Genomic DNA, 72,089 nt, shown 5'->3' on the forward strand with positions numbered 1-72,089 from the left:
CTTGGTTCTAACATAGATTTCTGATCAATAGTATCTTGAATTTTTTGTACATTTATAACGAGATTATCCATTGGAGAGCACAGACCCTGAATATCCATGTCCACACCTGTGTCCAGAATCACCCAAATGTCTAGGGGAAAAAAAAAAAGTGAACACAGAGCAGAAAAAAAAAAAAAAAAAAAAAAATGATGTCAGAACTTTTTCTTTCCCTCTATTGAGAATCATTAGTTAGGCTCCTTGTACTGTTATGTTTGCTAATGACAGGTGTTATGAAGGCAATCCAGAAACACAGTGTGCTTAGCGATCAGAGCGCACACAGTGATCTGACAAATACCCAAAAATACAAGAACGAGCTCTGAGACGTGGAAACTCTGTAGACTGCACACCTGATCCTATCCTAAACACAACTAAAAGCGGCTGTGGATTGCGCCTAACAACTACCTAGGCAACTCGGCACAGCCTAAGAAACTAGCTAGCCTGAAGATAGAAAAATAGGCCTGACTTGCCCCAGAGAAATTCCCCAAAGGAAAAGGCAGCCCCCCACATATAATGACTGTGAGTAAGATGAAAAGACAAAACGTAGGGATGAAATAGATTCAGCAAAGTGGGGCCCGATAATCTAGGACAGAGCGAGGACAGTAAAGCGAACTTTGCAGTCTACAAAAAACCCTAAAGCAAAACCACGCAAAGGGGGCAAAAAAAAACCACCGTGCCGAACTAACGGCACGGCGGTACACCCTTTGCGTCTCAGAGCTTCCAGCAAAACAAAAGACAAGCTGGACAGAAAAAAAGCAACAAAAAAGCAAAAAGCACTTAGCTATACAGAGCAGCAGGTCACAGGAACAATCAGGAGAAGCTCAGATCCAACACTGAAACATTGACAAGGAGCAAGGACAGCAGCATCAGGCGGAGCCAAGTAATGAAGCAGTCAACGAGCCCACCAGAACACCCGAGGGAGGAAGCCCAGAAGCCGCAGCACCACTCGTGACCACAGGAGTGAATTCAGCCACAGAATTCACAACACCACCCCTTCTGAAGTCCCGGAGTTTTTGTCGGATAACCGGGAAGTATTTGATGAGCCCAAATCCAGTGCCCTACCTCCTCATAGGGATTGCGATTGTGCTATCAATTTGATTCCTGGTAGTAAGTTTCCTAAGGGCCGACTGTTCAACTTATCTGTGCCAGAGCACGCCGCTATGTGGAGTTATGTAAAGGAATCCTTGGAGAAGGGTCATATTCGCCCGTCGTCGTCACCATTGGGAGCAGGGTTCTTTTTTGTGGCCAAGAAGGATGGTTCTTTGAGACCTTGTATTGATTACCGCCTTCTTAATAAGATCACAGTCAAATTTCAGTACCCTTTGCCGCTGCTGTCTGATCTATTTGCTCGGATTAAGGGGGCTAGTTGGTTCACCAAGATAGATCTTCGTGGTGCGTATAATCTGGTGCGTATTAAACAGGGCGATGAATGGAAAACAGCATTTAATACGCCCGAGGGCCATTTTGAGTACCTGGTTATGCCATTCGTGCTTTCCAATGCTCCATCAGTATTTCAGTCCTTTATGCATGACATCTTCCGAGAGTACCTGGATAAATTACTGATTGTATATTTGGATGATATTTTGGTCTTCTCGGATGATTGGGAGTCTCACGTGAAGCAGGTCAGAATGGTGTTCCAGGTCCTTCGTGCGAATTCTTTGTTTGTGAAGGGGTCAAAGTGTCTCTTTGGAGTTCAGAAGGTTTCATTTTTGGGTTTCATTTTTTCCCCTTCTACTATCGAGATGGACCCTGTTAATGTCCAGGCCATTTATGATTGGACTCAGCCGACATCTGTGAAGAGTCTGCAAAAGTTCCTGGGCTTTGCTAATTTTTATCGTCGCTTCATCAGTAATTTTTCTAGTGTTGCTAAACCGTTGACTGATTTGACCAAGAAGGGTGCTGATGTGGTCAATTGGTCTTCTGCGGCTGTGGAAGCTTTTCAGGAATTGAAGCGTCGTTTTTCTTCTGCCCCTGTGTTGTGCCAGCCAGATGTTTCGCTCCCGTTTCAGGTAGAGGTTGATGCTTCTAAGATTTGAGCAGGGGCTGTTTTGTCGCAAAGAAGTTCTGATGGCTCGGTGATGAAACCATGTGCCTTCTTTTCTAAAAAGTTTTCGCCTGCTGAGCGCAATTATGATGTTGGCAATTGAGAGTTGTTGGCCATGAAGTGGGCATTCGAGGAGTGGCGTCATTGGCTTGAAGGAGCCAAGCATCGCGTGGTGGTCTTGACGGATCACAAGAATTTGACTTATCTCGAGTCTGCCAAACGGTTGAATCCGAGACAGGCTCGTTGGTCGTTATTTTTCTCCCGTTTTGATTTTGTGGTTTCGTACCTTCCAGGCTCTAAGAATGTGAAGGCTGATGCCCTGTCAAGGAGTTTTGTGCCCGACTCTCCGGGTGTTTCTGAGTCGGCGGGTATTCTCAAAGAGGGGGTAATTTTGTCTGCCATCTCCCCTGATTTGCGGCGGGTGCTGCAAAAATTTCAGGCTGATAGACCTGACTGTAGCCCAGCGGAAAAACTGTTTGTCCCTGATAAATGGACTAGTAGAGTTATCTCTGAGGTTCATTGTTCGGTGTTGGCTGGTCATCCTGGAATCTTTGGTACCAGAGATTTGGTGGCTAGATCCTTTTGGTGGCCTTCTTTGTCACGGGATGTGCGTTCTTTTGTGCAGTCCTGTGGGACTTGTGCTCGGGCTAAGCCCTGCTGTTCTCGTGCCAGTGGGTTGCTTTTGCCCTTGCCGGTCCCGAAGAGGCCCTGGACGCATAACTCTATGGATTTTATTTCGGATCTCCCTATCTCTCAAAAGATGTCGGTCATTTGGGTGGTTTGTGATCGCTTCTCTAAGATGGTCCATTTGGTACCCTTGTCTAAATTGCCTTCCTCCTCTGATTTGGTGCCATTATTTTTCCAGCATGTGGTTCGTTTACATGGCATTCCGGAGAACATCGTTTCGGACAGAGGTTCCCAGTTTGTTTTGAGGTTTTGGCGAGCCTTTTGTGCTAGGATGGGCATTGATTTGTCTTTTTCCTCGGCTTTCCATCCTCAGACAAATGGCCAAACCGAACGAACTAATCAGACTTTGGAAACATATCTGAGATGCTTTGTTTCTGCTGATCAGGATGATTGGGTGTCCTTTTTGCCTTTGGCTGAGTTCGCCCTTAATAATCGGGCCAGCTCGGCTACTTTGGTTTCGCCGTTTTTCTGCAATTCTGGTTTCCATCCTCGTTTCTCTTCAGGGCAGGTTGAGTCTTCGGACTGTCCTGGTGTAGATACTGTGGTGGATAGGTTGCAGCAGATTTGGACTCATGTGGTGGACAATTTGACATTGTCCCAGGAGAAGGCTCAACGTTTTGCTAACCGCCGGCGCTGTGTGGGTCCCCGACTTCGTGTTGGGGATTTGGTTTGGTTGTCGTCTCGTTATGTTCCTATGAAGGTTTCCTCTCCTAAGTTTAAGCCTCATTTCATTGGTCCGTATAAGATTTCTGAGGTTCTCAATCCTGTGTCGTTTCCTTTGACCCTTCCAGCCTCTTTTGCCATCCATAATGTGTTCCATAGGTGGTTGTTGCGGAGATACGTGGCGCCTGTGGTTCCATCCGTTGATCCTCCTGCCCCTGTGTTTGTTGAGGGGGAGTTGGAGTATGTGGTGGAGAAGATTTTGGATTCTCGTATTTCGAGACGGAAACTCCAGTACCTGGTCAAGTGGAAGGGTTATGGTCAGGAAGATAATTCCTGGGTCTTTGCCTCTGATGTTCATGCTGCCGATCTGGTTTGTGCCTTTCATTTGGCTCGTCCTGGTCGGCCTGAGGGCTCTGGTGAGGGTTCGGTGACCCCTCCTCAAGGGGGGGGTACTGTTGTGAATTCTGTTGTCAAGCTCCCTCCTGTGGTCGTGAATGGTACTTCGGCTGGTTCTGTCCATGGGCTTCCTCTGGTGGTTGTGAGTGGGGCTGCGGCTTCTGAGTTTCCTTCCACAGGTGACGAGGTTAATTCGTTAGCTGGCTGCTCTATTTAGCTCCACTTGGATCTTTGCTCCATGCCACCTGTCAATGTTCCAGTATTGGTCTAGTTCACTCCTGGAATGTTCTTGTGACCTGTCTTCCCAGCAGAAGTTAAGTTCCTGCTTGTTTTTCTTTGGTTTGCTATTTTTCTATCCAGCTTGCTATTTTTATTGTTGTCTTGCTTGCTGGAAGCTCTGGGACGCAGAGGGAGCGCCTCCGCACCGTGAGTCGGTGCTGAGGGTCTTTTTGCGCCCTCTGCGTGGTCTTTTTGTAGGTTTTTGTGTTGACCGCAAAGCAACCTTTCCTATCCTCAGTCTGTTCAGTTAGTCGGGCTTCACTTTGCTAAATCTATTTCATCTCTGTGTTTGTTTTTTCATCTTTACTCACAGTCATTATATGTGGGGGGCTGCCTTTTCCTTTGGGGAATTTCTCTGAGGCAAGGTAGGCTTTATTTTTCTGTCTTCAGTGCTAGCTAGTTCCTTAGGCTGTGACGAGTTGCATAGGGAGCGTTAGGAGCAATCCACGGCTATTTCTAGTGTGCGTGATAGGATTAGGGATTGCGGTCAGCAGAGTTCCCACGTCCCAGAGCTCGTCCTTATTATCAGTAACTATCAGGTCATTCCGTGTGCTCTTAACCACCAGGTCCATTATTGTCCTGACCACCAAGTCATAACAGTACAGGTGGCCCAAAGTACTAATGCATCTCAATAGAGGGATAAGAGAAGTTCTGAGACCATTTTTTTTTCTTTGCAGTGTGTTTTGTCTCTCTTTTCCCCTTTACCTCTGGGTGGTTCAGGACACAGGTGTAAACATGGACATCCAAGGTCTGTCCTCTTGGATGGATAATCTCACTACAAGGGTACAAAACATTCAAGATTTTGTGGTTCAGAATCCGATGTCAGAGCCTAGGATTCCAATTCCTGATTTGGTTTTTGGTGATAGATCTAGGTTCTTGAATTTCAAAAATAATTGTAAATTGTTTCTTGCCTTGAAACCTCGCTCTTCAGGTGACCCTGTTCAACAAGTAAAGATCATTATTTCTCTGTTACGTGGTGACCCTCAAGAATGGGCATTTTCCCTTGCGCCAGGAGATCCGGCATTGCGTGATGTTGATGCGTTTTTCCTGGCGCTTGGATTGCTTTATGATGAACCTAATTCAGTGGATCAGGCAGAGAAAATCTTGCTGGCTCTGTGTCAGGGTCAGGATGAAGCGGAGATATATTGTCAGAAGTTTAGAAAGTGGTCTGTGCTCACTCAGTGGAATGAATGTGCCCTGTGTTATGATTAGGCAACTCAGTACCACAGTGAACATAGAGGTCAGAGCACATACAGTGACCTGACAATAACTGTTATGGCTGGCAATCAGGCAACACAGCGTGCAGTAATCAGCGCACATACAGAGATCTGGCAATAACCCAAAACAATAGGACGAGCTCTGAGACGTGGAATCTCTGTAGACTGCAGTACCTGATCTATCCTCACACAACTGGAAGCAGCAGTGGATTGCGCCTATCAACTACCTATGCAACTCGGCACTGCCTGAGGAGCTGACTAGCCTGAAGATAGAAATACAAGCCTGACTTACCTCAGAGAAATACCCCAAAGGAATAGGCAGCCCCCACATATAATGACTGTTAGCAAGATGAAAAGACAAACGTAGGAATGAAATAGATTCAGCAAAGTGAGGCCCGATATTCTAGACAGAGCGAGGATAGCAAAGAGAACTATGCAGTCTACAAAAAACCCTAAAACGAAAACCACGCAAAAGGGGCAAAAAGACCCACCGTGCCGAACTAACAGCACGGCGGTGCACCCCTTTGCTTCTCAGAGCTTCCAGCAAAAGATAATAACAAGCTGGACAGAAAAAACAGAAAACAAACTAGAAGCACTTATCTAGCAGAGCAGCAGGCCCAAGGAAAGATGCAGTAGCTCAGATCCAACACTGGAACATTGACAAGGAGCAAGGAAGACAGACTCAGGTGGAGCTAAATAGCAAGGCAGCCAACGAGCTCACCAAAACACCTGAGGGAGGAAGCCCAGAGACTGCAATACCACTTGTGACCACAGAAGTGAACTCAGCCACAGAATTCACAACAGTACCCCCCCCTTGAGGAGGGGTCACCGAACCCTCACCAGAACCCCCAGGCCGACCAGGATGAGCCACATGAAAGGCACGAACAAGATCTGGGGCATGGACATCAGAGGCAAAAACCCAGGAATTATCTTCCTGAGCATAACCCTTCCATTTGACCAGATACTGGAGTTTCCGTCTAGAGACACGAGAATCCAAAATCTTCTCCACAATATACTCCAATTCCCCCTCCACCAAAACAGGGGCAGGAGGCTCCACAGATGGAACCATAGGTGCCACGTATCTCCTCAACAACGACCTATGGAATATATTATGTATGGAAAAGGAGTCTGGGAGGGTCAGACGAAAAGACACCGGATTGAGAATCTCAGAAATCCTATACGGACCAATAAAACGAGGTTTAAATTTAGGAGAGGAAACCTTCATAGGTATATGACGAGAAGATAACCAAACCAGATCCCCAACACGAAGTCGGGGTCCCACACGGCGTCTGCGATTAGCGAAAAGCTGAGCCTTCTCCTGGGACAAGGTCAAATTGTCCACTACCTGAGTCCAGATCTGCTGCAACCTGTCCACCACATAATCCACACCAGGACAGTCCGAAGACTCAACCTGTCCTGAAGAGAAACGAGGATGGAACCCAGAATTGCAGAAAAATGGAGAGACCAAGGTAGCCGAGCTGGCCCGATTATTAAGGGCGAACTCAGCCAACGGCAAAAATGACACCCAATCATCCTGGTCAGCGGAAACAAAACATCTCAGATATGTTTCCAAGGTCTGATTGGTTCGTTCGGTCTGGCCATTAGTCTGAGGATGGAAGGCCGAGGAAAAAGATAGGTCAATGCCCATCCTACCACAAAAGGCTCGCCAGAACCTCGAGACAAACTGGGAACCTCTGTCAGAAACAATATTCTCAGGAATGCCATGTAAACGAACCACATGCTGGAAGAACAAAGGCACCAAATCAGAGGAGGAAGGCAATTTAACCAAGGGCACCAGATGGACCATTTTAGAAAAGCGATCACAGACCACCCAAATGACAGACATCTTTTGAGAAACGGGAAGGTCAGAAATGAAATCCATCGAAATATGTGTCCAAGGCCTCTTCGGGACCGGCAAGGGCAAAAGCAACCCACTGGCACGTGAACAGCAGGGCTTAGCCCTAGCACAAATTCCACAGGACTGCACAAAAGCACGCACATCCCGTGACAGAGATGGCCACCAGAAGGATCTAGCAACCAACTCCCTGGTACCAAAGATTCCTGGATGACCGGCCAGCACCGAACAATGAAGTTCAGAGATAACTTTACTAGTCCACCTATCAGGGACGAACAGTTTCTCGGCCGGACAACGATCAGGTTTATTAGCCTGAAATTTCTGCAACACTCTCCGCAAATCAGGGGAGATGGCAGACACAATGACTCCTTCCTTGAGGATACTCGCCGGCTCAGATAACCCCGGAGAGTCGGGCACAAAACTCCTAGACAGAGCATCCGCCTTCACATTTTTAGAGCCCGGAAGGTATGAAATCACAAAATCAAAACGAGCAAAAAATAACGACCAACGGGCCTGTCTAGGATTCAAGCGCTTGGCAGACTCAAGATAAGTAAGGTTCTTATGATCAGTCAAAACCACCACGCGATGCTTAGCACCCTCAAGCCAATGACGCCACTCCTCGAATGCCCACTTCATGGCCAGCAACTCTCGGTTGCCCACATCATAATTACGCTCAGCAGCAGAAAATTTCCTGGAAAAGAAAGCACATGGTTTGAACACTGAGCAACCAGAACCTCTCTGTGACAAAACCGCCCCTGCACCAATCTCAGAAGCATCAACCTCGACCTGGAACGGAAGAGAAACATCAGGTTGACACAACACAGGGGCACAGCAAAAACGACGCTTCAACTCCTGAAAAGCTTCCACGGCAGCAGAAGACCAATTAACCAAATCAGCACCCTTCTTGGTCAAATCGGTCAATGGTCTGGCAATGCTAGAAAAATTACAGATGAAGCGACGATAAAAATTAGCAAAGCCCAGGAATTTCTGCAAACTTTTTAGAGATGTCGGCTGAGTCCAATCCTGGATGGCCTGAACCTTAACCGGATCCATCTCGATAGTAGAAGGGGAAAAGATGAACCCCAAAAATGAAACTTTCTGCACACCGAAGAGACACTTTGATCCCTTCACGAACAAGGAATTAGCACGCAGTACCTGGAAAACCATTCTGACTTGCTTCACATGAGACTCCCAATCATCTGAGAAGATCAAAATGTCATCCAAGTAAACAATCAAGAATTTATCCAGATACTCACGGAAAATGTCATGCATAAAAGACTGAAAAACAGATGGAGCATTGGCAAGTCCGAACGGCATCACCAGATACTCAAAATGACCCTCGGGCGTATTAAATGCCGTTTTCCATTCATCTCCCTGCCTGATTCTCACCAGATTATACGCACCACGAAGATCAATCTTAGTAAACCAACTAGCCCCCTTAATCCGAGCAAACAAGTCAGAAATCAATGGCAAGGGATACTGAAACTTAACAGTGATCTTATTAAGAAGGCGGTAATCAATACACGGTCTTAGCGAACCATCCTTCTTGGCTACAAAAAAGAACCCTGCTCCCAATGGTGACGACGATGGGCGAATATGTCCCTTCTCCAGGGACTCCTTCACATAACTGCGCATAGCGGTGTGTTCAGGTACGGACAAATTAAATAAACGACCCTTAGGGAATTTACTACCAGGAATCAAATCGATAGCACAATCACAATTCCTATGCGGAGGAAGGGCATCAGACTTGGACTCTTCAAATACATCCTGAAAGTCCGACAAGAACTCTGGGATGTCAGAAGGAATGGATGACGAAATAGACAAAAATGGAACATCACCATGTACTCCCTGACAACCCCAGCTGGTTACCGACATAGAGTTCCAATCCAATACTGGATTATGGGTTTGTAGCCATGGCAACCCCAACACGACCACATCATGCAAATTATGCAGTACCAAAAAGCGAATAACTTCCTGATGTGCAGGAGCCATGCACATGGTCAGCTGGGCCCAGTACTGAGGCTTATTCTTGGCCAGAGGTGTAGCATCAATTCCTCTCAACGGAATAGGACACCGCAAAGGCTCCAAGAAAAATCCACAACGTTTAGCATAATCCAAATCCATCAGATTCAGGGCAGCGCCTGAATCCACAAACGCCATGACAGAATATGATGACAAAGAGCACATTAAGGTAATGGACAAAAGGAATTTGGACTGTACAGTACCAATAACGGCAGAGCTATCGAACCGCCTAGTACGTTTAGGACAATTAGAAATAGCATGAGTAGAATCACCACAATAGAAACACAGTCTGTTCAGACGTCTGTGTTCGTGCCGTTCTACTTTAGTCATAGTCCTGTCGCACTGCATAGGCTCAGGCTTACTCTCAGACAATACCGCCAGATGGTGCACAGATTTACGCTCGCGCAAGCGACGACCGATCTGAATGGCCAAGGACATAGACTCATTCAAACCAGCAGGCATAGGAAATCCCACCATTACATCCTTAAGAGCTTCAGAGAGACCCTTTCTGAACAAAGCCGCTAGTGCAGATTCATTCCACAGAGTGAGTACTGACCATTTTCTAAATTTCTGACAATATACTTCTACATCATCCTGACCCTGGCATAAAGCCAGCAGATTTTTCTCAGCTTGATCCACTGAATTAGGCTCATCGTAAAGCAATCCCAGCGCCTGGAAAAATGCATCAACATTACTCAATGCAGAATCTCCTGGTGCAAGAGAAAACGCCCAGTCCTGTGGGTCGCCGCGCAAAAAAGAAATAATAATCAAAACCTGTTGAATAGAATTACCAGAAGAATGAGGTTTCAAGGCCAAAAATAGCTTACAATTATTTCTGAAGCTCAGGAACTTAGTTCTGTCACCAAAAAACAAATCAGGAATCGGAATTCTTGGTTCTAGCATCGATTTCTGATCAATAGTATCTTGAATCTTTTGTACATTTACAACGAGATTATCCATTGAGGAGCACAGAGCCTGAATATCCATGTCCACAGCTGTGTCCTGAAGCACTCTAATGTCTAGGGGAAAAAAAAGACTGAAGACAAAGCTAAGAAAAAAAAATGATGTCAGGATTTCTTTTTTCCCTCTATTGGAAATCATTGAATGGCTCCTTGTACTGTTATGGCTGGCAATCAGGCAACACAGCGTGCAGTAATCAGCGCACATACAGAGATCTGGCAATAACCCAAAACAATAGGACGAGCTCTGAGACGTGGAATCTCTGTAGACTGCAGTACCTGATCTATCCTCACACAACTGGAAGCAGCAGTGGATTGCGCCTATCAACTACCTATGCAACTCGGCACTGCCTGAGGAGCTGACTAGCCTGAAGATAGAAATACAAGCCTGACTTACCTCAGAGAAATACCCCAAAGGAATAGGCAGCCCCCACATATAATGACTGTTAGCAAGATGAAAAGACAAACGTAGGAATGAAATAGATTCAGCAAAGTGAGGCCCGATATTCTAGACAGAGCGAGGATAGCAAAGAGAACTATGCAGTCTACAAAAAACCCTAAAACGAAAACCACGTAAAAGGGGCAAAAAGACCCACCGTGCCGAACTAACAGCACGGCGGTGCACCCCTTTGCTTCTCAGAGCTTCCAGCAAAAGATAATAACAAGCTGGACAGAAAAAACAGAAAACAAACTAGAAGCACTTATCTAGCAGAGCAGCAGGCCCAAGGAAAGATGCAGTAGCTCAGATCCAACACTGGAACATTGACAAGGAGCAAGGAAGACAGACTCAGGTGGAGCTAAATAGCAAGGCAGCCAACGAGCTCACCAAAACACCTGAGGGAGGAAGCCCAGAGACTGCAATACCACTTGTGACCACAGAAGTGAACTCAGCCACAGAATTCACAACAAATAACCCAAAAACATAGAACGAGCTCTGAGACGTGGGAACTCTGTTGACCGCAATCCCTAATCCTATCCAACAACACTAGAGGCAGCCGTGGATTGCGCCTAACACTACCTATGCAACTCGGCACAGCCTGAGAAACTAGCTAGCCTGAAGAAAGAAAATAAGCCTACCTTGCCTCAGAGAAATACCCCAAAGGAAAAGGCAGCCCCCCACATATAATGACTGTGAGTAAGATGAAAAGACAAACGTAGAGATGAAATAGATTTAGCAAAGTGAGGCCCGACTTTCTGAACAGAGCGAGGATAGGAAAGGTAACTTTGCGGTGAACACAAAACCCTAAAAACCACGCAAAGGGGGCAAAAAGACCCTCCGTACCGAACTAACGGCACGGAGGTACACCCTCTGCGTCCCAGAGCTTCCAGCAAACAAATAGATAAGCTGGACAGAAGAAAAGCAAACAAAATAGCAAAGGAAAACTTAGCTATGCAGAGCAGCAGGCCACAGGAACGATCCAGGAGGAAAACAAGTCCAATACTGGAACATTGACAGGAAGCCAGGATCAAAGCACTAGGTGGAGTTAAGTAGAGCAGCACCTAACGACCTCACCACATCACCTGAGGGAGGAAACTCAGAAGCCGCAGTACCACTTCCCTCCACCAACGGAAGCTTACAGAGAGAATCAGCCGAAGTACCACTTGTGACCACAGGAGGGAGCTCTGCCACAGAATTCACAACAGTACCCCCCCCTTGAGGAGGGGTCACCGAACCCTCACCAGAGCCCCCAGGCCGACCAGGATGAGCCACATGAAAGGCACGAACAAGATCGGGAGCATGGACATCAGAGGCAAAGACCCAGGAATTATCTTCCTGAGCATAACCCTTCCACTTAACCAGATACTGGAGTTTCCGTCTTGAAACACGAGAATCCAAAATCTTCTCCACAATATACTCCAACTCCCCCTCCACCAAAACCGGGGCAGGAGGGTCAACAGAAGGAACCATAGGTGCCACGTATCTCCGCAACAATGACCTATGGAATACATTATGTATGGAAAAAGAATCTGGAAGGGTCAGACGAAAAGACACAGGATTAAGAACCTCAGAAATCCTATACGGACCAATGAAACAAGGTTTAAACTTAGGAGAGGAAACCTTCATAGGAATATGACGAGAAGATAACCAAACCAGATCCCCAACACGAAGTCGGGGACCCACACAGCGTCTGCGATTAGCAAAACGTTGAGCCTTCTCCTGGGACAAGGTCAAATTGTCCACTACCTGAATCCAAATCTGCTGCAACCTGTCCACCACAGTATCCACGGAAGCTTACAGAGAGAATCAGCCGAAGTACCACTTGTGACCACCGGAGGGAGCTCTGCCACAGAATTCACAACAGTACCCCCCCCTTGAGGAGGGGTCACCGAACCCTCACCAGAGCCCCCAGGCCGACAAGGATGAGCCACATGAAAGGCACGAACAAGATCGGGAGCATGGACATCAGAGGCAAAGACCCAGGAATTATCTTCCTGAGCATAACCCTTCCACTTAACCAGATACTGGAGTTTCCGTCTTGAAACACGAGAATCCAAAATCTTCTCCACAATATACTCCAACTCCCCCTCCACCAAAACCGGGGCAGGAGGGTCAACAGAAGGAACCATAGGTGCCACGTATCTCCGCAACAATGACCTATGGAATACATTATGTATGGAAAAAGAATCTGGAAGGGTCAGACGAAAAGACACAGGATTAAGAACCTCAGAAATCCTATACGGACCAATGAAACAAGGTTTAAACTTAGGAGAGGAAACCTTCATAGGAATATGACGAGAAGATAACCAAACCAGATCCCCAACACGAAGTCGGGGACCCACACAGCGTCTGCGATTAGCAAAACGTTGAGCCTTCTCCTGGGACAAGGTCAAATTGTCCACTACCTGAGTCCAAATCTGCTGCAACCTGTCCACCACAGTATCCACGGAAGCTTACTGAGAGAATCAGCCGAAGTACCACTTGTGACCACAGGAGGGAGCTCTGCCACAGAATTCACAACAGCCCTGACAGCAATCTTCAGAAAGGGTCTCTCTGAAGCCCTTAAGGATGTCATGGTGGGATTTCCCATGCCTGCTGGTCTGAATGAGTCTATGTCTTTGGCCATTCAGATCGATCGACGCTTGCGTGAGCATGGGCCTGAGCCTATGCAATGTGATAGGACTTTGACCAGGGCTGAACGGCAAGAACACAGACGTTGGAATGGGCTATGTTTTTACTGTGGTGATTCCACTCATGCTATCTCCGATTGTCCTAAGCGCACTAAGCGGTTCGCTAGGTCTGCCACCATTGGTACGGTACAGTCTAAATTTCTATTGTCCGTTACTCTGATTTGCTCTTTGTCATCCTATTCTGTTATGGCATTTGTGGATTCAGGCGCTCCCTGACTTTGATGGACTTGGAGTTTGCTAGGCGCTGTGGTTTTTTCTTGGAGCCCTAGCAGTATCCTATTCCATTGAGAGGAATTGATGCTACGCCTTTGGCCAAGAATAAGCCACAGTACTGGACCCAATTGACCATGTGCATGGCTCCTGCACATCAGGAGGATATCCGCTTTCTGGTGTTGCATAATCTGCATGATGTGGTCGTTTTGGGGTTGCCATGGCTACAGGTTCATAATCCAGTATTGGACTGAAAATCTATGTCTGTGTCCAGCTGGGGTTGCCAGGGGGTACATGGTGATGTTCCATTTTTGTCTATTTCGTCTTCCACTCCTTCTGAAGTTCCAGAGTTTTTGTCGGATTACCGGGATGTATTTGATGAGCCCGAAGCCAGTGCCCTACCTCCTCATAGGGATTACGATTGTGCAATTAATTTGATTCCTGGTAGTAAATTTCCTAAGGGCCGATTGTTCAATTTATCTGTGCCAGAACACGCCGCTATGCGGAGTTATATAAAGAAATCCTTGGAGAAAGGCCATATTCGCCCGTCGTCATCACCATTGGGAGCAGGGTTCTTTTTTGTGGCCAAGAAGGATGGTTCTTTGAGACCTTGTATTGATTACCGCCTTCTTAATAAAATTACAGTCAAATTTCAGTATCCTTTGCCGTTGTTGTCTGATTTGTTTGCTCGTATTAAAGGGGCTAGTTGGTTCACCAAGATAGATCTTCGAGGGGCGTATAATCTTGTGCGTATTAACCCTGCTGTTCTGTTTAGATTTCACATACACTTGTACTGTTCCCGGTCATTTTTGACCATCCTTATAAAATAATCATTTTTAGCTAATCTAAGTGGTTTTTTTAAACAGTTTTTGCACTATTATATTGCTTGTGAAGATGGTTGTTCAAATACCAGAAAAAAAAAATAAATACAAAGCTTGTTTTATATTTTTTTTATATCCAAACGGGAACATGGTATTTTTTCGATTTTTGTAAAAATTGATTATTTTTGCAGATAAAAAAAAAATCTTGATCTAAATGTTAACTATAAGTAATAATATCAAACATTATGTAGATATACTTTTTTCAAAGGCAAAAAAAAAGCTTTTTTCTCTATAAAATGGCAAAAAACGTTGTTTTTTATACACTTATACTGTTCCCGGTCATTTTTGACCGGACCTAACAAAGTTGTGATTTGTACCTAATTCAAGTGTTATTTGATTACCTGTTGCATTGTTTTACTGTATGTGAACATGGTTTTCAATAATCAGATGAAAAATTAAATCAAAAACTTTTATTTTTTGAATCAAATAAATTAACATTTTTTGCAATATTTGCTTCATATTGCACATAAAAACTTTTCTTTATTCTAAACTATATACAAACTTTTAAAAAAAAAAAAGTTTTTTTGTCAAAAACAAATGATAAATGCGATCAATGTATTACTTGCATTGATCACATGTATAATTTACATGACGCTTGCACAAGTATTTTGCACATTTGCAACACATAATATTAGATTTATGGTTACTGGACGTTGGACAGAATGAGCATCTTTTTCGCTTGCAGCTGGTTGCGATGGTGGAAGCCGTTTCAGTATCAGTGGTGGTCGAAGCTGTTGGCTCGCCGTCTCCACCATGCTCTCGAATTTGTCGGGCCACTTTTTCTGCACTCTCATTTCTTGGATTTCGTGGCCGTGTTTTTACATATGGATTAGTGAGAGACTTCCCCAATTCCTCAATAAAAAGCCGTCGTTTGTGTAATTTTTTTTCTTGCCATTTGGGGTTTATTTCCCGCCACAATACAAAGGCATTATAGGCAGATACATCGATCAGGTTGTAAAAGAGAATCATAGGCCACCTATTTGTTTTTCTTTTACATGTATACGTGCCTACAAGCTGGTCTAATGTGTCAACAGCACCTTTAGTGGCTTTATAGTGAAGAATCATGTCTGGCTTTCTGTCATCTCTCTCACTTATTTTTGCATCATGGTGCATGGTGCTCATGAGGATAACTTGTTTATTTTTTTTGGGAACGTACGACACTACCGTAGTGTCCTTTGTAAAATAAAACATTGAACTGTGTACGTCTCTCTTATTGAGGATACCCTGTGGAAGTTCAGGTTTATTTTTTCGTACAGTACCCAGCATAGTTATATTGTTTTTTTGTAACATCTGCCCCAATTGGTAGGATGTGAAGAAATTGTCACAGGTAACGTTTCTCCCTTTGAGTCCATGGGTCAAGTCCAAAACTACCCTCATGCCTTGGTTTTTTTCAGGTCTTTCTAGAGGTTTTTTTCCAATATATACTTGAACATTTGCAGCATATGATGTTTTACTGTCACACAGAGTCCAGATTTTTATACCGTATTTTGCTGGTTTACTTGGAATGTATTGCCTGAATGGGCACCTGCCTCTAAATGACACCAGCTGCTCATCAACAGTGACATTTTCTACGGTATTATAACATTTTGGGAGTATCTCGACCCATTTACTCCACAAATCCCTAATTGGGGCAAGTTTATCTGTGCTTCTTCTTTCAGATCTATCCGTTTTGTCATCAAACCGTAGAACTCTGGAAATTTCGTGGAATCTTTCTAAAGACATGGTGGCCCTAAATATATGGCGCCCCGTTTCCGAATTCCACAAACTTTTAGTGGACTCTCCATATGATTTGTATACTCCAGCTAATAGAAGTAACCCGATGTAAGCATTCATAGCCGTCACATCGAAGTTCTTCCATTTATCGCCATAAACCTTTTTTCCCTCAATGTTTGTCATTTGGATAAGTATATTTTGCATGGCTATATTTATGAATAATAGGAATGCCGATTGAATGTCATCAATTCTAGCAATTGCATATCTAGTGGGACCTGGAGTATCTGTGATGACATTTGATGAAGACCTTCTACCAGTCGGAGCAGGAGGCTGCAATTTCCAAACGACATCTTTGTTTTTTGAATTGATTTCTTGCGTCAGACCGGTTGTCGGGGTTTCCACATCAGATTCACCCTCAGAATCCGAGTTCTCGGCAATATCTTCATCCTCACTAATGTTGTCCTCCTCTTCGGAGACATTTTCAGGTGGGACATCCTCGTCTGTATCGGAGTCGTTTATAAACTCCTCCAATTCAGCTTGGGTGAAGTGTCTTCTTCTCATGCTGTAAGGCATCACTGTTGAATGAAAAAATAAAATATATCCATAAACAATGAATGAAAAAAAAAAATCAAAACAATTTCGCAACAATACACACAATAACGTCCCGTCACACATTGAGATATGCCCTGTGATTATGGTGCTGGAGCGTCGCAAACAAAAATGAGGCATGCACTCATTCTATCACAGCAGTGAGAATATGTACTCATAAGCAGACATTGAGTCTACACAACCCTAATGCTAACCCCCTATCATCCATTCTATCACAGCAGTGAGAATATGTACTCATAAGCAGACATTGAGTCTACACAACCCTAATGCTAACCCCCTATCATCCATTTTATCACAGCAGTGAGAATATTGAATAATTTTAGAATAAAAGAATAATTTATCTGTAACATACCTGTAAAAATGGGACTTCAGAGCTCTGACGTCTGAACCTCTGCTCACTCTGTGTTGTCTCCAGCTGAACTGAAACTCTACACTGCTATGTTAAGATAAGATCAGAGCAGACACCACCCTGCAGCAGGAAAAAGCTCACAGTACAACACTTTAGGTGAATTCTGCTTAGGACAGCATTGCACAGTGTAATACTGTACAACCAGCAAACACATGGAAAATCAGAAAATCATGATTTACAATATGAAATGTTGACAACTGAATGGAACTAGATCTATATGAACAGCAGGGTAAATAAAAACCAGTGAAATAAATTGCGCATAGCTATACTGGAAGCGAATCCGTCGGCTGTATCGCAACTTGAAAATGTTGGTATGTGTAAATCTTTTCTGACCAAAAGTAGTCAGATACATTGATAAATAGTAGTAGATGCAATATATAGTTCAAAATGAGGTGATAGCACCTTTATTTTTGTCAAAAATTGTCTGGAGAGCTGAATAAAGGCCTATCGGTCATTTTTGACCGAACAGTACAAGTGTAAAAAAAATTGTACCAAATAAAGTAAACAAAAATTTAAAAAAAAAAAAATTCCCACAGAGAGTACCCCCCTAATGACGAAAAGTCAGGGAGCCTCAAGTCTCAGAATCACACGCTGAATTTTTATAACATTATAGAATTTCAAAAACGGTCATTTTTGACCTAACAGAACAGCAGGGTTAAACAAGGCGATGAATGGAAAACAGCATTTAATACGCCCGAGGGCCATTTTGAGTACCTGGTTATGCCATTCGGGCTTTCCAATGCTCCATCAGTATTTCAGTCCTTTATGCATGACATCTTCCGAGAGTACCTGGATAAATTCTCGATTGTGTATTTGGATGATATTTTGGTCTTTTCGGATGATTGGGAGTCTCATGTGAAGCAGGTCAGAATGGTGTTCCAGGTCCTTCGTGCGAATTCCTTGTTTGTGAAGGGGTCAAAGTGTCTCTTTGGAGTTCAGAAGGTTTCATTTTTGGGGTTCATTCTTTCCCCTTCTACTATCGAGATGGACCCTGTTAAAGTCCAGACCATTTACAATTGGACTCAGCCGACATCTGTGAAGAGCCTGCAAAAGTTCCTGGGCTTTGCTAATTTTTATCGGTGCATCATCGCTAATTTTTCTAGTGTTGCTAAACCGTTGACTGATTTGACCAAGAAGGGTGCTGATGTGGTCAATTGGTCTTCTGCGGCTGTGGAAGCTTTTCAGGAATTGAAGCGTCGTTTTTCTTCTGCCCCTGTGTTGTGCCAGCCAGATGTTTCGCTCCCGTTTCAGGTAGAGGTTGATGCTTCTAAGATTTGAGCAGGGGCTGTTTTGTCGCAAAGAAGTTCTGATGGCTCGGTGATGAAGCCATGTGCTTTCTTTTCTAGAAAGTTTTCGCCTGCTGAGCGTAATTATGATGTTGGTAATCGAGAGTTGTTGGCCATGAAGTGGGCATTCGAGGAGTGGCGTCATTGGCTTGAAGGAGCCAAGCATCGCGTGGTGGTCTTGACAGATCACAAGAATTTGACTTATCTTGAGTCTGCCAAACGGTTGAATCCGAGACAGGCTCGATGGTCGTTATTTTTCTCCGGTTTTGATTTTGTGGTTTCGTACCTTCCGGGCTCTAAGAATGTGAAGGCTGATGTCCTGTCAAGGAGTTTTGTGCCTGACTCTCCGGGTGTTCCTGAGCCGGCGGGTATTCTCAAAGAGGGGGTAATTTTGTCTGCCATCTCCCCTAATTTGCGGCGGGTGCTGCAAAAATTTCAGGCTGATAGACCTGACCGTTGCCCAGCGGAGAAACTGTTTGTCCCTGATAGATGGACTAGTAGAGTTATCTCTGAGATTCATTGTTCAGTGTTGGCTGGGCATCCTGGAATCTTTGGTACCAGAGATTTGGTGGCTAGATCCTTTTGGTGGCCGTCTTTGTCATGGGATGTGCGTTCTTTTGTGCAGTCCTGTGGGACTTGTGCTCGGGCTAAGCCCTGCTGTTCTCGTGCCAGTGGGTTGCTTTGGCCCTTGCCGGTCCCGAAGAGCCCCTGGACGCATATTTCTATGGATTTTATTTCAGATCTCCCCATCTCTCAAAAGATGTCGGTCATTTGGGTGGTTTGTGATCGCTTTTCTAAGATGGTCCATTTGGTACCTTTGTCTAAATTGCCTTCCTTCTCTGATTTGGTGCCATTATTTTTCCAGCATGTGGTTCGTTTACATGGTATCCCGGAGAACATCGTTTCTGACAGAGGTTCCCAGTTTGTTTCGAGGTTTTGGCGATCCTTTTGTGCTAGGATGGGCATTGATTTGTCTTTTTCCTCGGCTTTCCATCCTCAGACAAATGGCCAAACCGAACGAACTAATCAAACTTTGGAAACATATCTGAGATGCTTTGTTTCTGCTGATCAGGATGATTGGGTGTCCCTTTTGCCGTTGGCTGAGTTCGCCCTTAATAATCGGGCCAGCTCGGCTGCTTTGGTTTCGCCGTTTTTCTGCAATTCTGGTTTCCATCCTCGTTTCTCTTCAGGGCAGGTTGAGTCTTCGGACTGTCCTGGTGTAGATACTGTGGTGGATAGGTTGCAGCAGATTTAGACTCATGTGGTGGACAATTTGACATTGTCCCAGGAGAAGGCTCAACGTTTCGCTAACCGCCGGCGCTGTGTGGGTCCCCGACTTCGTGTTGGGGATTTGGTTTGGTTGTCGTCTCGTTATGTTCCTATGAAGGTTTCCTCTCCTAAGTTTAAGCCTCGTTTCATTGGTCCGTATAAGATTTCTGAGGTTATCAATCCTGTGTCATTTCGTTTGGCCCTTCCTGCTTCTTTTGCCATCCATAATGTGCTCCATAGGTCGTTGTTGCGGAGATACGTGGCGCCTGTGGTTCCATCCGTTGATCCTCCTGCCCCGGTGTTGGTTGAGGGGGAGTTGGAGTATGTGGTGGAGAAGATTTTGGATTCTCGTATTTCGAGACGGAAACTCCAGTACCTGGTCAAGTGGAAGGGTTATGGTCAGGAAGATAATTCCTGGGTCTTTGCCTCTGATGTTCATGCTGCCGATCTGGTTCGTGCCTTTCATTTGGCTCATCCTGGTCGGCCTGGGGGCTCTGGTGAGGGTTCGGTGACCCCTCCTCAAGGGGGGGTACTGTTGTGAATTCTGTTGTCGGGCTCCCTCCTGTGGTCATGAATGGTACTTTTGCTGGTTCTGTCCATGGATTTCCTCTGGTGGGTGTTTCTGAGTTTCCTTCCACAGGTGACGAGGTTAATTCATTAGCTGGCTGCTCTATTTAGCTCCACTTGGATCTTTGCTCCATGCCACTTGTCAATGTTCCAGTATTGGTCTAGTTCACTCCTGGATCGTTCTTGTGACCTGTCTTCCCAGCAGAAGTTAAGTTCCTGCTTGTTTTTCTTTGGTTTGCTATTTTTCTATCCAGCTTGCTATTTTTATTGTTGTCTTGCTTGCTGGAAGCTCTGGGATGCAGAGGGAGCGCCTCCGCACCGTGAGTCGGTGCGGAGGGTCTTTTTGCACCCTCTGCGTGGTCTTTTTGTAGGTTTTTGTGTTGACCGCAAAGCAACCTTTCCTATCCTCAGTCTGTTCAGTTAGTCGTGCCTCACTTTGCTAAATCTATTTCATCTCTGTATTTGTATTTTCATCTTTACTCACAGTCATTATATGTGGGGGGCTGCCTTTCCTTTGGGGAATTTCTCTGAGGCAAGGTAGGCTTTATTTTTCTGTCTTCAGGGCTAGCTAGTTCCTTAGGCTGTGCCGATTTGCATAGGGAGCGTTAGGAGCAATCCACGGCTATTTCTAGTGTGCGTGATAGGATTAGGGATTGCGGTCAGCAGAGTTTCCACGTCTCAGAGCTCATCCTGTATGATTAATAACTATCAGGTAATTTCGTGTGCTCTTAACCACCAGGTCCATTATTGTCCTAACCACCAGGTCATAACAGGTTACATTGTCTTTCTCCTCTGCTTATCACCCGGAATCTAACGGACAGACTGATTGCACGAATCAGTCGTTTGAACAAATTCTGAGATGCCTGGCCTCTTCCAGACAGGGGAACCGGTGTGAGGTATTGCCCATGGCAGAATTTGCGCTCAACTGTCGTATTAATCAGTCTACTGGTAAATCTCCCTTTCAGATCAATTATAGGTTTGTGCCTTGATTTGGAGACTTTTCCGGCATAGATTCTGGTTGCCCTGGTGCTGAGGGTATGGTGCAACAGTTAAGAACCCTTTGGAGGGAGGTTCAAGGGAACATCTCCAAAGCCCAGAAGAAGTACAAACAATTTGCGGACAGGAGGAGGGGCTAAGCTCCTGCGTTGGCTGTGGGGGAGAAGGTGTGCTTGTCTACCTGTAACATCAAACTTGAGATACCCTCTATGAAGTTGGGCTCCCGGTTTATAGGTCCATACAAGATTGTAAAGGTGATCAAGCTGGTGGCCTATAGATTAGAGTTGCCCACCTCCTTCAAAATATCTAATGTCTTCCACAGGTCCCTATTAAAACCTGTGGGGATGGTTAGAGAAGATTCCTCATCCAATGTTCCACCAGTGTTGGTAGAGGGTCAGCTGGAGTACGAGGTAGGGCAAAGCATTGATTCACAGTGGGTGCGCCGGGGGCTTCAGTACCTAATCCACTGGAAGGGATATTCCATTGAGGATCGGTCATAGGTTCCAGCCAGTTCTGTGCACTCTGGTCAACTGGTGCGGGCTTTTCATGCCAGATACCCTGAGAAGACTGGGGGTCCAGTGGCCCCCCATTAAGAGGGGGTACTGTCATGGTTAGGACATAGTTAAAGTCCTGTTCTCTCAGGGTTAATTTTGCTGGCCTCCCTTTGGATCTGGAGGGGTTAAATACTCACTCCAGACTAGAATTCCCTGTCAGCTATACTTTCGTCTTGTCTGTGTGTTTGACCCCTGGAGTGTGTGCTCGGTTTGCAATTGTATTCCTTGCTCTCCGTGCTTTACTCTGCTTGTTTGTTCTTTTGGATTTCTGACCTCTGGCTTCTCTTCTGACAAACCCCTGTCTGTCCCCTTTGGTAACTCGTGATCTCCTGGTTCTGATCTTAGCTTGTTTGACTACTCTCCGGTATGTATCGTCTCCTTTGCACCCTAGCGTCTGGCTCTGCCCCGACCACCTCCCACTCTGTCACATGGTTCAGGTCCTGTTTGTTACCTGGTTAGTAGCCCGGCACTTTGTTTAGTTCCCTTGCTGCTGTGTGCAGCTCTCCCCACACCAGTAATACCCGGGAGTCATGACAGCTGGGCTGTGGTGAAGTAGGACAAAACAGTGTGACTCAGTAACCATGGAGTAAACTATGAAAGAAGGATATTAACCCCTTACTGACATCGGACGGTATAGTACATCCGATGTGAGCTCCCCGGCTTTGATGCAGGGCTCCGCGGTGAGCCCGCATCAAAGCCGGGACATGTCAGCTGTTTTGAACAGCTGACATGTGCCCGCAATAGCGGCGGGTGAAATCGCGATTCACCCGCCGCTATTAACTAGTTAAATGCCGCTGTCAAACGCAGACAGCGGCATTTAACTACTGCATCCGGCTGGGCGGCCGGAAATGACGTCATCACCGACCCCCGTCACATGATCGGGGTCGGCGATGCGTCAGGATGGTAACCATAGAGGTCCTAGGGACCTCTATGGTTACTGATCACCGGTGGCTGTGAGCGCCACCCTGTGGTCGGCGCTCACAGCACACCTCCATTTCTGCTACATAGCAACGATCAGCAGATCGCTGCTATGTAGCAGAGGCGATCGTGCTGTGCCTGCTTCTAGCCTCCCATGGAGGCTATTGAAGCATGCAAAAGTTAAAAAAAAAGTTAAAAAAAATGTGAAAAAAAAAAAAAATAAAAGTTTAAATCACCCCCCTTTCGCCCCAATCAAAATAAATCAATTAAAAAAAAATCAAATCTACACATATTTGGTATCGCCACGTTCAGAATTGCCCGATCTATCAATAAAAAAAAGCATTAACCTGATTGCTAAACGGCGTAATGAGAAAAAAAATCGAAACGCCAGAATTATGTTTTTTTGGTCGCCGCGACATTGCATTAAAATGCAATAACGGGTGATCAAAAGCACGTATCTGCACCGAATTGGAATCATTAAAAACGCCAGCTCAGCACGCAAAAAATAAGCCCTCAACCGACCCCATATCATGAAAAATGGAGACGCTACGAGTATCGGAAAATGGCGCAATTTTTTTTTTTTTAGCAAAGTTTGGAATTTTGTTTTCACCACTTAGGTAAAAAATAACCTAGTCATGTTAGGTGTCTATGAACTCATAATGACCTGGAGAATCATAATTGCAGGTCAGTTTTAGCATTTAGTGAACCTAGCAAAAAAGCCAAGCAAAAAACTAGTGTGGGATTGCACTTTTTTTGCAATTTCACCGCACTTGGAATATTTTTCCCGTTTTCTAGTACACGACATGGTAAAACCAATGATGTCGTTCAAAAGTACAACTCGTCCCGCAAAAAATAAGCCCTCACATGGCCAAATTGACAGAAAAATAAAAAAGTTATGGCTCTGGGAAGGAGGGGAGTGAAAAACGAACACGGAAAAACGAAAAATCCCACGGTCATGAAGGGGTTAAAAGTGAAAAATGCTTATTACTGTAAAGGAAACGTTCATAAGACTTTGTACCCGCTGTCCCTTGTATATAACCTTTACCAAGTAACCATTTAGTAACGAGTTTGTGCTGGAATGGAAGTCTCCCTCATTAAACTATAATACACGATCCTGGCCAGTCCACACCACCGGTTACATGTGGCCTGCACGGGTGTAGTGCCCCCACAGCAAAAGTCTACACGCCTAGCCAGGACCCACACTTTCATGCAGCATGCCAATGCGTAAATTAGACAAGTGCCTTGCCTGTGGCTACTGCCCCGTGCTGCACTATGCATATGCAGTTTATTAACTATTGCTTGCTGATATACAGTATTTTGTGCATGCGGTATATTCATTGCTGAATGGTGATGTATACTTATGTACTGTACATTACTATTATTATTATTATTATTTATTTATATAGCACCATTGATTCCATGGTGCTTTACATGAGAAGAGGTTACGTACAAGTTACAGATATCACTTACAGTAAACAAACTAACAATGACAGACTGACACAGAAGGGCGAGGACCCTGCCCTTGCGGGCTTACATTCTACAGGATTATGGGGAAGGAGACAGTAGATTGAGGGTTGCAGGAGCTCCGGTGTTGGTGAGGCGGTAGCTTCAGTAGTGATGAGGAGGCAGCAGGGTCAGTGCAGGCTGTAGGCTTTCCTGAAGAGATGGGTTTTCAGGTTCCGTCTGAAGGATCCGAATGTGGTTGATAGTCGGACGTGTTGGGGCAAAGAATTACAGAGTATGTGTGATATCCGGGAGAAGTCTTGGAGGCAATTGGATGAGGAGCGAATAAGTGTGGAGGAGAGAAGGAGGTCTTGGGAGGACCGGAGATCACGTGAGGGAAGATATCGGAAGATTAGTTCAGAGATATATGGAGGAGGCAGGTTATGGATGGCTTTGTAGGTCAGGTATTAGTAATTTGAACTGGATACGCTGATGGAATGGGAGCCAGTGAAGAGATTTGCAGAGGTGGGGAAGCAGGGGAGCAGCGAGGAAAGAGATGAATTAGTCGGGCAGCAGAGTTAAGGATGGATTGGAGAGGTGCAAGGGTGTTAGCAGGGAGGCCGCAGAAAAGGATGTTGCAGTAGTCAAGGCGGGAGATGATGAGGGCATGCGTACATGATTTCTTCATGTTGATACATATTTGTGCATATTGCTTAGTGATTGGAGGATGGTGGTATATACTTACAGTAGCATGTAAAAGTTTGGACACCCCTGGTCAAATTACTGTTATTGTGAACAGTTAAGCAAGTTGAAGACGAAATTATCTCTAAAAGGCCTAAAGTTAAAGATGACACATTTACTTGGCATTTTAGGCAAAAAATATTTATATTTTCATATTTTACTTTTTAAAAATTACAAAACGGAAAATGGACCTATGCAACAGATTGGACACCTTTAGAGATTTGTGTGCTCAGATAACTTTGACCAAGGTTTCAGACCTTAATTAGCCTGTTAGGGTTATGGCTTGTTTACTATCATCATGAGGAAAAAACACTTGATGCTAAAAAATATTGAACAAGAGGAACTGTTCGTTAAAAGAAAAGTGAATGACAAGTTAAAGAACATGAGGATAGGGTCTATTACTGGGCATATTAGACAAGTGTTAAACTTGTTGTTGGTGACAAAGTTGGCAACACAACGTTTTTCTATTCCCATCTCCAAGATCCTATCCCAATATGTAGTACGTGTAATAATAATAATAATAGGAAATACCTCCGATTAGAAATGTAGTATAATTCTTCTGATGTCTGATGTCCTCATGCAGTGACAGTTAGTTGTAAGTGGTCGGTCGTAAATGTAATCATGGATACCTAAACTACTGCAATGCCCTGCACAACGGGTAAGCGACATAGCAAATCAGAAGAATTATACTACATTTCTAATTGGATGTATTTTCTAATATTATTATTATTATACCTACTACATATTGGGATAGGACCTTGGAAATGGGAATACCATTTTAAAGATGTGATCTAGGTACACAGGTTATAAAAAGGCAGGTAAAATTGTGAATGACTACAGTTTAGCTACATGTCAATGAAAATAAAGTGCTTATTTATCTATGATCATAATTTACAAGGCCAGTACTCTAAAGAAATAGTTTAAATATTGTTTGATGTAAATACTGTCCTTGGTCACTGTTAATCTAAAAGGAAAAATAACAACCTCCATGTAAGATACAGTGCAACACAACGGCAACATGACGTAAGAAGTGTTACAATAACACAAGAGTCAAGGGTGGTGCCGTCCCTCCCTGGAGGTGGTGCAATGGACTGCTGAGGTGGAGCCAGTTTTAAAGCTCAATATTCACACAGTTTGCTCTCTTCTCAATGTGAAAGGAAAGGCTTAGGGACGTGTCTCCAGTGACAGGTGCTGTCAGATCGCGGAGTGTGTGTAGGGAGACTGCTTGCTGTCATTTAGCCCTGTCTGAGCCTTGACATTTTCTCTGCTTACAGCAACATCACAGCTTAAGACCACATCTGATCTAAAAGGGTAAGTTGTGCTGAAACTTTTATTCTGCCTTTTGTGTCTACTCTAAATTCTGTTTTATCAAAACCAAACAAATAGGGACTAGGATGTCACTGAATATATACAATCCTTGTATATTATTATAATCAATGACAAATATGAATGTATTAACACAATTTTATTATTTATACTATGTGGCCAGCATCTATCTATCTATCTATCTATCTATCTATCTATCTATCTATCTATCTATCTATCTATCTATCTATCCCATATCTGTCTTTCTATTAATTTATCTATCTCTCTTTCTATCTAATGACTTTTAGACATATATTCTTTTCTGTCTTTACAACAATGAGACTTTTGCCTTGCACATGAACTGGTAGGAAGCCATTGGAATGTGTTGGTGTTGAGTTGATTTGAGCAGTGACCTATCTTTGGACGTTCTCTATCTGGCCACTCCATACTGCTATTTCTAGAACTGAGGTTGATCTCTTGTAACAGATGCAGCTAGTGGAATGTGAGGTAGGGGGGCTGAAGCTCGGTGTCGGGAGGTTGAGAAGATCTCAGTCAGCAGCTGATGTACAGACAACAGTCTGTATACAGCTAGGCCTTTCACACTGTCACTTCTTAAAGACAGTATAGCTGAACCAAATCCAAAGTAAAATGATCCCAGAACCAAATGAAAAATAAAGTGATCCCTTCTTTTCCTTCTATTTTCATTGGCTATGACTGCTTATTCCATATTATTCCATATGTCCAAGCTGTGGAACAGTCTACTACAAGACCTGGACACCATGGACATAGTAGGAACCATCTATGGTTTCAAGAAATTTTTGGGGGATTATAAGAAAATAATATAAATACTTATGTAAATGCGTAAAGTTCTTGATCTGAATGTTCATCAGGATCAGGAGGAAAATCTTTGCTCTTTTGGGGCAGACTAGATTGTGTATCATAGTTGTACCTATACCCCTTCTCTTTATCAATTCCCAAACCTCAGGTGACATTTACAAACATGTCTTTTTATTTGCATACTGACTATGTAACTATTTAGCTATGAATGCTTACAGTGGTTACTAAATTAGAAAAGTACATAGTTCTATTTCACCTTTCAGATAGTTGTGTTCAATATATATATATATATATATATATACACAATTATATTTAACCTATCTCCACAGCACCAAGAAAACTGACACATGTTCAGGGACAAAAATTTCCAGGAAGACTTGTTTGACACTGGATACTTTCTCTTGAAATGTGGGACAGCTGATGACCATGCCGGGATGTATGACAGCACAGGCCCAAACATATGCATGGTTATACAATTTAAAGACCATTTTGGCAGTCATCCTCCAGATAGAAATACAACATTACAAATGATATTTCATATTTAATTTTAGCAAATGTAATTGAAAAAGTGTCTAGCCTGAGGAGATTATGTATAAACCATGATCTCAGTTGCATATTTTATTACATTAAATCACAACTGCATTACAAATTAGTCCTTTATTAGTTTAAGAAGAACATTATTTAGATCCTACATGATGAATCATCAAGTGTTATAATTTTGGTTTAGGGCTCTTTCAAACAAACGTATTATACTAACTTTTGCTGTCCGTTTGAGTTATGGACCACAGCACCCATTATAACCAATGTGCCAATGACTGATTTTCCATTCGCCCCAACGGTCTGCATTGAAAAGAATCACAGAACCACTCCTGTGTAAATAGCAGGCAGCTCCAGCTTTGTGGAAATGTACATAGATCTGCACAGAGTCGATCATGGTCCCAATTTGCGGACATGACATGCCAGAATAGTAGTTTGGCCATCTGAACCCGGCTTGGCAGTGGAAATTTTATTGTTGGTTTCTAATTAATCCGAACTGACTGTTGTACCCATTCACTTATTTGATAAGGTTTTTGCATTCTTGATGGTAAGAACATTGAATGCATACTGCCATATTCCTGTTATCAAAAATGGCAGGAGCACTCCAGAACTCACAACATAGGTTCTCCACTCAAGTGTAGATACAGCCCAATTATTAAATCGTAATTGTCATATTCATTTCTATTTAATAAATCAATAGTCCACATGAAAATAAGAAACTTGGTAATATATCTAATCTAAGAAGTCTGCTTCTTTCTTCTTCTGGACTGATCTTTTACTCTCAATTTATAGGTAAAATCTGAATTCAGAGACAGGTTTTCATATTACTTTTAAAAATGTATCCAAGAGGGGAGGAAGAGAATTGAAGAGCTAGAGGCAGACACAGACATTTTGCTGCAAGGTCTAATGTTCTCCTGTCTCAGTAATGGGAAAATCTGTATCAACTGAAGGTTCATCCAATTAAAATGATAGTAGTCATGATCTGTTTATCTATTTTGTGCACTAAATAGTTGCCACAAATCCATTAAGACCTGCTTCACACGTCTAATATTCATGGTCCAGGTAAGGACCATGATGTCTTGATTAGCCATGGGTTTCCTGACCCTAAATCAGCGGACTTATAATCCTATATGAGGCTGCTAAGTTCAGTTCAAGAGACCTGCAAACAGTCCGAACATTTTGGTCCGTTAATGGATAGTGAATGTTAGACGAGTGCACCAGCCTAAAACTGAGGTCAAAGGTAAAATATAATTGTTAAGGCTATGATAGGCAACATGAAATAATAGTGAAAAATTGTTCTTAGCTCTCAGTTGTTAAATTTGTTAAGTCTGATTTTGTACATTTATAAAAGATGGACTATGCTTGCATCACAACACACAATCAAATCATAGGGTTCCCTGACCAAAGCTCTGCTGACATTAGCCTAATGTAAATTAGGTGATTACTGCATAATAAATTAGACACATCTCTAGGTTTCTGTGTACCATAGATTTGCACTAGAATTTATACCAATTTATGGCATAAATGACAGTTAATATGTTGGGCTGTGCAAGGTTGTATAACACGGTCCATGTAGTATATAGAACAGCCTTGTAGTATATAGAGACACTTGCCCCATATAGTGCTGCACAAATGTTATGGCCCCATAGATGCTCCATACAGACACTTGCCCCATATAGTGCTGCACAAACGTTATTGCCCCATAAGATGCTCCATACAGACACTTGCCCCATTTGCTGTTGCTGCGATAAAAAAAAAATCACATACTCACCTCTCCGTCGCTCAGGCCCCCGGCACTTTCAATATTCTCCTGTCATCATTCCAGCCGCCGCTCCATCTTCAGCGTCTTCTGCACTGACACTCAGGCAGAGGGCGCGCACTAGCCACGTCATCACGCCCTCTGACCTGAGCGTCACTGCTGAAGACGTGGAAGACGGAGCGGCGGCTGGAATGAGGAGCAGGTGAATATCGCGCAGCGCTGTGCTCCCCTCCCCATTATACTCACCTGCTCCTGGCGCTGTGCAGTCCCTGCTTCCCGGCGCCGGCAGCTTCTTCCTGTAAAGAGCGGTCACCGTTACCGCTCATTACAGTAATGAATATGCGGATCCACCCTTATTGGAGGTGGAGCCACATATTCATTACTGTAATGAGCGGTACCATGTGACCGCTCAGTACAGGAGGAAGCTGGGGAGCCGGGGACCTGCAGGGACCGCGCCAGCCGCCAGGAATAGGTGAGTATAATTAGACAGCCCCGGCTGCTCCCCCTCCCCTGCTGAGTCAGCTCCGTGATGTGCCGCTAGCTGGGGCCCCTGGGGGAGCGGTGGTCCTAGGCACTGGCAGCTGCCTGCTCTTAACGCCGGCCTTGAATGGGCCCCCCTGTCTTGCCAGGGCCCCGGCACTTGCCCAGGTATACCGGGTGCTGACGCCGGCCCTGGAAGGGGCCATCATACTTGTGAGGGGCTATGAGACCATCATATTGTGTGCAGAGCTGTGGCACCATCATAATATGTAGAGAGCTAATGGAAACATCATAATGTGTAGAATGGCTGTGGGCCACCATACTGTGCAAATGTCTGTGGGACCACCATACTGTGTGCAGGGCTGTTGAGCCATCACACTGTGTGGGGGATGTGGAGCCATCACACTGTGTGAGGGGCTGTGGGGAAACATCATACAATGTGAGGGTCTGTCGAGGCCATCATACATTGTGTGATTGTATTCTGTGTGAAAAACTGTGGGAAGATTGTGCATGTACATGGTGTGGGGGGCTAAGAGGATCCATCTCACTGTGTTAGGGACTGTGGTGGGTAATCATACATGGTGGGGGTGCTGCGGAAACCCATCGTACTGTGTGAGGGACTGTAAGGGGCAATTATACATGGTATGGAGGTTGGTAGGGGTCGATAATATTATGTAAGGGACTGTGGGGCCATCATGCATGTTGTGGGGTGCTGAAGGGTCCACCATACTAAATGGAGAGCTCTGGGGCCATCAAACTGTGTAAGAGCAGTGGAGCTATCATACTTTATGGAGTGCTTTTTGGCTATTATACTTTGTGGGGGACTGTGGCTGCATCCTACTGTGTGAGAGGGGCTGTGTAGTCCATCAATCGGTGTGGGGGAGCTGTGGGGTCCATCATACTCTGTGGGGGCATGTGCGGCATAATACTGTGTGAGGGGCTGTGGGGATCATCTGTTTGGAGTCCTGTGGGGCATCAGGCTGTGTGTGTGGGTCTGTCTGGCATCATACTGAGTGTGGAGGCTGTGCAATATAATAAAATGTGATGAACTTTGAGACCAATATATTGTGTGAGGTTACTGTGGGAACAAATGATGTGGGTGAATTTACTGAAGTATTATACTGTCTGTGGGGGAATTTTTGTCGGCATCATACTGTTTGAAAGGAGTACATGGTGAGAATACCAAGAGGCTTTAGCAGGGGCACTATTTTTGTGTACATGCCACACAAAAAATCTGTCTCTCTCTGTTAAAAAATGTTGGGAGGTAAGCCCTTCTGTGACTGCACCTATGTGTTTCATCCCAATCTACTCCGTTTAAGTTTTTTGGGGGGCTGGGGAACCTTACGCACTCTTACTATTGGGCTCCGCTCCATGATTTCTATGTAAAGGTACCGTCACATTAAGCGACGCTGCAGCGATATAGACAATGATGTTGATCGCTGCAGCGTCGCTGTTTCGTCGTTGTGTGGTCGCTGGAGAGCTGTCACACAGACAGCTCTCCAATGACCAACGATGCCGAAGTCCCCGGGTAACCAGGGTAAACCGGGTTACTAAGCGCAGGGCCTCGCTTAGTAACCCAATGTTTACCCTGGTTACCATTGTAAAAAAAAAAAAACACTACATACTTACATTCCGGTGTCTGTCGCGTCCCCCGGCGTCAGCTTCCCTGCACTGTGTAAGCGCCGGCCGTAAAGCAGAGCGGTGATGTCACCGCTGTGCTCTGCTTTACGGCCGGCCGGGGGACGCAACAGACACCGGAATGTAAGTATGTAGTGTTTTTTTTTTTTTTACATTTACAATGGTAACCAGGGTAAACATCGGGTTACTAAGCGCGGCCCTGCGCTTAGTAACCCGATGTTTACCCTGGTTACAAGTGAAGACATCGCTGGATCGGCGTCACACACACCGATTCAGCAATGTCAGCGGGTGATCCAGCGATGAAATAAAGTTCTGGCCTTCTATCTCCGACCAGCGATGTCACAGCAGGATCCTGATCGCTGCTGCATGTCAAACACAACGAGATCGCTATCCAGGACGCTGCAATGTCACGGATCGCTATCGTTATCGTTCTAAAGTTGCTCAGTGTGAAGGTACCTTAAGTCTCTGACTTTTTGCCTATCAAACTGTGAGATAAGGGGAAGTCAAGTGGTTTTAAAGATAATGTGTCATCAAGAAACAGTCTATTTAAATCAGGTATTTATCTGATCATGCTTCAATTTGATAAAAGGTCAATGCCAAGGAAGGGGTAGGAGGTGAGCTCTAATATCACTAGTGTATTATTGTAGAAGAAAAAAAAGGGTAGTGGTAACATCACCTACTATGATTGGCGTATCCTGTGTTATCTACTGTATGTAGATATTTAATTGGTCAAAACATAGCAATTATGTATTAGACATAATGAATTTCCATTTCATCTCAACTACCATTTGGATGCCGTCTACCTATTTGTGGTTGTCTACATAGTATTCGCTGTACTGGATATTCTTCCATTTAATTCACTTGAAAAGACTTCAAGGCTCTGACAAACACCATGGTTAATTCAAGCAACCGGTTGGGGGAGTGGTTATAATCAAATTTCTAATGAGCATGTATTGCTTGCAGTGCAATTTTCCTTCCTGAACATTAGATTGAATCCTCCAGCTCCTTTTCACCTGTGAAAGCTGCAAACCAAAAACTGCTGCAGGACTCCATACATTTTTGGGGATGTGGGCTTTGATATGTTTTAAACCTACCTCAGTACCATAGAGTAAACGCATAAATAGCAGGTCACCAGATGCATCAATAATTGTGGCAAATCCCCAAACCTTTTTTGGATGCAGTTCTAGGTGCTATTTATCTGCAGTACAACTATACTATCCTAATACACCTTAAGGGTGCTTTCATTTTGCATTTTTCCAACCGTCCGTTGGTCCTGTCAGAGCTTACATCTATACCCCCCTCATAGACTATAATGGTGCTGACAGAGTGAACTTGCTCTCTGTTGTGCATCATTTTGGGGTGTACACCCAAATGTAGTAGACTGCATTTGAGTGTCTGCCTCCAGTAGGCATATACGCCCAAAAATTAAGCACGTCACAGCGCACGTTCACTCTTATGGCATCATTATAGTCTATATCGTACATAGAAATCATGGGGACGCATAGCGAAAGTCTGAATGGGGTCCCCCCAAAAAATAAAAAATAAAAATTCACCACCGGGCCCAGCTCACCGTCTTGCGTCTCCACACAGCCTCAGCTCCTCACGCTCCGCCTTCAACAGCCGATAGCCGCCTTCACATGTGCAACTTACTTCTGGCCGGGCCCAGCATGCACCTTCTCATTTAAAGATTTTTCTGTATTTTCATGACTATGAAAATTGTAAATTCACACTGAAGGCATCAAAACTATGAAATAACACATGTGGAATTATATATTATATTTATATATAAAAGTGTGAAACAACTGAAATTATGTCTTATATTCTAGGTTCTTCAAAGTAGTCACCTTTTGCTTTAATGACTAATTTGCACACTCTTGGCATTCTCTTGATGAGCTACAAGAGGTAGTCACTGGGAATGGTTTTCAATTCACATGAGTTCCCTGTCAGGTTTAATAAGTGGGATTTCTTGCCTTATATATGGGGTTGGGACCATCAGTTGTGTTGTGCAGACGTCTGGTGGATACACAGCTGATAATACAAATTGCCATTGCCATAATACAAATTCTAACAGTCTATTCAGTAGGACTATCAGCTGTGTATCCACCAGACTTCTGCACAACACAACTGATGGTCCCAACCCCATTTATAAGGCAAGAAATCCCACTTATTAAACCTGACAGGGCACACCTGTGAAGTGAAAACCATTCCCGGTAACTACCCCTTGAAGCTCATCAGGTCCTTGAGCCCTCTATGGTTACTGATGCCGGTTTGCTGTGAGCGCCACCCTGTGGTCGGCGCTCATAGCAAGACGGCATTTCAGCTACATAGCAGCGATCTGATGATCGCTGCTATATAGCAGAGCAGATCGAGTTGTGCCAGCTTCTAGCCTCCCATGGAGGCTATTGAAGCATGGCAAAAGTTTAAAAAAAAGTTAAAAAAATGTGAAAAAAATTAAAAAAATATAAAAGTTTAAATCACCCCCCTTTCGCCCCATTCAAAATAAAACAATAAAAAAAATCAAACCTACACATATTTGGTATCACCTGATCTATCAATAAAAAAAAGCATTAACCTGATCGCTAAGCGGCGTAGCAAGAAAAAAAATTTGAAACGCCAGAATTACGTTTTTTTGCTTGCCGCGACATTGCATTAAAATGCAATAACGGGCAATCAAAAGAACGTATCTGCACAAAATTGGTATCAATAAAAACGTCAGCTCGGCACGCAAAAAATAAGCTCTCAACCGACCCCAGATCACGAAAAATGGAGACGGTACGGGTATTGGAAAATGGCACAATTTTGTTTTTCTTTTAGCAAAGTTTGGAATTTTTTTTCACCACGTAGATAAAAGAGAACCTAGACATGCTTGGTGTCTATGAACTCGTAATGACCTGGAGAATCATAATATTAGGTCAGTTTTAGCATGTAGAGAAAATAATAGTCATCAAATTAAACGTTTCGGCCACAATAGACGGCCTTCTTCAATAACAATGTGCAGGATTAGAGATATGCGTGAATGACCGCATGTAAAAGTGTCCCACATCAGCACTGTAGCAGAGTGAATCTGCAGGGAAGCGAAATGTCCAAAGACCGGGTAACCGGTAATGCATGGAAGCCCAGGTGGGCGGCGTGCCGGCGTGGCAGTCAGAGACGCAGTATCGGTTACCCGGTCTTTGGACATTTCGCTTCCCTGCAGATTCACTCTGCTACAGTGCTGATGTGGGACACCTTTACATGTGGTCATTCACGCATATCTCTAATCCTGCACATTGTTACTGAAGAAGGCCGTCTATTGTGGCCGAAACGTTTAATTTGATGACTACATTAAATCATAAAATTCCGCAAAGTTGAGTGCCTAAGTTTATTTTCTCTTGATATATGGTGTTGGACCCTACTTGGGGACCTCTTCGGGTAGTGCATACGGTGTTGTTCCTATAAGTTTTAGCATTTAGTGTACCTAGCAAAAAGCCAAACAAAAAACAAGTGTCGGATTGCACTTTATTTGCAATTTCACCGCACTTGGAATTTTTTTCCCGTTTTATAGTACACGACATGGTAAAACCAATGATGTCATTCAAAAGTACAACTCGTCCCGCAAAAAATAAGCCCTACATGGCTATATTGATGGAAAAATAAAAAAGTTATGGCTCTGGGAAGGAGGGGAGTGAAAAACGAACACGGAAAAACGGAAAATCCCAAGGTCATGAAGGGGTTAAAGAGGACATGTCACCAGGCCAAAAGTGGCTAGATTTGCTCTTATTTTATTCTTGCTGCTCCTATGTGTATTCTTTTTTATTTTTACGTTGTTAAAATTCACCATATGGCTCCAGAGATATGGGTCTTTTTATTTAGTACTAATTTTATGGTCTTTACCAAAGAGACGTGGCTCACAGGATTCTTCAGTCAGCTCCACACAAGAAAACATAATGCAAGCATGAAAGAACTACCACAGTACCCTCAAGCATGAAATATAGTAAGATTTTTCTAGTAACATTTTCCCTTTAGCTTTTTTGAATGCTTTTATTGAGGTGTGCTCTGAACACATTTTATAAGGCTTTCTTAATCGCAGCTTCAGCAAGTGGTGTAATAGAATACGCCCAGCTGTCCTGCCATGTAGCATTACAATTTATAGATCACAGGAGGGAATGGACAAGGGACGTGATTTACACATATAACCATAGCTGTGCTGCAGGTACGGACTGGGGATGAAATTCAGTCCTGTCATGTGAAATCACACAGGCCCGTGCTGTCTCCGTTCCCAAGCACCAGATGGGACATTAATAATATTACCCTGTGTGGAGGAAAGCAAGATTTACTACAAAACTAATGATCTAATGATACCCATGACCTGCTGGGGTAAGTGAAGGGGTCAGTCACTTGTGCTCCATCACAACTCCTTAGGCCATGTTCACACTATGCGGTTTTTACTGCGGAACCGCAGCGATCTTGCCGCTGCGGGTCCGCAGCTGTTTTCCATGCAGGGTACAGTACAATGTTACCCTATGGAAAACAGAAACCGCAGTGCACATGATGCGGAAAAACCCGAAAAAACCGCGCTGAATTGCTGCGGAAAAAAAGAAGGACCCTGTCACTTCTTTGTGCAGAATCGCAGCGATTCTGCACCCATAGAAATGCATTGATCCGCTTACTTCCCGCATGGGGCTGTGCCCACCATGCGGGAAGTAATGCGGATAATGTGCGGGTTATACCCGGGGTGGAGGAGAGGAGACTCTCCTCCAGGCCCCGGGAACCATATTTGTATTAAAAAAAAAAGAATTAAAATAAAAAATCATGATATACTCACCTCTGAAGTCTCAGCGCTGCACGTGGCCGTCCGGTCTCAGGTTTGCTATGCGACCAGGACCTTCGGTGACGTCGCGGTCACATGACCGTGACGTCACCGAAGGTCCTGGTCGCACAGCATCTTTGGAACCGGACCGCCGCCTGCAGCGCTGAGGAGATCGGGACGTCAGAGGGTGAGTATACCATGATTTTATTATTTTTAACACTACTATTGATGCTGCATATTGCTACATGTGCAGCATCAATAGTAGTAGGGGTAAAATCCCGCAGCGGAACCCGCAGCGGAACCCGCAGGACAAACCGCGATAAATCTGCAGGGATAACCGCAGCGGGTTTGCCCTGCAGATCTATCAAATCCGCTGCGGGAGAACCCGCAGGATAAAAAGGAACGTGTGAATGTGGCCTAACAGTATGGGTGTCTTGAGAACACCGATTCTGTTAACAACGTAGCAGACAAGACAGCCCACGACCAGATAGGCCCTTCTGGCATTTGCCAGAATTGCCAGATGGCCAATCCTGCCCTGCTGTGCTGTGAGGTCTGCAAGGGATTAAAGGGATTCGCTCAATTTACATCAGTAAAATTGCAAAGTGCTCTTTAAAAAAAAAACTTTGCTAATTAACTCTTAATAAAAATCTCTGTTCTCAAGAACAGATGGATTTTTAATCTTATAGTTTACTGCTCATTGCGTAGGTTACTAGCAACCTTTGCGATCCATCAGAAATGTCTGTTTTCTTAGGCAAGGGGTACAAACTTTCAGGCACAGTCTTGAATCTTTTGAGATTGCTAGATCTGACTTCAGTGCTCTTGCGCTCCTTCAATGTTTTAAAAGCTAAGCTGAAAAGCAGCATGGACCACTGGTTTGAACATTTAGTCTTCAAAAGCATAGTGCCCCCCAGCAAGCAGGAAGTCAGGGGACGAGAGTGGTGCACTCCTACAGAAAGAAGATAGGGCAGGCCCTTTAAATGTAATTCTATAGTCCTCAATTTTGCATCTCTGCCACTTGCACAATCTTTATAAAGTAGAACATTTTTTCTCAAGGCTGTTGACAAGACTACAAAGCTATCTATAGCAAGTTGTCTCTTTTTTTTTAACTTAGTGAATGTGACCACTGTCGTAAAGATTTTGTATCTGGTGCCCTTTAAACTGATGGCTCTAGCATTTCTCCCATCAGTTATAGAAATATTTTCTGCAGAGTATAAGCTTGTTGTGTACTTTTTAATTAAAGTTCTAATTCTTGAAGCAGTGATCCATATATCTCATGGGTAATCAGCAAATCTGACAAGTCATTTGCCAGCAACAACATGTATAAGAAGGAAATTAATCATAGGATAAAAGAATTAAGTTACACTTATGATAAATAAACTTTATGATATATATAAATCTCATCTACCTATAGCCTTTGATTACCTTTAATTAACTAACAAAGCCCTAAATGAATTGTGGATGGTGCCAAGTGTTTAAGGTCTCTTCTCGGGATTACAATATTGGTTGTCTACCTTTAGGATAGAACCAGATTGGCAAAGGTCCGTTTCTCAGTTCCCAGCTGTTTTCAGGGGTAACAGTTGTTATGCAAATGCTGCTAACCCTTTAACCCCTTCATGACCCAGCCTATTTTGACCTTAATGACCTTAATGACGTTTTTTGCAATTCTGACCAGTGTCCCTTTATGAGGTAATAACTCAGGAACGCTTCAATGGATCCTAGCGGTTCTGAGATTGCTTTTTTGAGAAATATTGGGCTTCATGTTAGTGGTAAATTTAGGTCAATAAATTCTGCGTTTATTTGTGATAAAAACGGAAATTTGGCGAAAATTTTTATTCTGTTAAACCAGAGAGTTATGTGACACAAAATAGTTAATAAATAACATTTCCCACACGTCTACTTTACATCAGCACAATTTTGGAAACAAAATTTTTTTTTGCTAGGAAGTTATAAGGGTTAAAATTTGACCAGCGATTTCTCATTTTTACAATGAAATTTACAAAACCATTTTTTTAGGGACCACCTCACATTTGAAGTCAGTTTGAGGGGTCTATATGGCTGAAAATACCCAAAAGTGACACCATTCTAAAAATTGCACCCCTCAAGGTGCACAAAACCACATTCAAGAAGTTTATTAACCTTTCAGGTGCTTCACAGCAGCAGAAGCAACATGGAAGGAAAAAATGAACATTTAACTTTTTAGTCACAAAAATGATCTTTTAGCAACAATTTTTTTATTTTCCTAATGGTAAAAGGAGAAACTGAACCACGAAAGATGTTGTCCAATTTGTCCTGAGTACGCTGATACCTCATATGTGGGGGTAAACCACTGTTTGGGCACATGGTAAGGCTTGGAAGGGAAGGAGCGCCATTTCACTTTTTGAATGAAAAATTGGCTCCACTCTTTAGCGGACACCATGTCGCATTTGGAGAGACCCTGTGTGCCTAAACATTGAAGCTCCCCCACAAGTGACCCCATTTTGGAAACTGGACCCCCCAAGGAACTTACCTAGATGCCTAGTGAGCACTTTAAACCCTCAGCTGCTTCACAAATTGATCCGTAAAAATGAAAAAGTACTTTTTTTCACAAAAAAAAAATTTTCGCCTCAATTTTTTCATTTTCACAAGGGCAATAGGATAAAATGGATCTTAAAATTTGTTGGGCCATTTCTCCCGAGTATGCTGATACCTCATATGTGGGGATAAACCACTGTTTGGGCACACGGCAGGGCTCGGAAGGGAAGGCGCACCATTTGACTTTTTGAATGGAAAATTAGCTCCAATTGTTAGCGGACACCATGTCGCGTTTGGAGAGCCCCTGTGTGCCTAAACATTGGAGATCCCCCACAAATGACCCCATTTTGGAAACTAGACCCCCAAAGGAACTAATCTAGATGTGTGGTGAGCACTTTGAACCCCCATGTGTTTCACAGAAGTTTATAATGCAGAGCCATGAAAATTTAAAAAAAAAATTCTTTTCTCAAAAATGATTTTTTTAGCATGCAATTTTTTATTTTCCCAAGGGTAACAGGAGAAATTTGACCCCAAAAGTTGTTGTACTGTTTCTGCTGAGTACGGTGATATCCCATATGTGGGGGTAAACTACTGTTTGGGCACATGCCGGGGCTCAGAAGTGAAGTAGTGACGTTTTGAAATGCAGACTTAGATGGATTGGTCTGCGGGCGTCACATTGCGTTTGCAGAGCCCCTGGTGTGCCTAAACAGTAGAAACCCCCCACAAGTGACCCCATTTTGGAAACTAGACCCCCCAAGGAACTTATCTAGATATGTGGTGAGCACTTTGAACCCCCAAGTGCTTCACAGACGTTTACAACGCAGAGCCGTGAAAATAAAAAATCATTTTTCTTTCCTCAAAAATTATGTTTTAGCAAGCAATTTTTTATTTTCACAAGGGTAACAGGAGAACTTGGACCCCAGTTATTGTTGCGCAGTTTGTCCTGAGTATGCTGGTACCCCATATGTGGGGGTAAACCACTGTTTGGGAACACGTCGGGGCTTGGAATTGAGGGAGCACCATTTGACTTTTTGAATACAAGATTGGCTAGAATCAATGGTGGCGCCATGTTGCGTTTGGAGACCCCCTGATGTGCCTAAACAGTGGAAACACCTCAATTCTACCTCCAATACTAACCCCAACCCATACTAACACTAATCCCAACTGTAGCCATAACCCTAATCACACCCCTAACCACAACCCTAATTCCAACCCTAACCCTAAGGCTATGTGCCCACATTGCAGATTCGTGTGAGATTTTTCAGCACCATTTTTTAAAAATCCGTGGGTAAAAGGCACTGCGTTTTACCTGCAGATTTACCGCGGATTTCCAGTGTTTTTTGTGTGGATTTCACCTGCGGATTCCTATTGAGGAACAGGTGTAAAACGCTGCGGAATCCGCACAAAGAATTGACATGCTGCGGAAAATACAACGCAGCGTTTCCGCGCAGTATTTTCCGCACCATGGGCACAGCGGATTTGGTTTTCCATAGGTTTACATGGTACTGTAAACCTGATGGAACACTGCTGCGAATCCGCAGCGGCCAATCCACTGCGGATCCGCAGCCAAATCCGCACCGTGTGCACATAGCCTAATTCTAAAGGTATGTGCACACGCTGCAGAAAACGATGCGGATCCGCAGCAGTTTCCCATGAGTTTACAGTTCAATGTAAACCTATGGGAAACAAAAATCGCTGTACACATGCTGCATAAAAACTGCACGGAAACTTAGCGGTTTACATTCCGCAGCATGTCACTTCTTTCTGCGGATTCCGCAGCGGTTTTACAACTGCTCCAATAGAAAATCGCAGTTGTAAAACCGCAGTGAAATGCGCAGAAAAACCGCGGTAAATCCGCGATAAATCCGCAGCGGTTTAGCACTGCGGATTTATCAAATCCGCTGCGGAAAAATCCACAGAGGACCAGAATACGTGTGCACATACACTAAGCCTAACCCTAGTTCTTACCCCAACCTTAGTGGGAAAAAAAAAATTCTTTATTTTATTATTGTCCCTACCTATGGGGGTGACAAATGGGGGGGGGTCATTTACTATTTTTTTTATTTTGATCACTGTGATAGGTTTTATCACAGTGATCAAAATGCACATTGGAACGACTCTGCCGGCCGGCAGATTAGGCGGGCGCACTGCGCATGCGCCCGCCATTTTGGAAGATGGCGGCGCCCATGGAGAAGACGGACGGACCACGGGAGGCTCGGTAAGTATGATGGGGTGGGGGGGAGCACGGGGGGGTGGATCGGAGCATGGGGGAGTGGATCAGAGCGTGGGGGTGTGGATTGGAGCACGGGGGGTTGGATCGGAGCACAGGGGTGGATCGGAGCATGGAAGGGGTGGATTGGAGCACGGGGGTGGGATTGGAGCACGGGGGAGCGGACAAGAGCACGGGGGGAGCGGACAGGAGGACGGAGGGGAGCGGAGCAGTGTGCAGGACTGATCAGAGGACTGGGGGGGATCGGTGGCGGTGGGGGGGGCAGACCAGTGTTTCCAGCCATGGCCGATGATATTGAAACATCGGCCATGGCTGGATTGTTATATTTCACCAGTTTTAATAGGTGAAATATTACAAAACGCTCTGATTGGCGGTTTCACTTTCAACAGCCAATCAGAGCGATCGTAGCCACGGGGGGGGTGAAGCCACCCCCCCCCCCCCCCGGGCTGTACTACCACTCCCCCTGTCCCTGCCGATCGGGTGTAATTGGAGTCAACCCTTTCACCCGATCTGCAGGGACGCAATCATTCTGTGACACAGCATATGCGTCACAGGTCGGATTGGCACCGACTTTCATGACGCATACGCTGTGTCATAGGTCGGGAAGGGGTTTAGTTGACATTGCTACGTGTAAAGGCATGCCATCTACATAGTGCATATGAAGCGATCTGGAACACTCTCCTATCAGATGGATGCAGAGAACGTAGACCATGGTTAACCAGATCCAGTTCATGAGAGCTACCAACATATCATGTTTCAGTGTTTCCTTAGTGTTGTGCAGGTGATAAACTTATCACCTGGGCAATACTAAGGAAATCCTGAAAACGTGATCTGTTGTTGGCTCTTGAGAACTATAGTTGAGGGACACTGTCATAGACCAAGAAAGCCCACTTGGTAAAAATCCACAGACACTGATAAATCGGCAACTTCCAAATGTGTAGTAGCGCAGGGGTGTCAAACTGCATTCCTCGAGGGCCGCAAACCATGCGTGTTTTCAAGATTTCCTTAGCATTGCACAAGGTGCTGCAATCATTATGTGCGTAGGTGATTAAATTATCACCTGTGCAGTACAAGGAAATCCTGAAAACATGACCTGTTTGCAGCCCTCGAGGAATGCAGTTTGACACCAATGTAGTAGAGATTTTGAGTCTTTATCAAACATTTACCTTTTGACAATCCTGTAATTTATGTCAATAAGACTATGTGCGCACATTGACTATTTGCTTGCAGAAATTTCTGCAAGGTTTCTGCATCTCTTGGCAAGAAAAACGCTGAGGCAAAAACGCACATTTTTCCACATCTTTGAATGTGTTTTTGCATGCATCTTTGTTCAGCAATGAAGGCTTTTTTGAGTTAAATAAACTTTTTTCTGAAAGTTTTGTGATGTAATATCATGGTTCAACACCACCTTTGTCATGCTGATGCAGTGGTATCAGGGTAATGGGATTAGGGCTTGGTGTCAGCAGCTGTCATTGACACCTTGTCAAAGGTTTAGTAATGAAAAGGTATCAGCCCAACACCCTAATTACTAAGCTGATAAGTAAACAAAAACACACACAAACCCACACACACATTGTCACCAGCCTATGTAGGAGAGTTAACAGAACGAACCCACATAGGCTGTAACCAAACAGCAACTGTTAATTTTAAAGAAAAAAAAAGTGAAAAAGCTAACAGTTGAGGGCTAATGTTAATATTCTGGGAAGGAGCCAATAGCCATAAAGGTTCCCATGCTATTAATATCAGCTCACAGCTGTTTGCTTAGCCTTCACTGGCTAGTCTACAGGGAGACTCCAGAAAAAAATTGACATAGGGTCCCCCTATAAAATCTAACCAGCAAAGGCTAGGTAGACAGTTTCAGGCTGATATTAATAACCTAGGAAGGGGCCATGGATATTGTCCCCATCCCAGACTGAAAAAAAGCCCTCAGCCGCCCCAGAAAAGGCACATCTATAAGATGCACCAAATCTGGTGCTTAGCCTCGCTCTTCCCACGTTCCCTGTAGCGGTGGCATGTGGAGTTCATATTTGTGGGGTTGATGTCACCTTTGTATTGTCAGGTGACATCAAGCCCACAGGTTAGTAATGGAGAGGCGTCTATAAGACACCTCTCCATTACTAACCCCATAGTGATATTGTATAAAAACACAGACATTCAAAATAAACTTATTTATTTAAAATAATGACACAGACTCCTTTAATGAATCTTAATTAAACCATACTCACCAAACACCTAATCCACCGACGCCAAAGTCTCCTGCAACAAAAATAAAATAATAAACCACAATATTCCTCACCAGAAAAGATAATCTATAATGTCTCATGACGACCCTGATGACTTTAAGACTAGCCACTGATGTGACTGCTCTCAAAGACAGCCGTCGATACACTGACAGGAGGTAATCGCTCCTACAGTGTAGCAGTGAGCTGCCATGAGAGAGTTCACTGAAGTTCATCAGCTGATCAGCTCCGGTGTTCTCACTTACTGCACCACTGCTGCATGGGAAAGTTCTCACACAGCGGTGCCGTAAGTGAAAGCACCGGAGCTAATCAGCTGATGATTTCTGGTGAACTCTCTCACGGCAGCTCAGTAATACACTGCGAGAGCGATTACCTCTTGTCAGTGTATCGCCAGCTGCAGGGTAGAGCAGTCACATCTCCCGATGTGACTGTTCTATAGGTGAGATCGTCAGGGGACACTGATTACGTGGACTATGGTGGACAGGTGAGTATGTGTTGGTTTATTATTTTACATTATTTCTAGGAGACAAGGGCATCGGGGATTTGGTGTTAGGTGAGTGTAATGTCGGTGAGTGTAAAAAAATTTTATTTTTATTTGAACATGTATGCAATTATTTTACTTTTTTTAACTGTGAGTACAGACGCTTGCAGATCAGCGGTACCTGCTGTCACTGTTATCAGTGACAGCAGACGTAGTCCAATGGGAGCAGTAGTCTCATCAGCCCATGCCAGCTGACCTGCGGTAAGCTTTTTACCTCAGGTTACTGCTGCAGGGTCACGCTAACATCTGACAGCATGACCTCGCAGCACTCTGACCGATGGTCTTACCGGCGGTAGGGTTACCATCGATATGAAACCTCCGTGATGGTGTTTCCCATGCTGTCATACAGATGACAGCATGGGAAACACCATAGGAAGACGGTAATAATGCAAACAAAAACTCAGCAAATCCACAGCAAATCTGCAAAATTGTTATACCTGCGTTTTTGCTGCTGATTTGAGTGACTCAATTGAAGTCAATGGATTAAAAACGCTGCAAACGCACAAAGAATTGACTCTTCCCTCTCCTAGTGTATCCTCACCCACCCCCTGCAGACTGTGAGCCCTCGCGGGCAGGGTCCTCCCTCCTTATGTACTCGTGTGCCTTGTTATCTGCTCATGTTTAATGTATTTGTCTATATTTGCCCCGTATTCACATGTAAAGCGCCATGGAATAAATGGCGCTATAAAAATGTATAATAATAATAATAATAACATACTGCAGAAAAAATTTATCAAGAACCCTGATGCAGAAGTCCGTGCACAAGATACAGAAGGACACGGGGGTGAGAGGGGGGGCGCTGCAGTGAGCTTACCTGCTGGAGCGCAGGACCTGAAACACGTGACCACCGGGGGAGGGGCCGGAGGCGGAGCCGGATGCCGAGTAGCGGTGGTGACTGACGAAACCGGAGAGTAGTCTACATGTGCCAAAGTCAAGCCAGGAGGTTGATGAAGTGCTAAAGAGTGAGATGCTGAGAGTGGTCAGGATGTAGCAAAAGGTCAGGTAGCTGGAGATAGCAGTGCAGTACAAATGGGGCAGAGAGAAGATTAGTAAGAGTACCAAGTCGAAAGTCAAAGCCAGAAACAGACAGTTATCATGGAATCACAAAGCAATGCACAGAACGAAAACCCGGACCGGATCATACACGAGGAGGCAAATGGACTACACAGTATGCAAGCACACTAGGAGAAGAGAAACTAACACCATGGAGAACCATAAAAGTCCCAGGCAAGAGTAATGATTAAAATGCCTTTATTAATACCAGTAGCAATAGTAGCAAAAATAATACATTAAAAGTGTGCACACAATATAGCGACAATAGTAATAATAATAGCAGACTTAAAATAAAATAATATATTAGGACCAAAAGGTGACTCAACAGGCCCCAATGTAATGCTTGTAATGTAATTGGCCCTAATATATTATTTTATTTTAAGTAATGATTTACTCACTGATTTTTTAGTACACCGGGTACTTTTAATGTAATATTATATAATTTTGTGGTGAAAAAATTCTGTGTTAACCCGAAAGGTGTTACTATTGTGGTTCCAAGCACACTAGGGGGTCAGACACACAGACAGAACAGATGTATCACTGACAAGGATTCGCAGACGAAGGGGGATAAATATAGCCCTCCCCAAATCAAAAGGAGACCATATAAAATTAACCGGGAAGGACCCTGTCTACAACCATGACAAAAATGCACTGCAAATTCTTAAAGGAAATTTACTGATCATGTGCACAACACTTCAGGATTGCCATTGAATTAGCTTGCATAAGGATTCCATAGCCATCCTTTTTGGCCCACTTCTGAGTGAAAAAACCACCACAAAAATGCATAAAAATGCTCTGTGTGCACACAGCCTAAGACTGCTGAAATGTGATTAGTACAGAACAGGAAGTATGAGTCTAATACTTGGCCTAGTGGCGAGTGAAAAAATTCCAAGATTTCTGATGTTTTTTAACAAAACTAGTTAATTGTAAAATTGGAAAAACAAACGTTATAAAAACATTACATTATAAAAATAGGGACCCATTAACATCTGTTTTGTAGCTGTGTTCAAACGAAAGGTATGCATGTCTGCAATAGAAATTCAAGGCAGAGCCTTAGCTGAAGGACTTGCCCCATTTAAAGAGGAAATCTTGTACTTTAAAAAAAAAAGGCATGTAGTTGCTATCAGAGGCATCAACCTGTCTGTTGTATCTGGAGTCGGTCATTTACCGCTCCTGCAAGAAATTCAGTTTTTCTTCCTGTTGACAGGGCAGGACTACTGGTGTAATGCTGATTGAAAGCTTGCCTAATTGGAGGATGTGGGCTGTCAATGAGCATGACACTAGTAGTCCCGCCCTGTTGAGCCCTGAAGAGAAACTGCTGCTCTGTTGACAGAAAGTAGCTGAATTTCTGGCAAGAGTGTCCAATGACAGGCATCGGGTACAACAGGCAGATAGTTGTCTGTGTTAGCAATTTTATGCCTTTTTTAAATCTCGGATATCCCCTTTAAATGTGGCTAACTAGTGTGTTGTTAGCTGTCTGATTTTCGTCCAGAAGCCACATGGAAACCACTTTCAAAAGTGTTATGAAGTGATGTACTTATTGAAGCAGAGGTCACATATACAAAAAAACCTCTGCACATAAATGTTGAGGGGGCACGACGGTCCACACAGTGGGATCACCCTGACCTACAATGTATGCATAACCAAAAAACAGCACAGAAGAAAAGTGAAGGCCATGCAAAAGGGGATCACCACACCATGGATTCAGCACATATAAACACAATTTTATTATATTACAAATATGCTACATTACAAATGAAACAGGCAATAAAGAAAACACACAATTAAAAACAATTAAAAAAGGCTGTTCCTAGATCGTGGGAACTTTCCTAGAAAGCTCCCTGGCTCGAGTTCATATGAGGACAACCAGCAGAGGGCGCCCTCTTATGATCTCGAGCCAGGGAGCTTTCTAGGAAAGTTCGCACGATCTAGGAACAGCCAGCAGAGGGCGCCTCACCGCAAATGAAGCTAAATATAGGTCATAGGTCACGACGGTCCACACAGTGGGATCACCCTGACCTACAATGTATGCATAACCAAAAAACAGCACAGAAGAAAAGTGAAGGCCATGCAAAAGGGGATCACCACACCATGGATTCAGCACATATAAACACAATTTTATTATATTACAAATATGCTACATTACAAATGAAACAGGCAATAAAGAAAACACACAATTAAAAACAATTAAAAAAGGCTGTTCCTAGATCGTGGGAACTTTCCTAGAAAGCTCCCTGGCTCGAGTTCATATGAGGACAACCAGCAGAGGGCGCCCTCTTATGATCTCGAGCCAGGGAGCTTTCTAGGAAAGTTCACACGATCTAGGAACAGCCAGCAGAGGGCGCCTCACCGCAAATGAAGCTAAATATAGGTCATTGACCTACTTTACCTTCATTCGCTGGGGTTTTGCAGGCAGGAGTAGCGCTGCATTAACAGAACTCCTGCCTGCAAAATATTTTAACCCCTTCAGATGGATTTACATCGTTAGACCTTACAAATCCTCGGAAGGTATGTATATTCTTGGTTTATTTTTATTTTTTTATTTACAGATCGAGGGTCTTCAGTGAGTGGATTGAGAGTAGAATAAATTAATACAACAACATTTGTGTTTTTTTCATTAAATTAATTTTTAATAATGTGTGTGTGGTTTTTATTTAACCCTTTACTAGTATTGGATTAATAATGGATAGGTGTCATAATTGACGCCTCTCCATTATTAATTTGGCTTAATGTCACCTTACAATAGCAAGGTGACATTAACCCTTCATTACCCCATATCCCACCGCTACACGGGAATGGGAAGAGAGTGGCCAAGTGCCAGAATAGGCGCATCTTCCAGATGTGCCTTTTCAAGGGTGGCTGGGGGCAGATGATTTTAGCCAGGGGGGGGCCAATAACCATGGACCCTCTCCAGGCTATTAATATCTGCCCTCAGTCACTGGCTTTACCACTCTGGCGGAGAAAATTGTGTGGGTGCCCACGCCAATTTTTTCCGCCATTTAACCGCTTAATTTACTAGCTAGGACGGCCAAATTTTGCATATACACACTACTAACAGTAGTGTGGAATATGCAAAAAAAATGGTGATATGAGATGGTTTACTGTATGTAAACCAGGTCTCATATCATGTTGGGTTTTAGGAAGGAGAAAAAAAAAGCCGGTAATTGAATTACCGGCTTTCTGCTATATCGCACTGGATGAAATATTAATATATATACATATATGTGTCTACTGACATATATATATATATATATATATAGACAGTATATATGTTTTTTTTTTTTTAAACACATAGATCCCTTGTATAGCCGTATGTCGGTTTTGCAAGCCTGCGATAAAAACACGCATTACGGCTGCCATACGGATTACATACGGAGGATGCCATGCGCAAAAAACGGTGACACACCCTGCCTACGGAGGAGCTACGGACCACTATTTTCGGGACTTTTCAGCGTATTACGGCCGTAATATACAGACCGCATTTTCATACGCTGTGTGTGACGCCGGCCGAAAAGCGAACGCCACTAACAGTGTGACGTACGCTCCCCTAATGAACGCGCTAAAAATTAGACGACGAAACTATTCTTTTTACAAAAGAAAAGCGAACGCCACTAACAGTGTGACGTATGCTCCCCTAATGCACTCGCTAAAAATTAGATGATGCAACTATTCTTTTTACAAAAGAAAAGCGAACGCCACTAACAGTGTGAAGTACGCTCCCCTAATGAACGCGCTAAAAATTAGACAACGCAACTATTCTTTTTACAAAAGAAAAGCGAACGCCACTAACAGCGTGACGTACGCTCCCCTAATGCACTCGCTAAAAATTAGACGACGCAACTAAATAATCTTTTTACAAAAGAAAAGCGAACGCCACTAACAGTGTGACATACGCTCCCCTAATGAACGCGCTAAAAATTAGACAACGCAACTATTCTTTTTACAAAAGAAAAGCGAACGCCACTAACAGCGTGACGTACGCTCCCCTAATGCACTCGCTAAAAATTAGACGACGCAACTAAATATTCTTTTTACAAAAGAAAAGTGATCGCCACTAACAGTGTGACGTACGCTCCCCTAATGAACGCACTAAAAATTAGACGATGCAACTATTCTTTTAACAAAAGAAAAACGAACGCCACTAACAGTGTGACGTACGCTCCCCTAATAAAACACTAAAAATTAGACGACGCAACTATTCTTTTTGCAAAAGAAAAGCGAACGCCACTAACAGTGTGACGCACGCTCCCCTAATGCACTAGAGATTATCTGGCGATAGCAGATTTTTTTATGCAAAAAATACGCTACCTCCCTACCTATAAAACTACTCAGTACGATTTTTTTTTCTAAAAGATGATCGGTCGTCACTAACACTGTGACACCAGCTAATCTACATCTAAAACTACACTGTACAAACTACTATTATTATTTTTTTGTAAAAAATAAAATCGGACGTCGCTTAGACTGCGAAGTCCGCTACACTAACTAGCTAAAAAAAGAAAAAGAAAAAGTCCTGTGGCGCAGTCTCTGATCAGCAGCGATACTGATCAAAGAGCTGCGGACACAGGAAGAGCACAAATGCTCTGCACGGGACGCCGCGCACAGGAAAAAAGTGCAAAAAAGTGCGCTAAAAATTGAATTGGAGGGGGGAGGGGGTACTGGAACAGGGATGGAGGGACGCCACCAAACACTGACGCCGGCTACACTACCTTGCTACGTCTAAAACTACACTGTACTAACTACTATTTTTTTATTTTTTTTTAAAAACGGACGTCGCTTAGACTGCAATGTCCGCTACGATAACTAGCTAAAAATATAAGCCCTGTGGTGCAGTCTCTGATCAGCAGCGATACAGATCAGAGCGCTGTGGACACAGGAAGAGCACGAATGCTCTGCGCGGGAAGCCGCACACAGGAAAAACAGCGCAAAAAATTCAATTGGAGGGTGGGGGAGGGGGAGGGAGGTGGTACTGGAACAGGGATTGGGGACGGGAAAGGGGTGGGGGAGGTGCTGCTGCTGCTGCTGTGATCACAGGCCTCACACAGCAGGCAGATGGCAGCAGAGAGCACAAGCACAGTTACATATTACATAGTTATATAGTTATTAAGGTTGAAGGAAGACTAAGTCCATCTAGTTCAACCCATAGCCTAACCTAACATGCCCTAACATGTTGATCCAGAGGAAGGCAAAAAAAACCTATGTGGCAAAGAGTAAGCTCCACACTGGGGAAAAAATTCCTTCCCGACTCCACATACGGCAATCAGACTAGTTCCCTGGATCAACGCCCTATCAAGGAATCTAGTGTATATACCCTGTAACATTATACTTTTCCAGAAATGTATCCAGTCCCCTCTTAAATTTAAGTAATGAATCACTCATTACAACATCATACGGCAGAGAGTTCCATAGTCTCACTGCTCTTACAGTAAAGAATCCGCGTCTGTTATTATGCTTAAACCTTTTTTCCTCCAAACGTAGAGGATGCCCCCTTCTCCCTGTTTCAGGTCTATGATTAAAAAGATCATCAGAAAGGTCTTTGTACTGTCCCCTCATATATTTATACATTAACATAAGATCACCCCTTAGTCTTCGTTTTTCCAAACTAAATAGCCCCAAGTGTAATAACCTATGTTGGTATTGTAGACCCCCCAGTCTTCTAATAACCCAGTCCTCCAGAGCACGGAGCTGGAGATCAGCACAGCACAGGAGGGCAGGAGATCGCCGGGTTGATCACACTAGCCACCAATGGATTCCTTCACTCAGGTCAGACAGAGGGGCTTGGACAACAGCTCTGCATGCCAAATTTGAGAGAAAGATGGCGTGCAGGGTGGTGATCGGTACTTTAAATTAACCCCTTTGGCGCTGATTGGCTAGAAGCTATTGTTCAGCCGATCAGCGCCATAGGGGTTAATCAGGTGAGGTGACGTGGCGATCACCCCACCTACAGTGACAGCTGTGATTGGTGCGACGTCACACAGCACCAGTCAGAGCCTGTCACATGCTCTTTTTTTTTTACTTTATTGTCATGTCGCTGTGATTGGCTGGTCAGAATTGACCAGCCAATCACAGCAATCGCCGATGCGGGGGGTGGTGCAGCCCCCCAGGGCTACGTGCTGAGATGGTCTGCTGTCAGGCACAGCAGCCATCGGAACCCGATCACCGTGTGATGCCTCGCAGTGACCGGAAAATGGCAGCACCGTACTAGTACTGCGGCTGGCACAAATGCAGGGCCCGCAGCACCGTACTAGTACGGCGCATGGCACGAAGGGGTTAAAGGGAATTTGTCTGCAGGTTTTTGCTATGTGATCTAAGGACAGCATGTGGTAGACCACCCAGTAGGAGGTAAAACACTGAACTCAATGATGTATCACATGTTCAGTGCTGTTGTTCATATTAACAGAAGGTTTAATCTTTTTATGATTAACATTGCTGTGACAAGGTGGATGTGTGAGTTCTGGTCTGACTCCACCCCCTCTCTGGTAAGCACCTCACTGGCTGTAGCTATGTACATATAGAGCCTGGTGGGGGTGGGGTTAGCTTTCTTAGCTTTGCTGCATTGTTAAATCTAAAAGCTCTGATTGTGCCAGAACGCAGATCACTAAGTAATGCATTGCTAGATTCAGGGTGACTTTGCCTACATTACGCTGCTCTCAGATGAGACAGCAAAAACCAGCAGATAGATTCAATTTAAGGCAATATTATTATTTTTTAACATTCCTAGCATATTAGATTATCTAATATATATTTTAAAAATATAACATTATTAAGGCTTACTTCATTTTTCTCATTTACATTATAGCATCAATTTCTAATTGTTATTATTTTTTATCTTACAGGAAGGTCTTTGGCTGTGATTCCTGTATTGCAGTCATGGCACCAAAAAAGAAGAATGTCAAGAAAAGCAAATCAGACATCAACGAGATGACTATCATCGTAGAAGATAGTCCCCTAAGTAAACTCAATGGGCTTAGTGGCTTAATTGATGGGGGAAATGGCTTTAGTTACATCTCCACAGAGGTTTCTGACTCATCATATGGAACCAATCTCATGGAAGGGTTAAGCAGCATGAGACAAGACAGTTTCCTGTGTGACCTTACCATTGGTACCAAAACAAAATCATTCATGGTCCACAAGGTTGTGATGGCGTCCTGCAGTGAATACTTCCACAATATTCTGAAGAAGGATCCTTCCACTCAGAGAGTTGATCTTAATGATTTATCTCCTCTTGGTCTAGCTACAGTAATTACCTATGCCTACACTGGTAAATTTACTTTGTCTTTGTACACAATTGGTAGTACCATATCTTCAGCTATCTCCCTGCAGATAAATAGCCTTGTAAACATGTGCTGTGACTTTTTAATGCAAGAAATCAATGTTGAAAATTGCATGTATGTCGCTAATATTGCAGAAACCTATGGACTTAAAAGCACAAAAGAAGCAGCACAAAAATTCATCAGGGACAACTTTATTGAGTTCTCCGAAACTGATCAGTTCCTAAAGCTAACATATGATCAAATAAATGAACTTCTTATAGATGATGAGCTGCAATTACCATCGGAGATTGTTGCCTTCCAGATTGCAATGAAGTGGCTAGATCACGATGAAAAAAGAATAAAGTATGCCTCCGGACTTTTAGGCAATATTAGATTTGGCACTATTTCAGCTCAAGACTTGGTTAACTATGTCCAATCAGTGCCAAGAATGATGCAAGACACAGATTGTCATAGGCTTCTGGTTGAAGCCATGAATTATCATCTTCTTCCATATCATCAAAACACCTTACAATCACGAAGAACCAAAATACGTGGGGGGACAAGGGTCCTTGTAACTGTAGGAGGCCGTCCAGCACTGACAGAAAAGTCTCTTAGCAGGGAGATCCTGTATAGGGATCCTGAGAATGGATGGAAAAGACTTGCAGAGCTGCCAGCCAAAAGTTTTAACCAGTGTGTCACAGTGATGGATGGCTTTCTCTACATTGCTGGTGGTGAAGACCAGAATGATGCTAGGAACCAAGCGAAGCATGCAGTCAGCAATTTCTGCAGGTAATTGCAGATTTTAAAAAGCAAGCTAGCATTTGAGAATATGTTCAATGTGTGTGTATATAAAAGTTCGGACACACCTTCTCATTTAAAGATTTTTCTGTATTTTCATGACTATGAAAATTGTACATTCACACTGAAGGCATCAAAACTATGAATTAACACATGTGGAATTATATACTTAACAAAAAAGTGTAAAACAACTGAAAATATGTCTTATATTCTAGGTTCTCCAAAGTAGCCACCTTTTGCTTTGATGCCTGCTTCGCATACTCTTGGCATTCTCTTGATGAGCTTCAAGAGGTAGTCACCGGGAATGGTTTTCCAAAAATCTTGAAGGAGTTCCCAGCGATGCTTAGCACTTGCTGGCCCTTTTGCCTTCACTCTGCGTTCCAGCTCACCCCAAACCATCTCGATTGGGTTCAGATCTGGTGACTGTGGAGGCCAGGTCATCTGTCGTAGCACCCCATCACTCTCGTTCTTGGTCAAAGAGCCCTTACACAGCCACACGATGGGAACCAGGCATGTAGAGTCCATCTGTTCACCTTTTCTGCGTCACACAAAGACACGGTGGTTGGAACCAAAGATCTCAAATTTGGACTCATCAGACCAAAGCACAGATTTCCACTGGTTTAATGTCCATTCCTTGTGTTCTTTAGCCCAAACAAGTCTCTTCAGCTTGTTGCCTGTCCTTAGCAGTGGTTTTCTAGCAGCTATTTTACCTTAAAGGCCTGCTGCACAACGTCTCCTCTTAACAGTTGTTGTAGAGATGTGTGTGCTGCTAGACCTCTGTGTGGCATTGACCTGGTCTCTAATCTGAGCTGCTGTTAACCTGCGATTTCTGAGGCTGGTGACTCGGATAAACTTATCCTCAGAAGCAGAGGTGACTCTTGGTCTTGCTTTCCTGGGGCGGTCCTCGTGTGAGCCAGTTTCTTTGTAGCGCTTGATGGTTTTTGCCACTGCACTTGGGGACACTTTCAAAATTTTTCCAATTTTTCGGACTGACTGACCTTCATTTCTTAAAGGAATGATGGCCACTCGTTTATCTTTACTTAGCTGCTTTTTTCTTGCCATAATACAAATTCTAACAGTCTATTCACTAGGACTATCAGCTGTGTATCCACTAGACTTCTGCTCAACACAACTGATGGTTCCATCCCCAATTATAAGGCAAGAAATCCCACTTATTAAACATGACAGGGCACACCTCTGAAGTGAAAACCGTTTCCGGTGACTACCTCTCGAAGCTCATCAAGAGAATGCCAAGAGTGTGCAAAGCAGTCATCAAAGCACAAAAGGTGGCTACTTTGAAGAACCTAGAATATAAGACATATTATCAATTGTTTCACACTTTTTTGTTAAGTATATAATGCCACATGTGTTATAATTCATAGTTTTTATGCCTTTAGTGTGAATTTACAGTTTTTATAGTCATGAAAATACAGAAAAAACTTTAAATGAGAAGGTGTGTCCAAACTTTTGGTCTGTACTGTATGTGTATATGTATATACACTTTCGACACCATCACATTTGGACAATTCAACCATTTATTAATTTATTGGACACATCAATTCCTACATTAAATGGGGTTTCCTCCATCTTCAACTTGCCATAATGGAGGGATCATTATAAAATGAGGAGATGTGTTACCTACCAGTACAACACTGGCCTTGTGATTATGTCTCCAGTGATGGCGTCATGTCTATATAGTCACCTGACCTTTTAGACCACTGATTGTCTGCAGACTAAGCTGTCTGGTAGATGAGAATCACCCCTTTTGGTAGAATGTCTGGAGCCAATCACTAACTTTAAAAGTTAGGTGACAGTATGGACATGACACCATCACCTCCAGTCCTGATAGAGACTCCCATAATGCTGGCATTAGGGTGGTTGATATACAGACTGGTAAGTTAAGTTTTTATATAACAATCCTTTATCTCTTCAGGGAAAATCTCCTTTCATTCTGTTAATTTTCTATTTATGTTTTTTTTGTATTTCTAGGTATGACCCACGTTTCAACACATGGATTCACCTTGCAAACATGAGCCAAAAGCGTACCCATTTTAGCTTGAATGTTTTCAGTGGTCTCCTTTTTGCAATTGGTGGTCGCAATTCTGATGGTTGCCTAGCTTCAGTTGAGTGTTATGTGCCTTCAACTAACCAGTGGCAGCTGAAAGCACCACTGGAGGTTGCAAGGTGCTGCCATTCCAGTTCAGTTGTTGATGGTAAGATCTTGGTCGTAGGTGGATACATAAATAATGCATACTCTCGCTCTGTCTGTATGTATGACCCATGTAATGATATCTGGCAAGACAAGGCAGCTCTGAGTACCCCAAGAGGATGGCATTGCTCTGTTTCACTTGGTGATAGAGTGTATGTGATGGGTGGAAGTCAACTTGGTGGCCGTGGTGAGAGAGTTGATGTCCTCCCAGTTGAGTGCTTTAATCCCCACACTGGTCAATGGAGCTACGTTGCTCCTCTACAGAATGGAGTGAGCACTGCAGGTGCTTCTGCACTAAATAGTAAAATCTACCTGGCTGGAGGCTGGAATGAAGTGGAAAAGAAATACAAGAAATGCATTCAGACCTACAACCCTGATCTTAATGAATGGACTGAGGAAGATGAATTACCCGAGGCAACAGTGGGAGTATCTTGCTGTACAATCACCATGCCACATTTTAAAACACGGGAGTCCAGAGCAAGCTCAGTTTCTTCAGTGCCAGTCAGTATATAAATGTTTACTATTAATAGAGCAATAATAAAATAATTTAATTACCAACTTTAGCACATTGCTTCTCAGGCACCAGGTCAATATAACAAAAAAAATGTAATTATATTATTCTTTAAGTTGTCTCAGCTTGCCCATTTTTATAACTTGGTGCTTGAAATATCAAGAACAGGATGTTGACAAGGCATTATTTATTAGTAACAGTGATGGGAAATAATAACTGATCCATCAGAAAATATATCTATAAAAACCTTTAATATTGCTTTGGAAATTGTTTGCCCGTAAGGCATTGTAGCATGCATTTAATTTACAATGAAGATTAAAAAAAATGTAATAAATAAGTTGGACCGATATTTCACGATAATGAGAACTGCCAGTGGAAACAAGATGGTGTAGACTATCTTGATGCATGAAACGTGATTGTTTTTCTTGTAAATTAGTGTTATTGCAGCGTGTATGTAGTGAGTAATATCTGGCTGATTTTTTTTGTTAAAAATAATCTTAATTTTAAAAGGCATTTTAAATGTTAGGGTCTGGGATAGCCTTTCGTTTTGTAGGTGTACTATACTAACAAGAAGGAGGTTTATAGGATTCCATTACTGTAGTTAATAACACAAACATAAAATCACCCTAAGCATTTGTATATAATATTAATCTATTGACCCTTCTTAACAAAACTGACAAGCGATTTTTACCAATGAAATAATTTTTGTTAACCATGTCTTTTTAGTGAAATGTTTCCATTCTTTTCATTTTTGGAGCATGATCATGGCTGCAACCATGAATTATAATCTACTAATTAGTATTTAATTAATAAAAACCTAAGGACGCAAAGCACAATTTTTCGCAACCCAATGACATACTTACAAGGGTCCAGAACACTAATATATGGAGAGAGGTTAGTGGATAGTTTGAAGATGTCCCAACACTATAATGATGTAAAAGTCGTCACTTATAAATTAATTTTATTTTCCAGCTCCATCAAATACTCCAATCTAGGTTTTTTCTGACCCCTCAGTGGCACCGTATTCACTACTGACCACCTGTTTTGCCCCAGTGGTCCTATATTTTTATTTTCCTGGACCCCTGTGACTATGACATTAGTAGTTTGAGATATTATAATTGGAACTGATCTGTAATTAAACTGTAACTAAACTTTGGTAGAAAGTTCTTCCTTAAATTACCTACAGATCAGTAGGAGCGCTTGGTCCTGAGATCCCACCGATTGCTCAGAAGTGTGCAGGTCTGGAGGTAGTAACATACGGCTCCTGCCTGAGTGCACACACGGCGCTATGTACTGCTGCTCACTTCTGAGTTTTGAACAATCATTGGCAGTCTTAGTACCAAGACCTGCACCAATTCCTGCGGGGAATTTAAGGGACTGTAAAATATAAAAACCTAGTCCAGAGTTTATTTACTCCTTACATGCCAGCAAAAAGTAGCAAATTTATGTATTAACATGAAAATCCCCATGCAGAAAGAACAGTTTTTGGACAGTATTTAGTTAAAGTGCTGCTTAAAATTATCTATGGTATATATTATAGATGATTGGCCCCAATCCTTGGTCCAGTGGACAGGAACTCTAGCTGTGGACAGGAGCTTGGCGAATTTCCTGACCCTCCAGGATCCCGGGCTCAGCTTACAATTAGCCAGCCTGGTAATACATAACTTGTGCGCTGCCCAAGTTACGTCATGCCAGGCCTTCGAATCAATCGGGAAAACGCAGGAAATTCATACAGCTCCTTTTTACAGCCAGACAGCACTGACCGGGATTGTACAAAGCGATCCACTCATCTCTAGTATATATACTATACAATATATAATAGTTGGTATATCTCCATTTTATTATAAATACTAATATGCACTAAATTCTGCTAATTTCTTTATTTTTTAGAACCCAACCCTGACATGTCCTTATTGTTAACTGTGTTAAGTTTATTTATCGTTCTTTGACACTGAGTAAAAATGAATAAAGCACGTTCAGCTTGGATTCATTGCATACAATCATCTTTTTAGTGACCATAGTAAGGTGCTCTGTAAGCTTCATGGTGAATAAAATTGCTGGCATTGCCGTTCTCGATTAATGAAACAACCAATGAATTTGCAAAGCAATATAATGCTGGTTTAGAGCAATACTGCAAAACGCAAGATAGAAAAATGCATTCATAATGCAGACATTAAATTCCCATTACTGTTTCCATATCTTGACTTTTCAAACAGGCTGAAAACGTAATAAAATGTTACACTTGCTTTCTAAATGAAACATATTCACGGTAGCGGAACATAAAAAATGCAAATTGATATCCAAATAGCAACTTAAAGTTATGCAAATGAAAATTGTGAAAAAAAATCAGAATGTAATTTAAATGTCATGATAAACAGCAATAGGGGATCTTAATATATATATATATATATATATATATATATATATATATATATATATATAAAATCTTCTACATTTCTCAAAATACGACAAAAAATTGTCTATCATTGAAAGTTGAGCTAACTAAAAAATGTTAGAAAAATAAACTTTTATAAAAAAAAACCTTAGTAAAGGAAAAATAGATAATTGGGAAAGTTGAGAATCTTCTGCTTTCACTGTCGCTGAAGCAAGGAAACTTAGTTTGCTTCTTCTCTAAAATTCATCATGTATTTTTCTACCTAGGAGGTATGGACACAGCCACAGTTTCAGTCAGGTTGCATCCATATATTTCTATATATTTCATATACAAAGGTGAGAAAATCCATTCAAAAGAAATTAGAAAACCATTTAGTTCAGGTCTCCTGTTTTCTTGGTTGAATTTCTTCTTTTTTGGCCAAGAAATATACTAATGTTACGCTGGCCGAAAAGACGGCTGTGTAAATGCATCTTTATGGGGATATCTGGCCTTGCCTGACGTAGGTTTTGTGTTAAGAAACTATTTATTCAATATGCAAATTAAAGTATCCCACATTAATGTGAATATCTTTTATTTTAATGGCACTAATCCTTAAAGGGAAGTTTCCAACTTGGAACGTTTGTCAAGTACAAATGTTAGATTGTTAGGGGCCTTTCTGCTGGGAACCCTACCAAAGACTACTGAAGAAGATCCCAGTGTCCTGGTCCTCATCACCAACACGTCCACAGTCAGGAGGAATAGTAAGAAAATGGCAATCAAGCGCTCTCACCACTGATCTGTAGAAATCTGTAGAACAAACAGTCGTGCGAGCGCTCTCATTGGCATCTCCAGTGATATCACTTTTATTTTCGATCCTCTAAATATTGAAAGTGACAAATACTTTAAGTGGTAAAGCCCTTTAGAGAATTCTTTCCCAAATTCGGAACATTTTTTGAAAATATAACTCTTGAGTTGTCCTCTTGTGTGCAGTCTACTAAAAGCCACTTTGCTATCACACAAGGAGCAGATGCTGGGACACAGTCACGACGGTGGCCATAAGCTTTCATTGAGCTTACCATAGACCCTGAACTGACCTTGTCATAAAAGAAATATGTGACAATGGAAAGCCTACTAATGGATATCACTCAGAATCTGTAACCTGTGTAGGAGACCACGATAACTCATGAAGAACTGAAAATCTTAGGAGAAAACGTTACCCAAGAGGACAATCGGCTTTTATCTTGTAGAAGCATGTGCTTTAGGAAACATATTCATTCATTTGGATGAAACAAGCTTTACCAAACGTATCAATTAGTGCCATAAACTCAATTTCTTTAATTCCCCATTTGTGCTAAGAATGTTGGATTAGAAGGTCGAGAATGTATTGACTTTCCTAAATCAATGTCGATTTACAGAAATTAATATTCCTTTAATGAAAAGCTTTGTCCATTTGATTTATAATGGAATTGAATGAAGTGAAGGAGTTGGCATTAGACAAGTGGTAAAAAAGAATTAAGCGGCAATCCATGGATCGAGCTGTGTAGGTCGTAGATTAGGATCCACTTCCGATGATCAGTATTCACTATCACATACATAGATTTTATACCATGTAGAAATCTGTGTAAATCGGTGAGTTTTCCCCTCATGCAGCTCATGTACGTCCATTATCTGCAATGTAAACATGATTCTGAAATCTGCTAGCTCCTAAAGGGGCCTGCTGACAGCAGTGAATAATAGACATGTAGAGTTGTACAAGCATACCAACCTGTAGGGTTTTAGCAGCTGTGTATAGTCATGCCCACAACACAGTAGTGGTGTGGTTGGACTAGGAGGCACAAGGCAGCTTGTCCTCTAGTGATAATCTCCTGCTTATAAAATACTGATTGTATTGAAACAGTAGAACACAGCCGAGTAAGCGACAAATAGCTGTAATGAGTCTCACTTCCTTTACATCATGATGCTCTTAGATTACATACCAACAAAACATCTGACAGATTCCCTTTAATCTTACACACAGAGCTCTAATAACAACTCAACTAATGCTAAAGTGTCCATGAATCTGTGTAGTAAGCACTTCGCCATCTCTCCCCTCTGTTCTTGAGTGATGCCTTTCACAGGCTCCTTTATGGGGTCATCAGCAGATGTGAGAGGTTGGCGAGCACTTACTGCACAGACCCTGCACTTCAGGGTTAGGGGCTGGCCAGAAATCACTTGCAGGAAAGTTGCACGTCATATTAAAGCTAAACTTTCTCATGCTGCTACTAAAACCCTACGAAAACTATGTTTAAGCCCCTCTACACGTCTCCTATCTAGCTCTGTCTGCAGTGCGGAAGCTTCAGTTGAACAGGGAGAACCTCACTATAGCAAAATATATTATTGGGAGCAGCACAGAAATTTGTAATTACAACAGATTGTTGGTGATTGACAAGTGAATTATAAGCTATACGGTTAAGTTTATTAATTGGGAGTTAAAGAAGCCAATTTCACAAAGGTTGAAATCATAAGGCCTCTTTCACTATATTGTTGACTTTTGAGTCCTATAAGGCAAATAACACCATATATTACTTATATTATCAGCTGATAAATTGAGGTGTCTACACATTTTCATTCTCTCTTTCTGGAGGACCAAGCATTTCCATGCTTTACATGGTCAGCCCATTGATTTTAGTTGGATCTGTGTGATACCTCATTTCTCCTGTGGGGGCACTGCAGATTAATGAAACACTTTCCTGAAGGTTCATTTTTAGGAATTTTAATGGTTGAAACTTTTCGGCAAAAAAGAGTTTGTTAAAAGCAGATAACCCCTATAAATACCTAATATAAATATTAAGAAAAAATCAACATATCTACGGTGCAAAATGTGAAATGAGCATTATGCTATTTCCTAAAATGATAATAGATGTAGTAACAGGTTGGGAAATCTCATAATTTGTCAGTAGATTAATATAGGAAAACAAAAGAGTAGCTGCTGTCACCTACACAATACACTGTATTGAATAATATCTGCTTTAGGGTATTGCCATATATGATTCTCATAGCATCAGTTGTATTAAAATATATTTATAAAATCATTAAGTGATATTTTACCATAAGGGAACAGAAAGCTTTATACTATTTAGTAAATTGTAAAGAAAAAAAAAACCTTTTTTAATGAAAACTATTATTTTAAGCTTGTCTAAAGAAATGATTATACTTACCCAGTATGAAGAATCAAAAGAATCAAATTTATCTATCTATCTGGATTTGGTCCGTACAAAACGAATTCATCAGCTTTGACGCCCATATAAGCGGAAATACAAAACAGACATGATTGTGAATTATTATTCTATATGTTATTATTGAATTATACAGTGACACTTTGGTATAATTATAATGACTGCTATATACAAATCTGCTGAAAACAAAGAATAGAAAATGTAAACTGTGGAATAATCATTGACAGAATGAATAGTATTGATATTCATGCAAATAAAGGAAAAATGTATCATCAAGTATGTGTCTCTGAGTAGTTTATCCAGCCTTAATGGCTTTCCTGGAGTGAGACAATGATGTCAGAAAACCAGCTCCGTCCTAATCACACAAATATTCTTATTCTTATATCAGATATGAAAAGTGTAGGAATTGTAATAAAAATATAGGAAAAACAAAGTAGCTGAAAACAAAGTAGTTTATCTGGCATTATGACTATGATGGTGATGTCTACCTGGCCGAATCATGACCACATTGTCTCCTGTAATTACAGAATCTGCTTTGATAAGCCATTAGAAAGCCCAGGCAACTTAAACAGTTGGATATTATCTCCCTACTCCCCAAACATATAAATGTGGAGGTGAGAGAAAGTCACTGCCAAATACTTCTGGCAGTGGCTTATCTATCTAGGAAACAAAAGGTAAGTATTGAAGTTTAAACTTCTCATTCCTTCTCTCAGAAAGTCTAATTCACATCTGATGGTCATCTATTCCTTCTAAAATCAGCACACTTTAATTTAATATGTATAGGGGGCCTTAAAGGGAACCTATCACTATGTTTTTATATATGAAAATAGTGGTTTGGCTGCAGAGGTGCTTGTTTGCCAATAAAAATGATATCTTCTTGTGGAGATTGAATGTGCTAGTCATGAGACATCTAGGTGTAGAAGTCATATGCAAATCAGGCTGGAAGTACACAAGGGACATGTTAATGCACAGACTGGTTCAATTGACAGAACCCAAGTGCGCTTCCATTCCGATTTGCATATGGCATCTAGACTAAATTTATCATGCCTGGTACATTGAATCTTTATACAACATGAATAATTTTGGGGGGGGTATATGTGCCTATATAGCCATACTTCCACTTCCATTTGTAAAAATGTGCTGACATGCTCCCCATAAGGCTGCTCTGCGAATTTTGACTTAATTTGTCTCTGCTGTTAGTTACTACAGCTTACATAGTTACATAGATACATAGTTACAAAGGTTGAAAAAAGACCTAGGTTCATCAAGTTCAACCTTCCTCCACCAATTGTACATTTTGTCTGTAATTTAACTATAACCCACAATGATATTGCTGATGTGTATATCCTATGGCTGATGGAGATTTCATGCCTGTAGATTCCCATGTAATCCAGACTAATGTTGACCGATGCCGCCAATATCAGTGGGATTGACAGTTTAATGTGTATGAGGACCTCCTGACTCTCCCCATCAGATGATCTTGACGGGGAGAATGATCCAGAACATTGGGTTTACGACATCCAATTCTTTTGACCTCCAGCAAATAAGCTGCTGCTGAAGCAGTCTGACAGCAGCTCTCTCATAAAGAATTATAAGAGCACTTGACTAAGCAGAATGTCTCTTTGGGGCCACAATCATAAACATTACATTTGGAGAGAGGTCAGCAAGGCCTATGATGAAAGGAACACTATTCCTATTGTAAAGCACTGAGGTGAATCACTGATGTTTTGTGGATGTGTGAGCTACAAAGGCCCAGGAAACTTGGTCAAAATTGAAGGAAAGATGAATGCAGCATGTAATCAGGAAATACTGGAGCAAAATTTGCACTCATCAGACCAAAAGCTGCGCATGGGACATACTTGGACGTTCCAACATGACAATGATCCAAAACACAAGGCCAAGTCAACCTGTCATTGGCTACAGCAGAACAAAGTGAAGGTTCTGGAGTGGCCATCTCAGTCTCCTGACCTCAATATTATTGAGCCACTTTGGGGAGATCTCAAGCACGCAGTTCATGCTGGACAGCCCAGGAATTTACAGGGACTGGAGGCTTTTTTGCCAAGAAGAGTGGGTAGCTTTACCATCTGAGAAAATAAAGAACCTCATTCACAACTACCACAAAAGACTTCAAGCTGTCATTGATGTTAGAAGGGGCAATACAGGGTATTAAGAAATGGGGTATGTGAACTTTTGGTCATTTGGATGCTTTGGGTAGTGTAGTGCAGCTGGGTGGGTGCAGTGTGACAGGCAGTGACCACAGGGAAAGTTCACAGAAAAATGTGTTTAATGTCAAAAACTCACACAAGTGTACAGCACTTGGCATCCTCCAGATCTCAGTCGGGATACAAGACAGTCCATAAATGCATCCGGTTGCCAAGGGCGACTGCACCACTGTATCATGCTGCGGGGTGCCAGGAGTTCACTCTGCTGGGCTCTGTGTTACTCTCACACAGGTTGAGCTTTTGCAGAGCCGACTGCTCTTCTCACTGCAAAACTCCATTCTCACTGACACACCCAACCCTCTGCTGCAAGGGTTTTTACAATAATCTGTGGCCACATGGAAAACCAGGCCCGAGGGAGTAAACGGACCAACCCCACTACCTTCCTGTAGTCCATTTAAAAAATAAAAGCCCATGACAGGTTTTCCTAAATCTGCCTTGAACAAATAGCGTGCCCAAAGTCAACACTGACTTTTATTCCGCACTAGCTGAAGAGCCCGGCGTTGCCTGGGCATAGTAAATATCTGTGGTTAGTTATAGCACCTCACGTCTCTTATTTTCCCATCATGCCTCTCATTTTCTCCCTTACACCTCTCATTTTCTCCCTTACACCTCTCATTTTCCCCCTCGCTCCTCTTATTTTCCCCCTCACTCCTCTCATTCCCCCCTAACACTTGTCATTTCGACCTCACATCTGTCATTTTCTGATCACTCCACTATTTTCCCTCACTCCTCTCATTTTGCACTCACACCTTTTCATTTTCCCCTCAGTATATACAAGTTTGTCATTTCCATTATATATAGTATACACCTGTATGTCTTCTCTTGTATATAGTATATACCTGTATGTCATCTCCCCTGTAAATAGTATATACCTGCTGTATGTAATCTCCTCCTGTATATTGTGTATAACAATGTGTCATCTCCTCTATTATATACCTGTTTGTCATCTCTTCTGTATATACTATATACCTGTATGTCATCTCATCCTATATATAGTATATACCTGTATGTCATCTCCTGTATATAGTATATACCTGTATGTCATCTCCCCTGTATATAGTATATACCTGCTGTATGTCATCTCCTCTATATACCTATGTCATCTCCTCTTTTATATAGTATATACCTGTATGTCATCTCTTGTATATAGTATATACGTGTGTCATATCCTCCTATATATAGCATGTACCTGTAAGTCATCTCCTCCTGTATATAGTATATACCTGTGCATCATCTGCTCCTGTATATAGTATATACCTGTATGTCATCTCCTCCTGTATATAGTATATACCTGTGTGTCATCTCCACTGTATATAGTATATACCTGTGGGTCATCGCCCTTGTATATAGTATGTACCTGTATGTCATATCCCCTGTATATAGTATATACCAGGTTGTCATCTCCTCCTGTATATAGTATATACCTGTGTGTCATGTCCTCCTGTATATAGTATATGCCTGTATGTCATCTTCTCCTGTATATAGTATATACCTGTGTGTCATGTCCCCTGTATATAGTATATATGTGTGTCATCTCCTCCTGTATATAGTATATACCTGTGTGTCATCTCCTCCTGTATATAGTATATACCTGTATGTCATCTTTTCCTGTATATAGTATATACCTTTGTGTCATCTGCTCCTGTATATAGTATGTACCTGTGTGTCATATCCTCCTGTATATAGTATATACCTGTGTGTCATCTCCTCCTGTATATAGTATATACCTGTGTGTCATCTCTCCTGTATATAGTATATACCTGTGTGTAATCTCCTGTATATAGTATATACCTGTGTGTCTTCTCCCCTGTAAATAGTATATATATGTATGTTATCTCCTCCTGTATTAGACCACGCTCACACGTTATTTGATCAGTATTTTTACCTCAGTGTTTGTAAGCTAAATTGGCAGCCTGATAAATCCCCAGCCAACAGGAAGCCCTCCCCCCTGGCAGTATATATTAGCTCACACATACACATAATAGACAGGTCATGTGACTGACAGCTGCCGTATTTCCTATATGGTACATTTGTTGCTCTTGTAGTTTGTCTGCTTATTAATCAGATTTTTATTTTTGAAGGATAATACCAGACTTGTGTGTATTTTAGGGCGAGTCTCATGTGTCAAGTTGTGTGTGTTGAGTTGCATGTAGCGACATGCATGTAGCGACTTTTGTGAGATGAGTTTTGTGTGGCGACATGCGTGTAGCAACTTGTTGTGTGTCGAGTTGCATGTGTGTTGTGAATTCTGTGGCTGAGTTCACTTCTGTGGTCACAAGTGGTATTGCAGTCTCTGGGCTTCCTCCCTCAGGTGTTTTGGTGAGCTCGTTGGCTGCCTTGCTATTTAGCTCCACCTGAGTCTGTCTTCCTTGCTCCTTGTCAATGTTCCAGTGTTGGATCTGAGCTACTGCATCTTTCCTTGGGCCTGCTGCTCTGCTAGATAAGTGCTTCTAGTTTGTTTTCTGTTTTTTCTGTCCAGCTTGTTATTATCTTTTGCTGGAAGCTCTGAGAAGCAAAGGGGTGCACCGCCGTGCTGTTAGTTCGGCACGGTGGGTCTTTTTGCCCCTTTGCGTGGTTTTCGTTTTAGGGTTTTTTGTAGACTGCATAGTTCTCTTTGCTATCCTCGCTCTGTCTAGAATATCGGGCCTCACTTTGCTGAATCTGTTTCATTCCTACGTTTGTCTTTTCATCTTGCTAACAGTCATTATATGTGGGGGCTGCCTATTCCTTTGGGGTATTTCTCTGAGGTAAGTCAGGCTTGTATTTCTATCTTCAGGCTAGTCAGCTCCTCAGGCAGTGCCGAGTTGCATAGGTAGTTGATAGGCGCAATCCACTGCTGCTTACAGTTGTGTGAGGATAGATCAGGTACTGCAGTCTACAGAGATTCCACGTCTCAGAGCTCGTCCTATTGTTTTGGGTTATTGCCAGATCTCTGTATGTGCGCTGATTACTGCACGCTGTGTTGCCTGATTGCCAGCCATAACAGTACAAGGAGCCACTCAATGATTCCCAATAGAGGGAAAAAAGAAATCCTGACATCATTTTTTTTTCTTAGCTCTGTCTTCAGTCTTTTTTTTCCCCTAGACATTAGAGTGCTTCAGGACACAGCTGTGGACATGGATATTCAGGCTCTGTGCTCCTCAATGGATAATCTCGTTGTAAATGTACAAAAGATTCAAGATACTATTGATCAGAAATCGATGCTAGAACCAAGAATTCCGATTCCTGATTTGTTTTTTGGTGACAGAACTAAGTTCCTGAGCTTCAGAAATAATTGTAAGCTATTTTTGGCCTTGAAACCTCATTCTTCTGGTAATCCTATTCAACAGGTTTTGATTATTATTTCTTTTTTGCGCGGCGACCCACAGGACTGGGCGTTTTCTCTTGCACCAGGAGATTCTGCATTGAGTAATGTTGATGCATTTTTCCAGGCGCTGGGATTGCTTTACGATGAGCCTAATTCAGTGGATCAAGCTGAGAAAAATCTGCTGGCTTTATGCCAGGGTCAGGATGATGTAGAAGTATATTGTCAGAAATTTAGAAAATGGTCAGTACTCACTCTGTGGAATGAATCTGCACTAGCGGCTTTGTTCAGAAAGGGTCTCTCTGAAGCTCTTAAGGATGTAATGGTGGGATTTCCTATGCCTGCTGGTTTGAATGAGTCTATGTCCTTGGCCATTCAGATCGGTCGTCGCTTGCGCGAGCGTAAATCTGTGCACCATCTGGCGGTATTGTCTGAGAGTAAGCCTGAGCCTATGCAGTGCGACAGGACTATGACTAAAGTAGAACGGCACGAACACAGACGTCTGAACAGACTGTGTTTCTATTGTGGTGATTCTACTCATGCTATTTCTAATTGTCCTAAACGCACTAGGCGGTTCGATAGCTCTGCCGTTATTGGTACTGTACAGTCCAAATTCCTTTTGTCCATTACCTTAATGTGCTCTTTGTCATCATATTCTGTCATGGCGTTTGTGGATTCAGGCGCTGCCCTGAATCTGATGGATTTGGATTATGCTAAACGTTGTGGATTTTTCTTGGAGCCTTTGCGGTGTCCTATTCCGTTGAGAGGAATTGATGCTACACCTCTGGCCAAGAATAAGCCTCAGTACTGGGCCCAGCTGACCATGTGCATGGCTCCTGCACATCAGGAAGTTATTCGCTTTTTGGTACTGCATAATTTGCATGATGTGGTCGTGTTGGGGTTGCCATGGCTACAAACCCATAATCCAGTATTGGATTGGAACTCTATGTCGGTAACCAGCTGGGGTTGTCAGGGAGTACATGGTGATGTTCCATTTTTGTCTATTTCGTCATCCATTCCTTCTGACATCCCAGAGTTCTTGTCGGACTTTCAGGATGTATTTGAAGAGTCCAAGTCTGATGCCCTTCCTCCGCATAGGAATTGTGATTGTGCTATCGATTTGATTCCTGGTAGTAAATTCCCTAAGGGTCGTTTATTTAATTTGTCCGTACCTGAACACACCGCTATGCGCAGTTATGTGAAGGAGTCCCTGGAGAAGGGACATATTCGCCCATCGTCGTCACCATTGGGAGCAGGGTTCTTTTTTGTAGCCAAGAAGGATGGTTCACTAAGACCGTGTATTGATTACCGCCTTCTTAATAAGATCACTGTTAAGTTTCAGTATCCCTTGCCATTGATTTCTGACTTGTTTGCTCGGATTAAGGGGGCTAGTTGGTTTACTAAGATTGATCTTCGTGGTGCGTATAATCTGGTGAGAATCAGGCAGGGAGATGAATGGAAAACGGCATTTAATACGCCCGAGGGTCATTTTGAGTATCTGGTGATGCCGTTCGGACTTGCCAATGCTCCATCTGTTTTTCAGTCTTTTATGCATGACATTTTCCGTGAGTATCTGGATAAATTCTTGATTGTTTACTTGGATGACATTTTGATCTTCTCAGATGATTGGGAGTCTCATGTGAAGCAAGTCAGAATGGTTTTCCAGGTACTGCGTGCTAATTCCTTGTTCGTGAAGGGATCAAAGTGTCTCTTCGGTGTGCAGAAAGTTTCATTTTTGGGGTTCATCTTTTCCCCTTCTACTATCGAGATGGATCCGGTTAAGGTTCAGGCCATCCAGGATTGGACTCAGCCGACATCTCTAAAAAGTTTGCAGAAATTCCTGGGCTTTGCTAATTTTTATCGTCGCTTCATCTGTAATTTTTCTAGCATTGCCAGACCATTGACCGATTTGACCAAGAAGGGTGCTGATTTGGTTAATTGGTCTTCTGCTGCCGTGGAAGCTTTTCAGGAGTTGAAGCGTCGTTTTTGCTGTGCCCCTGTGTTGTGTCAACCTGATGTTTCTCTTCCGTTCCAGGTCGAGGTTGATGCTTCTGAGATTGGTGCAGGGGCGGTTTTGTCACAGAGAGGTTCTGGTTGCTCAGTGTTCAAACCATGTGCTTTCTTTTCCAGGAAATTTTCTGCTGCTGAGCGTAATTATGATGTGGGCAACCGAGAGTTGCTGGCTATGAAGTGGGCATTCGAGGAGTGGCGTCATTGGCTTGAGGGTGCTAAGCATCGCGTGGTGGTTTTGACTGATCATAAGAACCTTACTTATCTTGAGTCTGCCAAGCGCTTGAATCCTAGACAGGCCCGTTGGTCGTTATTTTTTGCTCGTTTTGATTTTGTGATTTCATACCTTCCGGGCTCTAAAAATGTGAAGGCGGATGCTCTGTCTAGGAGTTTTGTGCCCGACTCTCCGGGGTTATCTGAGCCGGCGAGTATCCTCAAGGAAGGAGTCATTGTGTCTGCCATCTCCCCTGATTTGCGGAGAGTGTTGCAGAAATTTCAGGCTAATAAACCTGATCGTTGTCCGGCCGAGAAACTGTTCGTCCCTGATAGGTGGACTAGTAAAGTTATCTCTGAACTTCATTGTTCGGTGCTGGCCGGTCATCCAGGAATCTTTGGTACCAGGGAGTTGGTTGCTAGATCCTTCTGGTGGCCATCTCTGTCACGGGATGTGCGTGCTTTTGTGCAGTCCTGTGGAATTTGTGCTAGGGCTAAGCCCTGCTGTTCACGTGCCAGTGGGTTGCTTTTGCCCTTGCCGGTCCCGAAGAGGCCTTGGACACATATTTCGATGGATTTCATTTCTGACCTTCCCGTTTCTCAAAAGATGTCTGTCATTTGGGTGGTCTGTGATCGCTTTTCTAAAATGGTCCATCTGGTGCCCTTGGTTAAATTGCCTTCCTCCTCTGATTTGGTGCCTTTGTTCTTCCAGCATGTGGTTCGTTTACATGGCATTCCTGAGAATATTGTTTCTGACAGAGGTTCCCAGTTTGTCTCGAGGTTCTGGCGAGCCTTTTGTGGTAGGATGGGCATTGACCTATCTTTTTCCTCGGCCTTCCATCCTCAGACTAATGGCCAGACCGAACGAACCAATCAGACCTTGGAAACATATCTGAGATGTTTTGTTTCCGCTGACCAGGATGATTGGGTGTCATTTTTGCCGTTGGCTGAGTTCGCCCTTAATAATCGGGCCAGCTCGGCTACCTTGGTCTCGCCATTTTTCTGCAATTCTGGGTTCCATCCTCGTTTCTCTTCAGGACAGGTTGAGTCTTCGGACTGTCCTGGTGTGGATTATGTGGTGGACAGGTTGCAGCAGATCTGGACTCAGGTAGTGGACAATTTGACCTTGTCCCAGGAGAAGGCTCAGCTTTTCGCTAATCGCAGACGCCGTGTGGGACCCCGACTTCGTGTTGGGGATCTGGTTTGGTTATCTTCTCGTCATATACCTATGAAGGTTTCCTCTCCTAAATTTAAACCTCGTTTTATTGGTCCTATAGGATTTCTGAGATTCTCAATCCGGTGTCTTTTCGTCTGACCCTCCCAGACTCCTTTTCCATACATAATGTATTCCATAGGTCGTTGTTGAGGAGATACGTGGCACCTATGGTTCCATCTGTGGAGCCTCCTGCCCCTGTTTTGGTGGAGGGGGAATTGGAGTATATTGTGGAGAAGATTTTGGATTCTCGTGTCTCTAGACGGAAACTCCAGTATCTGGTCAAATGGAAGGGTTATGCTCAGGAAGATAATTCCTGGGTTTTTGCCTCTGATGTCCATGCCCCAGATCTTGTTCGTGCCTTTCATGTGGCTCATCCTGGTCGGCCTGGGGGTTCTGGTGAGGGTTCGGTGACCCCTCCTCAAGGGGGGGGTACTGTTGTGAATTCTGTGGCTGAGTTCACTTCTGTGGTCACAAGTGGTATTGCAGTCTCTGGGCTTCCTCCCTCAGGTGTTTTGGTGAGCTCGTTGGCTGCCTTGCTATTTAGCTCCACCTGAGTCTGTCTTCCTTGCTCCTTGTCAATGTTCCAGTGTTGGATCTGAGCTACTGCATCTTTCCTTGGGCCTGCTGCTCTGCTAGATAAGTGCTTCTAGTTTGTTTTCTGTTTTTTCTGTCCAGCTTGTTATTATCTTTTGCTGGAAGCTCTGAGAAGCAAAGGGGTGCACCGCCGTGCTGTTAGTTCGGCACGGTGGGTCTTTTTGCCCCTTTGCGTGGTTTTCGTTTTAGGGTTTTTTGTAGACTGCATAGTTCTCTTTGCTATCCTCGCTCTGTCTAGAATATCGGGCCTCACTTTGCTGAATCTGTTTCATTCCTACGTTTGTCTTTTCATCTTGCTAACAGTCATTATATGTGGGGGCTGCCTATTCCTTTGGGGTATTTCTCTGAGGTAAGTCAGGCTTGTATTTCTATCTTCAGGCTAGTCAGCTCCTCAGGCAGTGCCGAGTTGCATAGGTAGTTGATAGGCGCAATCCACTGCTGCTTACAGTTGTGTGAGGATAGATCAGGTACTGCAGTCTACAGAGATTCCACGTCTCAGAGCTCGTCCTATTGTTTTGGGTTATTGCCAGATCTCTGTATGTGCGCTGATTACTGCACGCTGTGTTGCCTGATTGCCAGCCATAACACATGTGACAGGTTAGTGTAGCAAGTTGTGTGCAGCAATTTTACGGATGGCGAGTTTTGCACGTGGCGAGTTTTACGTGTGGTGCGTTTTGAGTATGTGCAAGTTTTGTGTGAGGCAACTTTTGCATGTGTTGCAACTTTTGTGCATGTGGCAATTTTTCCATGTGTGCAAGTTTTGCGTGTGGCGAGTTGTCCATGAGGTGAGTTTTGCACGTGTGGCAATTTTGCGAGAGCCTAGTTTTGCATGTGGTGAGTTTTGCGCGTGGCGAGTTTTGAGCGGCGACTTTTGTGTTTCGACTTTTATGTGGCGAGGTTGGTGTATGTGTGGTGAAATGTGTGCTGAGGGTGGTATATGTGTTCAAGCACGTGGTAGTTTGTGGCGCCTTTTGTGTGTGTGTTCATATCCCCGTGTTTGGTGAGTATCCCATGTCGGGGTCCCACCTTAGCAACTGTACGGTATATACTCTTTGGCGCCATTGCTCTCACTCTTTAAGTCCCCCTTGTTCACATCTGGTAGCTGTCAATTTGCCTCCAACACTTTTCCTTTCACTTTTTCCCCATTATGTAGATAGGGGCAAAATTATTTGGTGAATTGGAAAGCACGGGGTTAAAATTTCACCTCACAACATAGCCTATGACGCTCTCAGGGTCCAGACGTGTGACTGCAAAATTTTGTTGCTGTAGCTGCGACGCCTCCAACACTTTTCCTTTCACTTTTTCCCCATTATGTAGATAGGGGCAAAATTGTTTAGTGAATTGGAACGCGCGGGGTTAACATTTTG

At 43.1% G+C, this 72,089-nt stretch overlaps 1 protein-coding gene across 1 annotated transcript; it reads left to right on the forward strand.

Moving 5' to 3' along the window:
• The first annotated feature begins 26,019 nt into the window (after positions 1-26,019).
• On the forward strand, positions 26,020-57,560 carry KLHL31 (kelch like family member 31). Its single transcript, XM_069726781.1, has 3 exons — positions 26,020-26,194; positions 51,640-52,845; positions 54,844-57,560. The coding sequence occupies exons 2-3, from the start codon at positions 51,674-51,676 to the stop codon at positions 55,574-55,576; spliced, it is 1,905 nt and encodes a 634-aa protein (XP_069582882.1). The 5' UTR covers positions 26,020-26,194; positions 51,640-51,673; the 3' UTR covers positions 55,577-57,560.
• Positions 57,561-72,089: the final 14,529 nt, after the last annotated feature.

Source organism: Ranitomeya imitator, chromosome 5 (assembly GCF_032444005.1).
Source record: "Ranitomeya imitator isolate aRanImi1 chromosome 5, aRanImi1.pri, whole genome shotgun sequence".
In the NCBI taxonomy this organism is placed as follows: domain Eukaryota; kingdom Metazoa; phylum Chordata; class Amphibia; order Anura; family Dendrobatidae; genus Ranitomeya; species Ranitomeya imitator.

Excerpts from the sequence above, each read along its gene's own strand:
- KLHL31 (XM_069726781.1), top strand. The coding sequence starts at position 51,674 with ATGGCACCAAAAAAGAAGAATGTCAAGAAAAGCAAATCAGACATCAAC. Across the intron at positions 52,846-54,843 it reads GCAGTCAGCAATTTCTGCAG|GTATGACCCACGTTTCAACA; the intron begins GTAATTGCAGAT and ends TTGTATTTCTAG.